The 72089-nt window shown below is 39.8% G+C and overlaps 2 protein-coding genes across 2 annotated transcripts in view; both read right to left on the bottom strand.

Annotated features, from left to right (window-relative positions):
• The window catches only part of LOC108664376 (histone deacetylase 4-like), a gene marked incomplete at its 3' end in the record, with an annotated part of 29114 nt that extends 19937 nt beyond the window's left edge, over positions 1–9177 (bottom strand). Inside the window, exon 1 of the mRNA XM_047884326.1 lies at positions 8865–9177. Coding sequence (XP_047740282.1) covers positions 8865–8880 — 16 coding nt within the window. The remainder of the gene's footprint in view (positions 1–8864) is intronic.
• Positions 9178–24873: 15696 nt separating this feature from the next.
• On the bottom strand, positions 24874–59074 carry LOC108664374 (DNA polymerase theta). Its single transcript, XM_018150954.2, has 30 exons — positions 59024–59074; positions 48994–49203; positions 47836–47947; positions 47292–47407; positions 46386–46510; positions 45733–45862; positions 45078–45467; positions 44545–44689; positions 43776–43919; positions 43263–43478; positions 42515–42651; positions 42087–42139; positions 40843–40977; positions 39756–39906; positions 39418–39570; positions 38721–38883; positions 37925–38168; positions 37216–37378; positions 33651–37002; positions 33114–33170; positions 32488–32681; positions 31675–31747; positions 30454–30545; positions 29875–29976; positions 29203–29330; positions 28917–29016; positions 28384–28611; positions 27395–27845; positions 26665–26912; positions 24874–26209 (listed from the first exon to the last, which is right to left on the bottom strand). The coding sequence occupies exons 2-30, from the start codon at positions 49084–49086 to the stop codon at positions 26072–26074; spliced, it is 7833 nt and encodes a 2610-aa protein (XP_018006443.1). The 5' UTR covers positions 49087–49203; positions 59024–59074; the 3' UTR covers positions 24874–26071.
• Positions 59075–72089: the final 13015 nt, after the last annotated feature.

Genomic DNA, 72089 nt, shown 5'->3' with positions numbered 1-72089 from the left:
CCGTCTTTAGGCGTAGACGAAACACCTGCAACGAAGGAGCCGATTTTACGAGAGCCGGTAGACTGTTCCAGGTTCTGGAGGCAACGACTGGGAACGCTCTGTCGCCGACGCAAGATAGACGTGTAGATGGTACGACGACGAAGTTCGCAGTTGATGACGAACGCAGTCGTCTTCTAGAAGGCAGATCCGACACGCGCTGCAGACATATATAATTCCGTGAGATAAAGAGGCGCCAGACCGTGAGGACCTTGGAACGTCAGAACACCGACCTTGAAATGCGTGCGCTGCTGCATGCGCAGCCAGTTAAAATCGGCGTCACGTGGTTGAATTTTCGTTTATTGCACATGAGTCGCGCAGGAGCTTACATTACGGATTTCAGTAATGTCCATAGAGTGTGGCATTATCATAGTCCAATCTGGTCAGATAAAGCGCCACCACAAGGGCCTCGAGGACAGGCCCCGAGAGACAGCGGCTGACGCTACGTATTCGTCGCAGACCACCGAAAAAGCGGTGATGACTTTGGCAATCTGATTTTTAATAAAAAGTTCTGAGTCCAGCAGAATGCCGAGGCTGCGAACCGAAGACGCAGGCATGATGAACACGTGCCCACGCGAACTTAGTTGGCCGGAAGCTGATGCTGGCGCCGAGCAGTCGCAAACAAAATTAAGTCGGTTTTTAATGCATTGAGCTGGAGCCTGTTGGAGAGCACCCAGTCTGAGACGGCGTCCATGCAGACAGACATCCAGCCCTGCAACGCTGCAGTGTCAGCCGGTGCCCAGTAACCATAAATTCTATGTCGTCGGCGAATAAATGCGGATTCAAACAATGTTAATCAATTATTTGCAATACGTCCACAGTATATAACAGGAAAAGGATCGGGACGAGGTCTGATCCCATTTATACGCCGCAAGTGAACAACGCCGTAGAAGAAGAGTTCCCGCGTCGAACGCATTGGAAGCTATTGCTGAAATAGGACTCGAACCACCGCAGCACTGTGCCGCGCAGGCCGAATGATAGTACCGTACGTCAAGTAGACGCAATAAAGTGGGGTGGTTGATCGTGTCTAATGCGGCCAACAGGTTGAGTAGAGCTAGTGCCACAATGTCGCCGCGGTCTACTGCTCGCAAATGACATGAATGACATGTCTGTATGCATCTGCAGCACAGCGGTTTCCGTCGAGTGGAGATGGCGGTATGCAGACAGGAGGCGAGGCATGAGACCGGACTGCTGAAGATGGTTGTTCAGCTGTTGGGCCACAACGCGTCAAGGTTTGATTTTTTCAGTAGAAGAATCATGTAAGCCGATTTGAAGTTCTCTGGAACAACACGTCAGTGAGGCAGCGTTTGACAAGTTCGACCAAAAAAGGTGCTAGGTTGATGGCATTCTCCTTTAGTAATGACGTCGGCAGCGGATCGCTGGCACACTTCTTATTAGGCAGCGCGCGCAATGCAGGGATGATATCGTTAGTTGCTGTGACGCAAGTGAATTCTTGGAGCAAGCAGTCGAAGTCAAACGGGCACGGCCCAAACGTTGCCGACGGAGCATCAAACTGACGACGCTCGCACAGCAGAAATTTTGTTTTCAAAAACCGCATGGAATTCCTCCACGTTTACGTCACCCGAAAGATCTGTATGACCTCTTCACATTAGTTTACCCAGCGAACGCCACAGCGCTCGAGGATCGCAGCGTTGCGCGTTGACTCTCTGGCGTCAAATGACTCTTTTTAGATCGAAGGAAGTCGACGTAATTGCACCGCGCATCTCACCAGGTGGAGGCCACATCAGCAGGATTACTGCGTCTGTTCGCTCGATAGAGGATGTGTTTGGAGCTGTTGAACTCCCCGCTTCGAGACCCGACATTCATCGTCGAACCATGGGTCGGAGACTTTTTGGGGTACCCGAACTGTGCGAGCAGGAATGAGGTTATCGAGTGCACATGTCAGTTCAGTATCATAGAGTTGCACTAGGCTGTTCAGTAATAGCGGCGTCAACAATGAGTCAGGCCGACATAGTCGGGACGACTGCAGCTTTTCGCGTAAGACATCGCCGTTGAGACCACGCCCCGGACGACAGGAAACGGTTTTGTACGGTGGCACCGGTCGCTCTGCTGGCACCGTCCACTGAAGTAGTCGATGGTCGGATATTGCGATCTCGATGATGTCGACTGGCTGAATTTGAAGGTCATCATTTGTGATGACAATGTCCAGCAGTCCGCCCATGTCATGCGTCGGCAAGGTCACGTTACAAACCATGTTGAAGGTGGACAGCAGGTCGTTCAGCTGACGCGCCGATGGGTCGTCGACGCGATCCAGTCGAACGTTTAAATCGCCAGTGATAAGGACATGATCAGGGAAAATCACAAGTCTGGTGAAGACATCGACCACAGCGACCGATCCAGAACACTAGACGGTGAGTCAATAATGGAAAAGTGCACGCCCTGTTGGCGGCGGTAGCTACTCCATTGCAACAATTCGTCGTAGGACGTCGGGTTGCATGCGGGGCTGCGCGCGCGCGACTACCTGGAGTCCTTCAGCGCGAAGACGTGCGATGTAAACCGAGTCAGCGTCGTGCCAAGTCTCGGTCAGGAAGATCAGATAATTGCTTACAAAGCATTCGAGGTTTAAAAACAATAGAGATTGTGATTAAGAAGTTTTCCGTCGATTAATTGAAACTCGAATTACAATCATTCAAAATTCAAATGCTTTAAAGCAAGTCGATATTTAAACTTTGCCCTACCGACATCATGCGAAGGAAATTAGACTAATAAATTACAAGAAAGAGGCAAATTACGTAGCATGAGGAACGATACGAAATATTTTCATTTATTATTCAGAATTAAATTCGACACCTGAACCAACTCGTGTATCGAGGACAGCATTTTAGATCAATGGTATCCACAGTGTTGAGAGTTTCAACATTCACATGCAGCCGGTGTACAGAACTAATTAAGATTTGTTCATTGTTATAACGTCGTTTTTGACGACTAAAATAAGATTAAGATGAATAAGAGAAGACTGCGATGTTTTGAACAAATGCATGAAAAATATGACCTTCAAAACACAATTTAGTTTAAGAATTCAAACCAGCTGGCATATATCATACAAAACATTAAAGACAAACAAAATACAAACTCAACGAGAATTGAAGCCAAAGTCAAAATATCAAATGATTTCGATGAGCTACAACTATTTAAGTGTAATGCTTATCTTTTCGACTTTTAGGAATAATCTTTAATAGGGCTCACACATTGAAATCCAGTTTTCAGCATCTACATTGTCATGTCACTCAGTATATATAACGTGACGATACAACACGATATTCAGAGTGATATTAAAGAAGGCGTGGGTAAAAATGAAATAAATCGTATATTTGGTAAGGGAAACGACACGTTACATGCAGAGCCGCCCCAGAGCAGGCGTTGGGCAGGTTTGAGCAGGCGGTGCTCAGTAAGGGCTGCGTGACGGCAGGACAGAGCACACCTGGGCAGGTACTCAGAAGCTAATTAGCGCAGATACGCGGCTGGCGATATCGTCTCTAAAGCGGACATTTCTGCTCTATCGCGACACTGTCGCGTCTCTACGTCGGCTCTGCAGCCGGCGACGGCCTGCTCTATTCCCTGCCCTAAATTTTAACTGGGAGGCAAAACGCGAGATTTTTCCTGTTGCTTCGGAGCAAGAACAATGCTTATCTTCATATAGAGACGTAAGAAGTCTTTTTCTTTGTTCATAACGAAATATTTAGGAATACATGGTGAGCTACATGCGTATGCTTTGTTTTAATATGAACTACAGTGTTATTTTGCACACCATGTAGGCTCCGATTCTTTATTGTACAGTCAAAATATTATATATGGTCAGTTATGTGATAGTAATTGATAGATTTAAGTTATTAAGAGCATTTGCAAAAATTACAAGGAAATAGTTATCGACTATACGAGCAGTGAACAAGTCTTCACAATTTAGGCTACATTTTATAACTGCAGAGCTGCATCAGTGCAAAGAACAACGCCTGTAATTACGAGAGCACACTGTTTGAAAAAAACGTAATAAAATGGTATCAGGAAAATGGAATTATAATAATAATTTCAGTGGCCGACCGGCCCGTGAAATAAAAACATCGCGTCGCTGTTTTTCCTCCATTTAACACAAGAAACCGTACCACAAATAAAAAAACAAACGGTTTATTTTAACGGAGCAGCCGGCCACTATATAGAACGCCAGTCAGACCGTTTTTTAACCGTTATTTCGAACAGTGCAGAAATCAAACATGTATCGACATGTTTTTTTTTCAAGAAAAACGCACATATAAATATCTGTAAACATTATAAGTATTTATTTATAATGCACTTCACCTGCCGAACCGATACACTTAATCGAGGGGTTTCAAGATATATTATTGAGAAGCAGCAGAAATAGCCTGCAGTAGTAATTAACTCGATCGGCAGTAAGAGTGTGACTAGGGTTTGTCAACAATTAACAACAATTAAACAATGAAAACTGACAAAACAATCACAATAAGAATATTAAATAAGTACTATCAGTCAATCAATTCTCCACCGCGGATTTCACCTATCACGTCCTAGACTTGGGGTTACCGCACTGCCGTTCATGGACACCTGCAGCGTAAAAAACCTGTCCATCCGCAATATCGGGTACATTTTCCTCAACGGAAAACCTGCCTCAACCCAAATCTGAAACATGGATATCCTCCTTTCCAGTAAAAATATCCATCAATGGCTTATATTTAACATAAGTGGCTCATGTTTAATATTATAACAACACCAAGGGCTCATAATCAACATCGCAATGTTCAACTTCCGAGGCGAGGTTAAGTATATAATTGCATAAATAACAATAATAATAATAGCGGTTTCAGCGTTAGTAGGCCGTAGGCCTGTCGCCGATTCTTAACATCGCAGAACATTCACAGCATTTTGTGGTCTCGAACTCGCAACGCACTGTTACAATTCTGCTGTGCTTAACCGTCCGGCCTCCTCGCCGATTCTGACCAGAAACTGGCGCACAGAGCTGGGATCGAACCCGCGACTCTCTGCTCCAATCTTGGTACTCTGAACTTTAACCACTGGGCCACATACATGAAAGCGATTTCAAGTATACGCGTATTGACACCGGGGGACGACTGCAGTCCTACGGACTAAACAACTATATTATTTCTGGTCTGTTTCATTTCTATTCCGCGTAACCCATTTTTGTAGCCTAAAATTTGCATGGAAATTTGTATTCGTTGAAGTAAAAAAATTGTTTGAGGTCTTGATAAGTAATTCCTTTATTTGTATGGTAAACCAGTTAAAAATCGAAACGAACTCACGTGTACGTGAGGCACGCTAACAGGCATCATAAATAAATCAAATGTGCGATTACAATATCTTTTATCCAGAAAAAATTGCATGCCCGAAAATCCAGTATGAGAAAACTGCACGAGACACAAAAATCAACTTAAATTGTAACACGTCATCCGCTGAAACTCACTTTTGCACACAACCGTATATTACTTTTAATGGGCCAATTCTGCACGATTTTGGCTTTAAATATGAATTGTCTCACTGCTAGACGTTTAGAATATTTTGAACACGATGCATTTTAAGGAATTATCAGTGGCTCATAACCAACATATCATACACTAATACGTTATAAATTTGCTTATAGTTCCGCTTATGTAGACTAAAGAATACATAGTAGCTCACTGAAAATTCGACGTTTTACAGGAAATTTGTGTTCAAAATAAACAAATCTTTCAAAATATTAAAAAATGACTTTGCGAATAAACAGGATATTTTTCTGGATTACAATGCAGCCCTAGGTGCACTAAAATGTAATAAGCATTTAGATGAGTTTTTTCAAATATTCTCAAAACTAGAATGATACGTACTCAGAAACGCTAGAATCCTGCTAAAATTTTCCGAATTTAGAAATTCTAAACACTGAATTTTACTGTAACTCTTGTGAACTTCGTTTACTAAAGGTTTTTTTCGGTTATATGTTAGGTATGTACACGGAACGTTACTTCTGTATTTTATAATGAAATCAAGTTGAAATTGGAGCTTGACCTTAAAATATAGTCCAAAATATTTTAGGAAATTATTTTTTGTCAAATTTAGATATTCTTTTAAGGCAACAATGAGGAACAATGCTACAATAAACTATGACAAAACATAAGATATCAATGGCCCGAACTATTGTCCGAACAAAACAATAAACTAAGCGAAACGAGGGAAAGTGTACAAAGCGAATAACCACAAGAGGACCAACACTAAAATCGCTTGTGCGTACTCAGCATAACCAACTAAAGAGGCAGTCAATTCTACGCACCCTATCCAGCCAGCGGAAGCTGTACACTTGCCAGGAAATACGTTAACCTCATCCTCAGATTCGTTAACAGCGAATTGAACTTTCGCTTTCATGCCTTTCACATCGAAGATATTTCACAGAGTTAATTTCAACGCAGAGCTCATGCAATATTTGAGTCGAGTGTTCTATTAGTCTCGGTGACTTTTAATGACCGATCTGTTATATAAACACGCAACTTATGCCTAGACATGCAAGCTAGTCAGTACTCGCGCGGTTTCATTGACTCAAAAAAATTTCTTTTAATGCAATGCAGACATACGGCGGCGCACCCGGCAGAAACATTAATTGATAATTGAGGAGAATAGAGTCAATGCTCGGGAGACATGGCGAGTGGCTTGCAGCTGCACTGGAATCTATTTAAATGATATCGTGACAGAGGCGGCGACCCATCGTGGCCTGGGACTGCTACGTACCAAACAAATACTAAGGAAACTAAGGAACTAAAGCCTTCATCCACCTCACCATAGATTAGCTGGTATATAACCGAAGTAGTGGATGCAATGCGAACAATTAAATCAACGCAACGCTGCGATTGAAATATTATCAAAAGAAATCATCGATATTATCAACACGCAACGAATTCTCACGAGACATCAACGTTATGATTGAGACGCAAAGAACTCCGAAGAGACATCGATCAACACAATGATTGGCACCTAAAGAATTCTCAAAAAAAACATTTCTAGATTTTATCTGTAAGGTTTCACAACGTTTTAATTTCATGTAATAGGTATGTACAAGTTTAAACGATATTTCCAGCACCCCACAGAACGTTTACTTCTCTATCGCCCAATATATGGCTGGGGGCATTTTTGTGCACTGTGGAAGACGATCGCTCACAACTCGCTATCACAATATCTTTACTTTGTACCAACTGTAAAAATGTTTACATTACTAATATTACTTACCAATTAAAATGTATATTTATGCATTCAGTCACTTGTTACACGCTCTAATTTCGCAGAGAAGAGTCACATGTGGACAGCTCAATACCTTGACAAGGTCGAAAGTGAACGAGCAGAGAACAATAGTACAGTTGTACACTACCAGGCAGCAGTGCTGCAGTAAAAGAGCTGAGGCACGAAGAAGGCACTGCAAAATAAATGAACTGTGCTGCAGTACAAGAGCTGAGGCACGAAGAAGGCACTGCAAAATAAATGAACTGTGCTGCAGTACAAGAGCTGAGGCACGAAGAAGGCACTGCAAAATATATGAACTGTGCTGCAGTACAAGAGGCACAAATTAAGGAGGCCCAGCAGCAAGAGAAAGTAGTGCTGCGATGCTAAAGCTAAGGTACGAATAAATATAGGCAGTATTAACGAGAATTGCCGGAGTATACGAAGCTACGAGAGCCACGGTATATAACAGAGAGCACTCGCATTAGCTGGTATCAGGGCAGCATAGCTAAAGTTATAGTGAATAGCACCTCAGTATAAGAGAACAGCACCGCGACGGTACATACATATATGTCAGGAAGCGTTCAAAACGGGGTATATGTTTAAAATGGATCGAATAGGATAATTGTACATATTGTTTACTTATGTCAACTGATTTGAGGGTCCAATATCATAGTCGCAGATGAACTTAAGAGACAAACATAAAAATTACAACTTCTTAATTAATAAATATTTTTGAACTTTAGGAAATACGATTCAACGAATGAATAAAACGTACTAATTTACGCAACTATACAACATAAATTTTATTCGTGGTGATACTCTATTTATCAGTGAGATTACAGCAAAGAATTTCGCATTTCATAGAGGCCTGTAAACAGGACACGTACATTTATTCAGAATAATTCCTGGAAAGTAAAGAGGCGACTTGTAGCCTGTCTGCATGTAGCCGCATTGAAGCGCCTAAAGTTCAGGTGTAACGTAATGCAATGCAGCTTTAGAGTCTCTGTCTCGCATAACTGTATGCGTACACTGGTTGCATACCTAACTGATTATTGGACATGCGGATAAAACGTGGTACTGTGTCTGTGTTTGAAGCAATAAACTACTTTAATCATAATACAGACTAATAGTAATACAAGCTGTTTTCTAAGTTCGGCGAGCTCGATTGTAATGAAGATTAGATGTGTTGAAAATTTTGTATTTTTTTCCGCGAAATAACAGAAATGGTTCGTTTTGTGAAGCACCTCTTTGAGAATCCTTTGACTCGTCATTGGTGCAGGTATACGCTAGTATTCCATCAGTTCTTTTTGGTAAGTCTGCTGCATTTGTATCTGTGTCCATATTTGACAATCATGCAAAGAGTAACAACATTGATTATAATAATGACGAACGTCTCGAAGAATTTGCTTTATCATAGTTCCTAACTTCCTACCGTACCGACTACCGTGTTGTTTACAAAAAATACATCTGCGTTAATACTAAGTCAAATGTTCATCATTTGGAGCCGTGTTGCACTTCCAATCATGTCTACGGGCAATATTTTATAACTAAAATACAAAATAACTTACTTATTGCAAATAGCTCAAATTGTTACTTACCGACAAAAAGAGGCATTAACAGACTTGATGTTAAGGAGGCAACAATATAGGATCCTAATCTATAGCACCTAAGATAGCACGATCCACGCCAAATCGCCGTCTAGTTGCACTTGCATCAGTTGCATGCTCATGAATTCTTGCACACAATCAAGCGGAGTGATTTGGTAAAACGTATTCACAGCTCATGTAATACATTATTTATAGCAGTTGGAACTAACTGAGAACTGAACATCACTTGAGCTCATGTATACCAGCTATCAGTACACGGAAGATCCAAGTGAGAGCTTGCACAACACACAACCACCCACCGCTGTCTCAGCTAACCAACTGCCAACTCTGGCCAAAGTGGCAATATGCAAGCCACAGAGAGTGTCATGTAATCCATGTTGCCACGGTAAAAGTTTTTTCAATCATGTCTGCTAAAGTTAAAAAGCGATAATGCTTGTTGAGTTCGGTAGATCGATTATGTTTAGGTTCAATCTCGGGAAGAATACTGAATTCATACTGTCTGAATTCATCATCGGAATGTATTTATAATTATACTGTTATACAAGAAATAACTATAATGTCAACAATAAGTAACTTACAATTCGTAAAACGACAATAAAGATCAGCACACATTTCTCGAAGAAAATTATCCATATTAATTGTCGTGCAATTTATTTAATATAATTCCATCAGGCCTCATTAGTATTAAAAAATTGAGTAACATGTAGAGAGAACATGGAAAGGTCGCAGAAACTACGAATAAATTCGTTTACCACATAAAAGAAGACGAATGAAAATGTTCGCCTAATATGTTCAAAATAAGTATTTTGATTTTTTTAGTCGACTGGCCGCAGTAAAAAATAAATTCATTACTTCGTCTTGAATTACCCAATATTCCATCCATAATTATTAAGAAATAACTGATTGTCATTTAATAAAACTAATTATTCAAAGCGGGTTATCACGTATAATTAAGAAGAGAAATGAATATGCGAGGAGATAAACCGTATGGTGAAATACAGTCCTTAAGTCCAAGGTCAGCGTCGTGCATTTGGCAGCAACTTTCTCTTCGTCTATAAATAGACTGCTGCAATGTAAACAAGATCGCCGACAATGATAATTAAATGATACAATAGTTCATGTATTGGGAAATGTAGACTACATCTAAGTTAATTCCGAGAATGAAAATCATAGGATTGAATAAACAATTCGCCAGAAAGTAGAGATGCCGAAACCTTGGGCCTTCTTTTTCAGTTGCTGCAGGTCTCTTTAACGCAGGTGCATTTGCCCAGAGCTAGACGAGAGAGCTGGCAGAAGCGGTAATCATTTTGTCTCTGCAAACACTTCGTTAATCTCTCTGTAAGTCAAACACGGGTAGACGACTTCAGAACATTGTTTTTAATTTATTAACGAAAATTCTTTGATTTGTGACTTTGTCATTGCACTCGTTCGAAAAACTGCTACTATATGTTAGCTGCTTTTTGGACGACGTAGACGCGGTTCAATAAAAATCGTTGCAATTCATGAAAGAAAATATAAATTTTGAGTTATCATTTTTACCAATGATAGTACCGGAATAAATAATTCCGCTGTTTTGAAAACTGCACGCCTCGCACAAATAATTAGAATTTTTTCAATTATACTTAATGGCTTAATCAATTATTTCATGTGTGAAGGAATCACGTCACTCAAGTTTTCAGTGTTAAAGAGCGCCTCCTTGCCAGAAACTTGGCTTGTTTCAGTTTGGCCGCGCGGCAGACACTCCATATTGACTGGTGAGCCGCGACCTTTGCGTGCTGGCCTCGAGTGCACACCGCAAACATGTCGGCAGACTTGGACATATAATGAGCCTAGCATTACATATTAGTTTTATTGACAATATTTCCTAATTACTGAGGAAAATATTCGCCGAAAACTCTATCACAGATCAACCAATAATAAAGTTATCACTGGAATTAATTTTTGGACGTTAAGTTGCTATATTTTTTGCGTTCCTATATGAATTCGCTAATTCAAGAGTTCAGATTAGTTCTATAATCATATAGGGAGAATTTTGCACAGCAAGGATCTAGTCGAGCTGCTCATGACTCATCGATGCGAATGTACAATAATTTGAGCTTAAAATAAGTTCTTGTAATAGAAACTAAGTTCACTATTCAGTGAACAATCGAAATAATTCCATTGGAAAATGGCCGTCAAGTTTAAAGTTTGTGATTTACTCGGTGAATAACCGTGCATGGACGTCAATTGTAGAATGACCTTCTCTAGGAAGCCAATGGTATCGATTACCAATTAAAGAGCGGTATAACCTCCCTGAACTGCATGTGGTAACGATTACCTAATGAAAAATACCACATGACTTCCCTGAACTGCATGTGGTAACGATTACCATATGAAAAATACCATGACTTCTCTGAACTGCATGTGGTAACGATTACCAAATGAAGATTACCACATGACTTCCCAGAACTGCATGTGGCAGCGATTACCATATGAAAAATACCATGGCTTCTCTGAACTGCATGTAGCATGGTTAATTACAATAAATTTAGATCGACATTTAATGAACAGCGTGTCACATCGACACGTGGATCAAAGGATGGCAAATATACCATAAATCTAATTAATTTCAAACGACTAATATTAGCACCATTTCTTCAAACTGGGTGTCAATAAATATTCTAATATACTACGTGTTACGTTCTATAAAAGAACAAAATATTGTCTAGAAGATATCATAACTATCACCGAACTCTCAGATCAAGATTGCTTTTTACTCCCAACAAGAGAAGCAAGAATGTAGGGACTCATGAATGAAGATGCTTGCGGTTGAGTATAATTTAGGCTCACTTGGCAAGGGCAGAATGTTTGGCTGCCAGTGGCAATGAGTCGAGCCTATTAGTCTCGTGCCGACGTAGTTAGTTCTTATGGTGTGGCTTGGTGGCTTCCATGTGGCACTGCAACACGCTTACCTTCATTTTATTAATACGCCATGTGGCATCACGCCACACGCACCGTATACCTTCAAATTGTTAATACGCCATGTGGCATCACGCCACACGCTGATGTTCCTCCACACTATTAATACGCCATGTGGCATCCCGCCACACGCGGATGTTCCTCCACAATATATTAATACGCCATGTGGCATCACGCCACACGCGGATGTTCCTCCACACCATTAATACGCCATGTGGCATCACGTACACTATTAATACGCCATGTGGCATCACGCCACACGCGGATGTTCCTCCACACTATTAATCCGCCATGTGGCATCACGCCACACGCGGATGTTCCCCCACACTATTAATACGCCTCGCACCTGCGCACCTTTAGCGCCTGCCTTTGTCCCGCTGCTGCATGCATCAAGTCACGTTAAGCACAGAGCAAGTCTTTGTCTTTTAGTTTCGTTCATCAGGTCAAAGGCATCCCCAGAGAAAGTGCCTTTCTTTATCTCATATTTTTGCGTATAAATACAAACGCACCTTTTCAGTAGTTAAAGTTTTATGTAGTTTCATACCTCAATAAAGACATATATGCCACATGTTTATCTTTGTCCTGAGATTTTGCGTATCAAATCACGTGTACGCTCGATCATTCCACCGAAATACAATACTATTTATTTCTCGTATTTTTTACTCACATTATAGACTTTTATTCTTGCATCATACTATTCCGGGTACTACAAGCAAGTTTGCCATATTGGTTTGTTAAAAATCTTTTGCGCGTTTTTTTGCATTTTTCTACTTTCTTTTGAGAATCTTTACGTTTTTTGCGAATCTTTACTTTCTACATCCATTGCACACTGCACAGTACAAAATTAGGAAATTACATGGTAAATAGTACAAATTAGCAGCTTGCTATTTGTTTCCACATTTATATGAAGTATTATCACGCTTACATCTAATTAAAAAACATATCTTGTTTAATCGTTCTACTTCGCCGATAACTTCGAAACAGCACTTATAGGTCGCCGGCCTGCAAGAAAAACGATCTCTGCTTTGTTAAAAAAATTGAGCCACAAATTTCTAGCACGATCGAAAAAGCTTTTTAGTTATTATATGTGGCATTCGAACCCAAGAAATCGTATTTCCATCCAGTATTACAGGTATAAAAGTTTTATTGACGGAAGCTTAACATTCATTTTCACCTATATTGATTTAGTTATTTTCCTATCTTCGGCAATTATAAGTCTGGAAGATAGGAAGATAATTCGTTAAAGTTAATCATAACCGATCAAGCAATTAAGAGACGGAATTATAATTTAATTAAATGCATGACTTTAATACAATTAAAAAAAAACTTTGGAACCCCAAGAGAAAACATATTCAGTTCATAAAACTTTGGAACCCCATCCAATATAATAAAATAAAGCGAATATCTGATATAGTTTCATAAAATATGAATCATGAGCACAGCATTACAATTCTAATATAAATAAATCAGTTGAGAACCTTATCTTTTTATTTACAGAAAAGTTAAGCGAATTAGAAGATGAAAAGAACATGTACAGTTTGTGCTCGTAAGTGCAACACGTATTGCTAACATGGCCTAACACTCTACACATAGAGGATATGAGTGAGATTTTATTCAAATATCGATACACTTTACGCCCTTAATTATTCGCTGTAATTATAATATAAATATATAATTATTAAAATTAATATAATTATTCGTCACCACCGTTGATCAATTAGCTGGGCTCAGCTAATTGATTAACATTGCTGTGTCAGGCAAGTAAATGAAGAGTTTTTGCTTCCATAATAAAAAGATAATTAATGTATTCACATGTGCAAGTGCGGTCTAGCATTTAGCCAATTTTCTTTACAAATTTCTAAGGTATCGTTCCGAAAATCAGAATTATGTCTTTCAAGTATTTTAGATCTGATGTACGTCTCAAGTCATGTAGCCGGTCATGTATCCCATAGAAATTCAATTAAGAGACATTTACATTTCAATGACTTGTAAGCCGTATTATAATTATAGCGCCAGTTACAGTGAATATATGTCAGATTTACACACAATGTCATGATGATTGTTCACATATGATATTCAAAGCGTTCAGAAGAGTATTTAGGATTAACAATCACATATAACTCATTCTTTGAGCTCATTGATCATATAAATGTAAAATTTATACCATCTTAATGAGTTTCATCATTGATAAAATATTCTGAACGCATTTTGTTACTTAAAAAGTGCATGTAATTATGCCGAACAGGTTACTGGGGAAAAAAATTTAATTTGCATTCATCATGCGTTTTTTTCTGCGTTTGCTTGCAGAAATAAATTGTTCAAAAAGTCATTCAATTGTTTGTATTTTTAACCCTAAATTACCGGAATATAATTCAGAATCTTCACACATGACGTCTCGATAATCTACCTGTTCTTCATGTGCGGCGTGGCATCACCAAACACGATTGATTCACGGACGTCTGTGTATGTAAGATATTTGCCGCGGCTCATACACATGCAAACAGCCTGGCAGCTAATGGTCGCGCTCTGAATCACTTCAATATGCTTGTGGGCGTCAAAATTGCGGTAGGAAAGAAAAAAGAATGTTACTATTCTTGTTTTGCGGCGTCAGACTTATACAATTCAAGTAGAAATGGCGTACAATTGTCGTACTCTTACTCTTTAAGTAGAATAAGCGTACAATTGTCGTGCGCTTACACTTCAAGTAGAAATAGCGTACAATAATAAAAGCGATTTGCAAGTTCCTCTCTCCAGCCGTACAATGGACACAATTTAGCGACCAGTAAATATTGTTAATATCGAAAGCAGACGTTAGGAATCATTGATATTTTCTTAATGATAATTTTGAACCATTACTGAAGGGGAAAACATGCATTATACGAAATTTATTGATTTTGCTATTATACAGTGACAGAGTGAAGGTTATCAGACATGCATGCAGACTAACAGGGAGACTTCCTATTGTGTGCAAACGGAGTTCCCATACAGATGTAGGGCAGCCATGAGGCACCTCTGCCTCATGGCGCTGCCTCAAGTCGTTACTTCATGAGATGCCGTGAACCGCTGCCTCTCATGACGCTGCATCATGTCGTTACTTCATCAGATGCCGTGAACTGCTGCCTCATGACGCTGCCTCTCATGACGCTGCCTCGTGATGTGCAGTGAACCGCTGCCTCTCATGACGCTGCCTCGTGATGTGCCGTGAACCTTGAGGTGCCGTGAACCGCTGCCTCTCATGACGCTGCCTCGTGATGTGCCGTGAACGTTACGTAGCGTTCACGTAACGTGAACGCTACGTGAACGTTACTTCTAAGTTCACGTACTTCTACATACTTCTACGTTCACGTTGCCGTGAACGTTACGTAACGTGAACGTTACTTGAACGTTCCTTCTACGTTAGTTGACCTCAACGTAAGTTGACTTCTACGTTAGTTAACTTCTACGTCAGTTGACTTCAACGTTAGTTGACTTCAGCGTTAGTGTTGACGCTAACGTTGGTTGAAGCTAACGTTAATATTAAGGCTAAATTTTTTTAGACATAGTTGCCAGACACTTACGTTAGTTGAACACTAACCTCACTTCAGGATTTTCATTTGGTGATGCGAGAAGAACTGATATTATTGCAGTAGTTATATCTCTTCGACTTAGGCAAGATCACAATTATTTAGAGTTCTCAAATATATCTAAATAAAGTAATATTCGTATTCAAATTATCTAATTTTTCTCTGGCATAATTAAATTGTTATCGGAAAGAAACTGTTCTCCCACGATAAAGTTTTGCTCCTTATGTAGGCTTGAGCACAGCAGGCAATGTCAGGTTGAATCAACGTTGAAACAACGTACTTCGTGACGAAGAAATAATGTCAACTTTTCAACGTCGTACATTTCGACGTTGTTTCAACGTTGAAATCATGATTAATTCTGACGTTGAAAGCGCATGCATTTATTAAAGGTTTATCAGGTTAACATGTTCTATCATGAATTTATTATTATATGAACACCTTATTTCAATTAGCTGCCTTTATTATTTATATAAATATACTATTTGCTACCCTATCTACAATTGTACGCACGCAACCTGCAAATGGTGTCGATATGTGTTCGTTATTTTGAACATTCAGCATCTTTAATTGTTCCTTCTGTAAATAATAAAATAAATGAATGAAATCTCTATAACTTAGGCACAAAAGTGACCTTTCAATAAGATATGATGTATGAAGTTGGGTTAAATAGCTCTTAATCTCCCTTGCGATACTATAGGTTCACCGTGGTGTGGAGGACATTTAGGGGCCTGTAGGCGAAGCGTGCGATCGGCAAAGGTCCGCGGTGTTCCAATCCAGCGGAGGTTGATTTGATTAATTCAGGGGAGAAGTAAAATTAAGGGAATATATAGGGTAGCAGATGATATTTATATATATATAATAAATGCAGCTCATTGTACTACGGTGCTCACATACTGTGACATTCATGATAGAACATGTGTATATCTGAGGAAACCTTATATACATGCAGTTTTAACGTCAGAATTCCACTTGATTTCAGCGTTGAAAAAAAACTCGAAATGTACAACGTTGAAAAAAATTATGTTGATTCACTTTTCATTCTGGACTAATATTCAACGTTAGTTCAACGGCACGAAGTACTTTGTTTCAACGTTGATTCAACCTGACATTACCTGCTGGGAGTAGAAGAAACAGTAAAAAAATATAACTCAGTACTCACTGCAGTGAGTAACAGAGAGCGCATTTTTTCGTCGACGAAAACGTGAAGTTACGGACGGACAGACAGACAGACAGATGGACAGACAGATGGACAGACAGACGGACGGACATGGCGAGCACAATCGCGCCTTTTTTCCATAAATGAGAAAATGCGCTAAAAATGCACTCGACTTCAGCGCTATCAAAGAGATCATAAAAGCATTACATATGATAAGAACGATACGTTCCATTGGACTGAGCTTGCAAGCACTAACACGAGGCAAGGTCGTTGCTCTGAATTGAATGAAGCAGCGCAGTTATTGAGATTTTATTATTCATGAAATTAGTTATAGAATTTTAAATAATTCAAAATTATACTATACAAAATAATTCTATTTCAAACTGTGGCATCCCGGCAAGAAAATTTTCAATCCAAAAATGGGCGGAAGGGGCAGAGAACATTATTCATGCAGCAGTCATTGAAATGAAGCTATAATTGACGAAGATAGTGCTGATGGATTGAGTTACACTGAAAATGATTCAAACTAAATTTTGTGTCCCTATGAAAAAAATTTGACTTGATGCTTGAAAATACATATTTTTTACATTTTAAGTTTAGTTCATGCTGGATTTTGCCATTGCTTTATGGCAGTGATTTAGGAAAGAATGTGGAAACGTTTGATTAAAGTCACGAATTAAATCGTATAACATTCAGCTTGGCAATTTCCGTAGCAGGCCATACACCAAATTGATTGAACTTGGGTAATTTGCTATAGGAAGTGAGTTGCAAATTGTCCAATAATATGTGGACATGACACTTGTAAAATATTGCACCATAATTGAAATCATTTTTACATAAGCGGAAATTATCTAATGAAAAGTCAAATAGTACTTACGGGATAGAATGAAAAAAAAAAATCAAAGCCCGACAATCACGGCGTTGGAGAGAACACGCGTGTGTTGCAGAAAGAATTAGAGAGAATAAGCGTGAGTTCCAGAGAGAACAAGGAGGAACACGCATGTGTTCTAGAGAGAACTAGAGCGAACAGACATGGGTTCCTGAGACAACTAAAAAGAACACGCCATAAAGGGTTCCAGAGGGAGCAAGGGGGAACACGCATGTGTTCCAGAGAGAACAAGGAAGAACACACAAGGTTCCAGTGAGATCTAAAGAGAACAGGGATGGTTCCAGTGCATGAGAACTATAGAGAACACGCTAGAGTTCCATGCTGAAAATATTGCAGCTTCTATTCTTGTTGTATTTCTTAGCCTATTAATATAGACGGCGGGAGGACATAAAAAGATCTTAAAGCTCAGCTGCCAAGCGAAATAAAGCCCAGGCGAATCTTTCTCTACAGGCGAAGTATGACTGTATGAGGAGTGCTGGCGAATCTTGCTCTACAGGCGAAGTATGAGGAGTGCAGGCGAATCTTGCTCTACAGGCGAAGTATGAGGAGTGCAGGCGAATCTTGCTCTACAGGCGAAGTATGTGAACAGCGCTGGCGGAGCATGGCATTGCCGGCGAAGCATGAACAGCGCAGGCGAAGCATGAGGAGCGCAGGTGAAGCATGAGCAGCGCAGGCGAAGTATGAGCACTGCAGGCGAAGCATGAGGAGCGCAGGCGAAGCATGAGTAGCGCAGGCGAAGTATGAGACGATGCAGCTTCGTATCTATCAAGCCCAGTTAAAATTTTGAGCCGAGACCGGCGCCGGGTTTAGCCGGGCTGGTCGCGCTTTAGCAGGATGGAGCCGTGAAACTATAACCGGCCATCTATCCCTAAAACTGCGCTGCGCCATGGCTGATACAGAGACAAAATTCTAGCAGCTCGGCAGAGACGGTACTCCTGTCTCTTATACACATCTAGATGTGTATAAGAGACAGTGTCGGTACAGTTACATCAGCGCCGGTACAGTTACATCAACGCCGGTATAGTTACACCAAGCCGGTACAGTTACATCAGCGCCGGTACAGTTACATCAGCGCCGGTACAGTTACACCAGCGCCGGTACAATTACATCAGCGCCAGTACAGTTACACCAGTGTCGGTACAGTTACACCAGCGCCGGTATAGTTACACCAGCGATTGTACACTTACACCACACTCTGATCACTGAGTGCGCAGTTCTACACGGTGATTATGCAGTCGTAAATGTGACTGAAGTCAAAATTATAACTGCGTCGTAATAGCTGCAGATATGTAACGAAAACATAATCTGTCATTGATCATCAACAGCAAAAACGAATAAATGATGAACTGTAAAATACTCGTGAATGCAGTGAATATATAATTTTCACGTGGCACAACTGTTCCAAACGTGACCAGTTAGCGGNTATTTCCAGATTATATGAGCTAAACGCATTATTGAGACATGGTTTTCGTTTGAAGATATGTAGAGCTGTCTCTTATACACATCTAGATGTGTATAAGAGACAGTGATAGCATAGACAAAGCTGCTTGCATTCAATATTGTAGATTATGTCAAGCATCAATACTGAGGTAATTATTGTTATCAGTTTTAATTAAGGGCGACGTGTTAATTTTCAATTTAGATGAGTCAATTGCTCGCCGCGTGTTGAAGTACTTGAGAATGAAATTACGAAGGATTGATAATGGAAACAATAGTAATACAATTCGGCATCATTAAACAAGGTAACTAAATAATTTTATTTTACAACAGCCAATTTTTTATTTCATAAAATTTATTTATTTCTAATCACTTCCCATTTATTTATTTGCAAAAGTATATTTAGCCCAAAGTCAATTTCTTTCACTACACCTAACACCGCTGATTTGAATAACTTTTTCATGAAATCTCGCGCTGAATTCTGAATATTCTTGGTCGTCTGCGTGGGGGAATTTTTCTTTTGTTAAAATAGATTCTTTCAAGAGGCAGGTTGCTGGCTATTTCTGTATCAGCCTCGTCGGGTCTAAAAATAAACAGCCACAGTAGAAAATATTCGCAGTCGAGCGATATTAGGTCCCGGTTACGAAATTCATTTCATTCTATAAAATCGAAGCCAAAGCAAATAAATTACTATACCTACTTCAATGTGATTTAGGGATAAACATTTCATATGAATTAGGCTTTAAAAGCAGCTCATGTCCACATCATGGACGATAACAAAGGCTAAGGATCGAGCCCATGCTATAAATAGAGCTCTGGCGATAACTTGCAACTGCTAACGGACATCAGCAGCAGAAACACACCTAGATAATGGCTATACAGTGGCATACACGCTTGACCTGAATTTTGAATGACTATAAATATAAAAGCACACGAGTTAAAATATCATGGGTTCGAGTGACGTTTATTGCTCAAGTTACCTAGATCAGGAAGTACGACAAGCGTGTGGCTAGAAATAGAATAGGATCGATAATGAAATGGTGCCAGACGTACGAGGTCGTTAGCAGAATGTTGGAGGAAAACCCACTCAAATCGTCAAAAAGAAACTTAAGTTTCTGTTTAATTTTCAAACAAATTGTTCCAAAGCATGCACTAGTAAGTTTACGATTTAAAAGTAATGAGAAAATTACGAATTAATTGCTTAGATTTAAAGCGCGGTACAGCTGAATTAAATTTAACTAAAACCATTACCATAATACGGTGGCTCACTGACCAATATTGAACTCATGTCCTCGAGAAGCTTACAATTCCAAAGCACATTAATCCAAATTAAGAAAATCATTTCACATTCAGTGCGAAATTATTAAACTGGTGTGTTTAATCACGTGCGTGTGGAAAACTGTGGTCTGAATTCACAATTTAGCAGGAGCTGACATGCAAATCCTGGTAAGATTTATATCCCCCGATGGCGCGACGCGCGCTACTTGTCAAGAAACACAAATGTGATTGTCGGAAAGGTCAGAGTTGACTAGCACAATAGCGTCGCTCAAATCGTATACACGCATGGTTAGGAGACTCAAGGCGCGCAGCGAAGGGAGTATTTTTAGTCTCCGAGGCAACAATTTCAAGCGAATTAGATCTCTATTCATAGATAGACCCTATTTTATCACATGGATTCTATTTGCAGCGCAATCAAGAGAATACGAACGCTTCATTAATAGCCTTTAATGGAGCTGAGGAAGGCAGAGATGGGTAATTTTAGACCAGGCTCCAATTAAATCTATTTCCAGCCAACGCGGCATGATCGATGAATGATCCTAATACACAGCAGTAATTCTCCATTAATAATCCCATGTTCAAAAATTAAATAGGATTTTTCGCTACCAGTTTCAAAGACAAATGTTTTTGCTCATGAATTTATTATTATTTCAAAATAGAAGTGTGTTCCACACAAAACACTAATTAGGGTTTAAAAATTTAACCATAAAATAATAAATCATAAAACCCTTTGGCCAATGATATAATCTTTAGAGTGGAAGCAACACTGAATTCGGGATTAATCCATACCATCATTTGAAGTAGTATTACTTTGCTATGGGGCTTAACAATGAATAAGAGTGAGAGAAAAAAAATGTTTTCAAGTGTCAACGCTGGGTAAAAAAAAAAAACAGTTAGTGAACGTCACTCGGACGATGCTTCTTCTAAAAAAATTCAATGTCGAACAAATAGGAACTATTTTACGAATAGTTGCCATCTGACTAATTTATCCTGAATTTTAGGATATGTCATGCAAGCATGTTTGCTATATGAAACAAATTTAAACAATTATCAGTAGGTTTACTTTGTTTTAAATTCGTTTAAATTATACAAATGGGTCAAGCTACATTGGTGTGTATTAACACGATTATTTTCTGCAATGAATTATTACCCTCACGAATGAATACGGGCCAATATTGCCAATTGCAATACATTTTTATGTAATAAATTGAAGAGAAAATGACTCAAATGAACCCAAACAAGGACTCGAATTAGTCACAACGGCTAAACAAAGACCACGACGTATACATCTTTGATCTTTAATTATTAGCAAGCGTCTTACTGAAGGCACCCTCAACCGCATGATAAATCACAAGGTGTACCACTGAGGAAAATTTCAAACTTCCAAGCGAAATCTTTGGAACGCTTATGATAGATTAATCTTGATTGATAGTAATATCAAATACCTTGAAATACGGTTTAAATTTCAGTTATTATTAGTATTTAGAATCTCAATTCAGGGAGAGATGGAACTCATTTTAGAAATCTTACTTCAGGAATGCGGGCAGGTAGTTTCACCACCAAGAAGTAGCGCATCCATCCTAACAGCAAAGACACCTCGGCACATGATTGGAGCCGCCTCGGTGACCAGTGAGCACTGGCCAACTTGCTAATGCTATCTGACTCCAGTTTCCCGATTCTGTGTTTAGTTTTGACAGATTTGCCTTGCTTTGCACAGCGATATTCCTTTCATAGCTGAAAATTCAAGTCAGTATGTTGAGCGTTAATTCTGGAGTTACGTTTTCAGCACATTTAACAATAACTTCGTGCAAGGAATCTACGAATATTTTTGCTGCCATCACAAGTTGCTTCGAAACGAATTTTCTTTGAAATTTGACTAGGTACTTAAAATTCAATGTCGAACAAATAGGAACTATTTTACGAATAGTTGCCATCTGACTAATTTATCCTGAATTTTAGGATATGTCATGCAAGCATGTTTGCTATATGAAACAAATTTAAACAATTATCAGTAGGTTTACTTTGTTTTAAATTCGTTTAAATTATACAAATGGGTCAAGCTACATTGGTGTGTATTAACACGATTATTTTCTGCAATGAATTATTACCCTCACGAATGAATACGGGCCAATATTGCCAATTGCAATACATTTTTATGTAATAAATTGAAGAGAAAATTACTAAAATGAACCCAAACAAGGACTCGAATTAGTCACAACGGCTAAACAAAGACCACGACGTATACATCTTTGATCTTTAATTATTAGCAAGCGTCTTACTGAAGGCACCCTCAACCGCATGATAAATCACAAGGTGTACCACTGAGGAAAATTTCAAACTTCCAAGCGAAATCTTTGGAACGCTTATGATAGATTAATCTTGATTGATAGTAATATCAAATACCTTGAAATACGGTTTAAATTTCAGTTATTATTATTATTTAGAAATTCAATTCAGAGAGAGATGTAACTCATTTCAAAGGCTTACCTCAGGAATGCGGGCTGGAAGTTTCACCACCAAGAAGCTGTGCATCCATCCTAACAGCAAAGACACCTCGGCACATGATTGGAGCCGCCTCGGTGACCAGTGAGCACTGGCCAACTTGCTAATGCTATCTGACTCCAGTTTCCCGATTCTGTGTTTAGTTTTGACAGATTTGCCTTGCTTTGCACAGCGATATTCCTTTCATAGCTGAAAATTCAAGTCAGTATGTTCAGCGTTAATGCTGGAGTTATGTCTTCAGCACATTTAACAATAACTTCGTGCAAGGAATCTACGAATATTTTTGCTGCCATCACAAGTTGCTTCGAAACGAATTTTCTTTGAAATTTGACTAGGTACTGGCAAATATTGGCCATCATCTAACTCTAACGTCACATAATTGTCAACTGTATTTATCTATATTTTTCGGTAGTTTAATCCTCAACGGATTTCATTTTTTTCTGTAGGACTTGCATCAGTGGAGGAATTCGTGAGTGTAACTGTAGAGTGTAGACGGTAACTCGCCAGATAGTCTGACTAACCGTCACGGAGACTCGTCTATATTTAGCCGCGCTGAAGATCAGGCAAGATTACGTGTTCACAGGTCCAGTGGAGGAAGGCCAGCTATAATTGACATGTTTTATAGTAACCAACGCTGGCAGCAACAATCAATAAACGTCCTTGAGAATAAGAAGTCGAAGTTGCTTTTTTGGGTCAAAGGCCTTGTTGGTTTTTATCAGTTATAGCGTTTCTTTGAGACTTTAAATCTTACCTAGTATGTAATGAAATATATATAGTTAAAGCAAGATTTGAAATCAGATGCTGTCGCTCCGACAACCTTGATTTGAAAACGTGTTCTCTGTGTATTATTGGCTAAATGAAGCACTAAAAAACTGTTTCAGTGGAAATTAATGAAAATTGGCGGTTCATTGCTGCCACGAACATATACCAATTCATTTGTAATTGTAAACTTTTACATTTATAGCGACTTATCAAGGGATATGTACTAAAAACTACTCCTTGATGAGAATTTATATGAAGCAAAGCAAATATTTCAACAAAGCAAATATTTCAACAAAGCAAATATTTCAACTGTCTACGAAGTCATTCGCATGAGTAACGAAAAGGCAACTACGTAACCTTGAAATTTAATAATGAGAAAGATTAATGCTATTGATCAAATGAGACTGTGCGGAAAACAGAGGCTTAGGATGTTTCTCGGGCGAGTAAACCTGAGCGAGAATAGAACGCACGTTAAAGCTGAGGCTGATTTTGCAACTGTGCCTCGGCTTTACCGAAAGGCATGGGGTCAATGTCTCGAGATGCAGCTTGGGAGATTTGTCGCAAGTCTATACAATTCTAAATAGCATTTTTTTCTTTACTATAACTCTATCTTTGTGCATCGTTTAACATAACACAGAAAGTATTCTGAATGGTCTGAGTATAAATGGGCAAAGAGCAATATAATATCCCGTAATCAGATTGCTGTACTGGAGACACGATCGATCTCGGGTCAGTTCACACACCTGGGAAAACCATGAAAATTCTGCAGGTTGCGGAAACGAAAGTATATTTACGGCTGAAGTAGGCTATACGTAACCTTGTTGCAAGATCATACGAATTTGGTCTTCTGTCGGACGCGTTGCTATACTTTCGAGATTTTATAATAAATTATCTGTAATCCTAATTACAACTTTAATTAACAATTTGAAGTCAATTGAACGGCAAAGGCAGCACTACAATTTTCTAACAGTAGGTATAAATAACTGTTGCATTTGGAAATATTTGTGCCTTAAATAATATTTCATCGATATATGAAAACAGCACAAGAATTTTTTACCTTTATTTTGTTTAATCACAAAAAATACACGAAAATGTTTGAGTTCTGCGAAGAAGCGACTTTATTATGGGCGCATTAAAAATATTGTGGATCTATTTAGGATCGAAATAAGTTTGATTATGAAGATCACACAGCTAGGAGATGACTATATACTTTGTAACACAGCATGGAGAATGACTTGATCCTTCATAGCGTAGCATGATGAATGCCCATATCCTCTTCAACACAGCATCAGGAATGCAGTGATCCTATTTAACACAGCATGGGGCATGACCTGATTCTCCATAACATAACACGATGAATGATCTGATCCCCATTGGACGGTAAAGAAGTTAAAACTTTATAAAACTTGTAGTCAAAATATATAATCAGGAAGTGAATACAGCACTTGGATCATGTCACACAAAATATTAAGAGCATACAGAACACGCGAGTGATGGTGTTGGCTATGAATACTGAACCAGCGTTAAAAACGGATATTCCATGCTAACATTTTTTAAATACAATAAAAACCTATGACAACTAGCAAGTAAAAAATATATGAATACCCAATATGTTCAGTTCGATTTAACGCCTATGATAAAAAACACGATTGAAATGTCAGAGTACGGGAAGTTTCAATAAACATTAAGATTCTTTAACAAATGAACAACGTGGTTAAAAACATTAACACATAAGGCGAACACATAAATGACTGAAAAATCGACTCAAGAAAGTAGCACAATGTGACCAAAATGAGTAGATAACAAAGCTCAACAAAACTATTAAAAATATAGGAAATAACATCCATCTGTTTGAGTAAAATGGTCAAGAAATGCTGAATACATTTTGATTAACAACGGCACATTCCCCAAAGATTAAATATATTTCACTGTAATGAAAATATTTATTCTCCAGTTTGATTATCACACTTCATTGTAGTGAGTTTCACTGAGTAAAAAACCCTGAACAAACTCATCGTAAAAAGGTACAATATACGAAAATTTCAATTGATTCCCTGAGCATAAGATCTTCTTTATACTTTGTCAAAGTTATATTATGTCAAACCTTATTTTACTGAAATAAAAACATATAATTTGATATCTCGGCTACCTAACAATCTAGTTTTAAAAAGTCTCTTGCGTTTATGGAGACATATTTAATGCTTACATTGAAAGACAGCGGGGGCACAAGGTGGAAGCATAAATGTTTAAAGTTAGGCTAGCACCCGGAGTTGCTCTCGACAGTGAAATACTGAAAAGCTCAACGTTTGCGATGCGATGCGCTATTGGAAGTCGAACGCATTATCAAACAGTGTGTAAGGAATTTAGTCATTCAAAGTAGTTGCAAAATAATGTATATGCAGAAATTGAATATCTATTTGACACAAACTTCAAACGGTAAAATATTTTGTACTAAAGTGCTTAATGCTCTGCACAGGAAGTTATGGGTTCAATGAGGTACAGAGAAAGACTACAGTTGAAACGTACAACGCATATGGAGTCTACGAAATTCAGGCCCAGTAGAAGAGAGATTGAGGTCCAGGTTGGTCACATTCTCAACCGGGGAATTGTTCTCAGATACTAGATGTCAACATCACCCCCTGGTATGGAAGACCTAGAGGATGAGGTCAGTCATATCCCCCCAAGTGGGACCGGCCTTGAGCTTGACGGGCAGTGGGACATCGAGGCGTGTGGTCTTCTCCATGTGGTGCTTCAGGATCGCAGCCACGGCCAGCAGCTCTTCCTCAGCAACCTGCTCCAACCAACCAGGTTTATTAGGCACCATAGAGAAAGTTACGAGGCGAAAATATGAAAATTGCGAACTTTATATCTCCTGTTGATTTATGAACAATGGTCGAGATAACCCCCCACAAAAATCTCAATGACGCGCTATATCATTTTGTTTGCACCAGAAACTGCTTTTGGTACTACAAGATATTGAGGCTCCCATGTTCAAAATAAAATTACATGATACAATCTCACTTTTTGAAATGTGGTAATTGAAGAGAGAAAACTTGAAAAAAATGAAACCATTTCTGCTGAAGTCTTATTCAAAAATCGTATAATTTCTCTTTTAATTGTTAATTAATTTGACGGAAACAGGACAAATTAATATAATTATAATTAATAGACGGAAACAGGACAATTTAATTTGACGGAAACCAAATTAAAACTAAGGGGCTGCAATTTGTTAGCATTGCTACGCACCTCGTACATGAGTTCATCGTGCAATTGAAGTACAAAATGAACTTTAAGCTGCGGTCGAAGATTATCCTGACGGTTAAAATGTTCGTGGATATTGGCCCCAGCAACGCAGGAGCGGACGTCAGCAAGAACGCTCTGCTGATGAGGATAACGTCTCGTCAGCGCTGCGTCGACGCTAACCATTGCTGACTTGACGATGTCAGCGGCTGAACCTTGAATGAGGCTGTTGACAGCTTGCCGTTCACTTTGACCTGAAATTGAAAGGCATTTGTAAAAGAAAATATAACTCAGTACTCACTGCAGTGAGTGACAGAGAGCGCATTTTCTCGTCGGCGAAAACGTGAAGTCACGAACGGACAGACAGACTGACGGACGGACGGACGGACATGGCGAGCACAATAGTGCATTTTTTCCATAAATGAGGAAGTGCGCTAAAAACGTGAAAAACTGTTCTCCACGGCAATCACGAATAAAAAAAGACAAAAATTATACCTTCAACTTATCTCACGATGGATAAAATTCCGAAAGATAATTCTAATTTGCAGCTCCAATTAAAAACCTGAAAAATATTAGATTCATAAAAATAAACTAATAAATAATTCAACTAACATAGATTTGTTTTGAGATAACATCTCTAGTTATTTCAAAACTAAACTATTGTCATCAACACAACTGTGTCAAGTCCACCAATTCGATCAACTTTAACCATCACTTCAGAGATTTCGTCACTTACTCCTGAGGGTGGAGATTTGGCTGGCGATGTTCTCGAGGTGCCGGCGTCGGCCCATGACTGTGGCGACGAAGCCATTCTGGCGCGCCTTCGCCACAGCGTTCGCCATGAACGCCTTCACGCCAGGAAACGCCTCCAGGAACTCCTGACGCTTGCGTTCAGCTTCCTCCACAGAGACGTTCAGCTGCATGGCCAACGATTTGCTGCCCATGCCTGCAAGATCCCTTTGCTGCGCGACGACGGACTGCTGAGCGCCGAACACGTCGGAGGCGATGCGCAGGAACACGTCGCGTTCATCGTCCTCTGCCAGCAGCCGCTTGAGTCGCGCGTCGTCAGCGCAGTGCGCCAGCACCCGCAGCTCGAGCTGACAGTAGTCAGCTGCCAGCAGCACACGGCCTGCGCTGGCAGCAATCACACGACGGCAGCTCACCCGAGTTTGCTTCGAGCTCGGTCTCTGTAGGTAATATATTACTCATTACTGGGCGTCGCCTATAGTGGTAGCAAAGTAACGATAAAAAAAACGTTGCTTTTGAGCTGGGTATTGGTAAGTAATAATACATTACTCATTATTTAGTCTTTTTAGGGAGTTTTTATCATTTATGGAAAAAATGCACTATTGTGCTCGCCATGTCCGTCCGTCTGTCTGTCCGTGACTTCACGTTTTCGTCGACGAGAAAATGCGCGTTCTGTCACACACTGCAGTGAGTACCGAGTTATATATTTTTTACACTTAGCAACGGAGTAATCGTATGCAACAGTTTACTTTGAGCTATGACTAAATAAATAAATAAATATGTGTTGAGAATACCAACACATATAGGAGAAAAAAAAAATTGATCCTCAGTCTCCATAGTCAGTCTATACCTGCATTCTTTTTAACTATTTCGTTGTCACCTTGATAACAAAGAACTTGCATTAGAGTGGCTACAATAAGGAGAATTCAAAGCTCGATTTATCCACAGAGAATATTCCGTTAATAGTAAAGCACTGACGTTCTTCTTGCCAGTGAGGAGCAGCTGCATCAAGGGCGTCGAGAACTTATTTGCGTCGCCAGCAGCACGAGGCTCAGTGGTGATGGTGACGTCACGAGGGACGCACTGCAGGGACGGCTCCGCCATGTTGACGCGGCCCGTCGCTGTGAGGCGGTAGCAGCGCGGGTACACGCGACGCATACCACACGTCGTGTTGTGCTCAGCTCGCTTCTCTAGAGGAACTAACATCTGCTCGGTAATGAAATAATTTAGAAGCAGGTAAAGCCCGTACTTCGTTTACAATAAAAATATAATTTTTTAATAAAAAACACACTATTAAAACTAAATAGATGGAATTATAGCAGTGATTTTCCCCAGCAAAAGTGGAAGAAGATACTGTAAAAAGTAACCAAATCAAAAAATTGTTGATGAGATTTTCGTGGAGCACAGAGCTATTTTTTTCCGAGCAAAGAATATACAGAAATACAACCATGAAATAATGAGCGGGCGTGAATCATGTCAAAGAAATAAAGTATGGTAGGAATATTACAAACCTTTATCAGAGCGGCATTGAGTTTTCGCCACTGGAGCACGATGCCCGGCAGGGGGTGGTGGCGCTTCAGGGCCTTGAGGGACTCCTTGCTCAGCCGCTGCCTGGTGACCCGAACAAGAACATCAATAACGCACTCATTTACACATACTTATTACAGAATGTTGTGAATCTGGCGAAATTGAATGAAAAATCAAGATTCAAACATTTAAAGATTGTCCCAATTAATCGAAAAAATTTGTTCTAATACAAATGAGTCAATACATTCGGAGGACGGAGGAGCTACGGACCTCCAGTCACTGGGTGGGGGAAGGCGTAAGGTCTTGTATAACACAGACGCCAGTTCGGTGTAGGAGCTGAGCTTGAAGCTGCGGCCACACGCCCTGTGGGCTTCAGACTCCAACTCCCCCAGCAGCTTCTGTCATGGCAGCGTCATTAGCTTCATTCATATATACCATTATAATAATATAAAATTATATCATTCGATAGTGAGATAGATTCGAAAAGCGATATTCACTTTTGAAAAAACTAATAGGATACAGACGCCAGCTCCAATGTTGTTATTTATTGATAAATCTAAATATTTGCATGATCACTGACCGATTCATCACAAAAGAAAACGTTTCTTCTAATTGACACCGATGACGTCAAGTTCCTCTTTAGAAAAGCAGGGGTATTATGATTCGACTATTCGAAAATGAATTAGAACCATAAATAATAATATTCGGCTAGCAACAACCACTGACAGTGATGGTGGTGGCTAGCAACAACCACTGACAGTGATGATGGTGACAAACAACCACTGACAGTGATGATGGTGACCAACAACCATTGACAGTGATGATGGTGACTAACAACCACTGACAGTGATAGTGGTGGCTAACAACAACCACTGACAGTGATTGATGGTGGCGGCTAACAACAACCACTGACAGTGATGATGGTGACTAACAACCACTGACAGTGATGGAGGTGACGGTCTCCTGGTAGCGCTCAGGGCAGAGGCCCATGCCGTTGAGTTGCAGTTTGGCGAGAACAACAGCGGCTGGCATCTCCACGAGCAACTGGAAAATAATTAATAATTATTTTCGCTAAATGAAGTAGAAGTAGATTTAAAAGAGATTTATATGCCTCCATCTCTATGAAAATAAGAAAGGCTTCCATTCCACGAGCCACAGTAATTGGGCAGTAAGCCTGAGGTTTACCAGAGTCTCTGCAATTAGACTAGGTACTCAGTATCAGAGTGAAGAACGATTCCCTTTCATCGAAGTGATGAATGATTCACCTCGTATCAAAATGATGAATGATTACCTCCAAATCAAAGGGAGGGTATTCCTCTAAATAAGGAAGAAAGTGAAGGGGAAGACCGTATGAGTGACGTCATCGACTTGAAACGTATGGAAGACATACAAGCATTAGAAGGACATAGAAACACAGTGATAACATACAGACATGTAAACATCCAAGACTGCCACAGAAAGAAGACGCAGGAGCTAATAAGACAGAGAGAAGGCAGAGAGACATCACAGCTCCTCCCTCACCCAGTGGTGGTGCAGGTGTCGCTGCTGCAGGCGTAGCTCCAGGGCCTGCATCACAAGTAGCGTCAGCGCCGCGCGACGGCCAGCCGCGCTCACTGCACAGAACACGGGTCACATCAGACAGAGGATTATTATTCCCACTGCCACGCAACGAGGGAATTAAAAATTTGAATCAACATTCTCGTATATCCACTGCTAATTCGCATAAACAGAGCATTAATAGACATAAAACAAATCATTATAATGGGATAGTTGCATCTCTGATGATTTATTAATTAACTGGCGTCGGTCGGTGAATGTGGGATAGGAGTCTAAGATCGTCTAAAAGTCAAGTTCGTCTAGTTGGCTCCACGAATTTCATTGAATTTCATTTCGCCTTTTGCTAGTGGCTAGCTAGCTGTATCAGTTATCACCCATTCGACTGTAAAAAGGAACAGAAACAATGAAAGCCAGCAGCCTGGCCTCACAACCGTCCTTCCCTCGAAGCTTCTTGTTACATAGATGTTCTTCATGCAACACCCGGTACATGAATCCATCCTTCGAGCCTCAGGTTGACAATTTTCTTCGGGATAACGTAGTGTCTCAGCAATTTCACAGCTTCTCTCGGTAAATACCGTAAAAATTTTTCTTGCAGTGCACGAAATTGATGTAGAGAGGCAAGTCCCACTCGATGGACTGTTCTATGATGCACCGCAGTGTTGCTTTCAGGTCGGTGCGCGATCGATTTTGTCGGTAGCCTGCCTGCTGGTCTCGAAGTGTTTGGTCCACTGGATCCATCAGTCTCTCCAGTATCACTCCTCAGGTCCTTGCCGAAACTGACAGTAGAGTAATGACTTTATAACTGACAGAGGTCTTCCTTCTTAGGGATCTTTATGAGATGTCCTTCCTTACAGTTGGCCTAGAATCTCCTGGAACAGTATGTGCAACATGTTGGCATTCTGCGTCTCTGCCAGTATGTCATCGGGTTCTTGGGCTTTGGTGTTCCTCAGTTGTGTTAAGGCTCTCCTGATCTCTGCTTTGGCAGGTCTGGCACTGCTTCTTCTATGTCTGGAGGGTTTACTGGTGATGGTCGGTCAGGATCTGCCATAAGTATTTAACCTCAAAAGTTCATATAAAAACTGTTCAGCTTTTGATCTGTTCCTATCAGTGTGATGTCGCCTTCATTCCTGACGGTCCACTTTGAATGTCTAAACTTTCTGCCGCGTGATTGAACTGCAAACAAACCTTGGCCATCATGACGCGCCTGCACCTCGTCGTCGCGGCACAGCCAGGAAGCTTCAGGTACGTGCTCCTCCGCCTGTTTGGAAAAGTAACTATGATTGGAAAATTCGATTTCACAAGTATAGAATAAAGGGAAAATTTATTGTGAAACAGAAAATTAGAGTTCATATCAAATCTTGATAATTTTTTGATGTGGTCAACAACAGTCTTCATTTGATTCAATTAAGAATTGTATCTTCTTCAATGGGAACTAGATTCTTCTAATGAGCGTGCGACGATAAGAATAAATATATGCACACTATAGCACTATGACCATAAAAGGATAATCTGCGGAAAGAATTAGAAACGCTAAACACTTTCGGTATTTCTAATCATGACGACCAAATCTCTTAACTTCCTATCACGACAGGATAAATTGGTTTCATTGTAACCGTGACAGTGATACATGTGATTTGCTTAAATGATCAAAAACCTAATCCTCTAATTCTACTATAAACGTAAGTAACTTCTCCGAAAAAGGCGATCACAGAATTAAAAAGTAAGCTGAAGAATGACTATGCTAACGCGAACGATCTTTTACTGATGTGCTAAGGTATTCTATGTGAACATCATTTTTCAATTGTTCACTCCGATACATCAACCATCGTAACACTATTCGTACCTAAACGCCTTGTAACGAGAGCCCCGTCAGCAGAAGAAGAGAGAAATTTTATCAAAGGATCAATAATTCATAGAGTTTATAAATTCGTATTCTAAAGGCCTGGTAACGGAAGTAACTTTCACCAAACAAAGAGCTTAAGAAGCTCAATATTTTACCAATGCTGTGATGCTGAAGACGGAAGAGCCCAGTAGCCAAGCGGCGGTCACGACGTCCTTGATTGGTCTAGTAAAGAAAATTCCTGTGGCTCGCCAAAGCGAAGCCACTGCACTGCAGCTCTCCCAAACCACTGCACTGCCGTGGACTGCACTGCCGTGGCTCCTGCCACTGCTCCTCGTGCTGTGGTCAGGATCTGCCAGAAGAACAAATTCATTAAGAAATCTGAAACAATTCTGAACCGCGGCGAAGCCACAGCCTATGGTTAAAAATTGAAATTAGGTCATTGAAGCAATAGGTTGTACCTTGAGGTAGAATTGAACTGAATTACCACCGAGAAAGGTGAAGTATTAAAGTGAAAAACGAAATGTGAGAAAGTTCAGACTTGTGGATAATAATTGGAAAAAAGTAAGAAGCACGAACTGAAAATACTTGCAATCGTCGAGTTCAAACTATAAAAACAGTAAACAATATTCCACACTCCTTTCAATACCTATACAACATTATCAGTCAATAGGAAATAAAAAATCAGCTAGAGGATGAGTTAGGACGTTCAAGATACATTGCCATCACACACAATATTCATAAGAAGAATTTTAAAACATCAAGAGAGAACATAAGTTGTGACCTGCAACGATGATGCGACGTATGGCCGACATGCGCTCCTCCAGCGATACCTTCTCACCTGGGGGATATAAAAAAAGTCCATGATAATAAAAATGATACATAATGATCCGTCAATGCAGACTGCATAAAAAAATAATAGGAAAGTGACTACAAATGAATAAATAAACATATATAAAAAAATTTAATCGCACAACAAAACGTCAGCGGTAATGGAAGGATGAGGATCAGATCACCAAATTTCAGGATAATTAAATAATGCTTTCAAAATTGTTCATTTGATGTGCAATTTGAAAATTCAAATTCCTAACGTTTCCCTGCCTGCAGATACTTTTGCGTTTTGGTCTGAAGGACCGAAAACCTTTCCCATCACAAATCTCCGATATCAGAAATAATTTCCGCTTCGAAAAATTCGCTTAATAAATGTAATCGAAATCAGACGCAAATTGATTGATGAAACTATGTTTTCAATGTTAAAGGGACCATGACACTGAAATGCTGCTAATAATAAAAAAGTTCTACATAGATACGCATAACTAACCGCTCGCTGAAGCCAGACTGAGATGATAAGCTGTGCTCGCCTGCCACGCTACAACAATCCCTAGAAGCCCTGTATCAACACACTCGTCCTCAGGAATCATCTCTTCCATATCCTGTTGACTAGCTTCTTCTTCTATTACGGCTTCTTGGTGACGGGAAGAGTTTTCATTGCGCAGCAGAACTAAGGAAAAGTTTTCTTGCTGGTCTAGTTTATCTAGAAATGCCTTCAATAAATTTGAACTTTTAAAAACATCGATAATGCGAACAGTGCAACCGTTTACTCGGTCAGACGAAAGTGAACGTGTGTTTTTTTCAGATACAATATAGTTGAGATTTGATTTATTTTTATGTAAGTAGCTTTCTTTCTTTTCGAGCTGAACTGTCACTTTTGAATCTTCAGCCGCTTTTTTGTTCAGATCCGCAAGATGAACGTTCGTTGAACTAATTTTTTCATCCGCAGAAGCAACGTTGTGATTCACATATTCTTTCTCAGGAGATGCGTCGAAAATTAACTCTTGTGCTTTGTCAAGAGCTACATCATTGTCATCTAATTCCGTAGAAAAAGATTGGTCCGCGGAGAGGACTAGTGTTAGAGCACAAGGTGAAGCGGTCTTGAGCGAAGTATTGTTCTTACTTAGGTCACGGTCAGGACAAGCTTTACTAAGCGCCAAAGGTTCAATGCCAGATATATTATCGAGTAATTCTTCTTCCATTGATACCAAGCGACTAAAATCATTCTCAGAGCTCGAGCTTAAATCAAACGCTTTGTTAAGATCTTTTGATTTAGACCGTTGAACGTTTGCTGACGTGTTATTCGAATCGCTTGTAATTCCGATATAATTTTCTTTACCTCTTTTCACAGTCTCGGAGTTTTTTGACTGCTTTGAATTGATGAAATGAATGGGCGTGCTATTTTTATCGTACCGGAAGCATGATTTAAGAGGCGTGCTCTCGTCTCTGCTACTGAGCTTTTTCTTATCCGTATTCTCGGTGTGATTGACCTGAGACTTGGGAAGTAACGGAGGACGCGTGACAGCTGCTGGCGGACGAAAAGCTTCATCAGGTTTACGCAGAGTTTTTTCAAGAATTGACGAGGAATTTGGACATTGGATATCAGTAGATGTAGACGATATGACGATCTCGGGAGCTTGAGGGAACTTAATTGCACAAGTTAATGTTGAAACTTGACGTAGAGTTACAGGATCAGGCGGTATGAACGTGTCAAGCTGCTGGGGTAGTTTACCGTCGGGTGTTAGCAGAGCCGACATGTCGTTGGGGTCGCTCATGTCTATCTCACTGAAAGAATATTTTCCATTTCCAGCGTGTGGTTCTGCCATTTGTTGTGTATTAACAAAAAACTGCTCGGTATTTCCAACAACACACTTGTTAACAACGGCTTGTTCTCTACTATGATTTTCCACATTTTGCTGCTCAGATTTTGCCGAAATTACAGGGCTTTTGTAGTTTCGGTCATCAATGGCATCGTATATACTAAGATCCGAGAGTGAACCTAACACGCGGTCATCTTTCAACTCCGACCAAGAACTTTCGATCGGCAGAACGTCGAGCTGTGGCTCATAGATTCTTCTGCTCTTCAGCAGTGAATTCACATTTGGTCGCTTGCTACTCTTTTCATCACAGGGGTCATCTTGAAGAGGTTTTGGGTGAAAAAATTCATCAGTAATTGCCTGCGAACAAATTCTAGAGCCACTTATGCCTAAGCTGTCATCAAATTCGTCTTCGAAATTCACTCGAGTCCTTTTTAAGTCGTCTGCTATTGGATCTTTTTCGTTCAGATCACAAACAGCTTTGCATTCAACTTTATCTTTTTTGCTTGAGAAAGCAGTTCCAACAGCAGCCTTTTTTTGCCCCATGTTGCTTCCAGGAACACTGCGTAACCTTTGGCTAATTTCGTGTGATAAATTAAACTGCAAGCTTTGGTCACAAGGAGGCAAATTATTCTCATAGAGTTCATCATGATTGCAGTCCATTTCATCGCTCACTGCAGGGATGCTGTTCACTAGAGGCGTTTCATTTGTCCACGGGGAAAGGGATAAAGCCAGCAACGACTCCTCCAGTTCTAGAGGCCGGTTGGCATCCTGAGAGATTTTTTCAGACGAATTTTTAGATAATTCTGACTGGTGTGAAGCTAAAGTTGATTTCTTAGAGACTTCAGCTAGATTTCTCGTGATTAGTTTATCTTGGCAATTATTTGCGTTGAACTCGTTATCGGTTACTAAGCCTGATGACCCTCGTAAAACAGATCCAGATACACGCTCCGGATCGCTCCCATTTACCGGTCGACTACGTTTTTCATTGTTCACGAGATCAACATCGGTCACCGGTCTAGCGACAAATTCTACGGGTCCAGGTTTTGCAGGCAGTTTAGGTGAATTTTCATTCATTTGCTCAAAATTTCGGCATAATGGCGGATCTTGACTGACACCACAGATTTGACCTGTCGACGGTAAATTAAAAACGTCTTCATCCTCACTGAAAAGGTCGGAATTCGTAGAGATCGCTGGCGGTACTGCATCAACTGACCCATTCAACGAGCTAGTCACGGAAGAATTAATCTCGTCAGCAAACATGTCTTCTTCCATTGAGTCTTTACGCGGAGTTTTCAGTGAAGTTGCAGGGATGGTCCGGTGCGGCGTATCTTGTGCTCGAGATGAGACAAAACTGCCAGGTTCTTCTCCTCTTACGTTAGCCACGTCCATTTGAACACGAGAACCACATGCAGGGGCTTCATTGGATGGCACCTCCGGCAAGGCCCCACTAACATACTCTTCTGTAGTGGCTCTCTTGGAAGGAATGCATGAGGGTTTAGGACGTTGTACGGGAATCTTGTCAATCTTGAACACTCGCTTAACACTGTTTATTTTGCTTGAATTTATTCCGTTCCCACTAACGAGATGCTCTCCATTTAACGGAATATCTTTAGTACATTTTGCAGCACTTGATCCTGCAGATCCAATAATGTTTGTGCCTTCAGTAGAATTGTTTTCTATATTCACTTCCTCATCAACGTTTTCATTCATTTCAGCAAGATTACTGTTACTAGTGGCGGTTGGAGCGTGTTCATTACTGGCACACGCTTTGGGTTTTGCGTTCGACTGACGCTCCTCTGCATTTACCACAGGACTGTTTGACGAAGCGCAGCGGGACTGTTCCGTAGTGTTAGAGCACGGCGGTTCGAGCGCTTTTTCATGTGGTGAGGAGTTCTGAGTTCCCAAATTTTTCACCTCAGTTGACGCTCGATCCCCAGAAGTGCTCTTAATCGACGACTCAGAACTCGTCTCTAAATTGGAATTATTTTCATCCCATTTTATTTCAGGAGCACCGATCTCTTTCTGGAAAAAAAAAATCGTCGAATTTTACCTTCAATCTATTGAATTTTCATTTCATTTAATTATTGGTTGTATCATGAAACAAGTAATATTTCTCGTAAAAAACGGACAGCGTCCCGAGATTTCTAAAGCGTTGAAGTTTAGACAGCTTAATTTTTTACCATGATTCAACACATAAAATCAATTCCTTGGGCAATAGACGTGAGGCCCACTTACCATGAGGTGGGTGCGGGCATCATTTAGGATGAGGTGGGCTTCTTGAGCAATAGACGTGAGGCCCACTCCTTCAACCCATACCAGGCCCCCGCCCTCTGGCCCACCTTCTTCTCGCTTCTGCTTGTTCTTCTTAAGAGCAGCTGACTGGTCTCCATGGGCACGACTGTAAGAGAAATCGAGGTATTTTAGAACTTGTGAAGTTTTATGTGTTAAAATGAGGGTTTATGAACCTGAGGACCTGAAATTTTATCCCTGCCTAAGGCAATTTTGAATCGTTAGATGTAGCAAGATTTTCAGAACAAAAGAAATGATCGCTGCAAAACACAGGTCAGGCTTAACAATCAACGCATTATTACGTTACGAACTTATAATGCATTTTCGAATGAATGACTCAGAAGTGGTTGAACATTTTGAGCAATTGGCGACGAGTATTCTCACTGATCAATTCATCTTAATGCCATTCTCCACTAGGACTTCTTACATTCCACTTTAAAGAACATCGCACAACGGATATTTTTTCTAGTTACCAAAGTAGGAGGACGCTTTTCTTCAGTTTAGGTTAATTTGAAACGATCTCATTTTTTGACTAAATCATTAACACAATTCCAAATACATAATTTTTACTTATAGTATTAATGTTTTTCTGACTAATCATTTTTTCTCTTTCGCTTAGCATTATACATGTCTTCTGTGAATGATTAGACTCCACCTGGCGAAAGGGGCGCTCTTCTCGAGCAGGGCGACGAGCTGTCTGTGGGAGGTGGTGGCCAGCTGGTGCAGGGAGGTGATGCCTGCGGAGAAGAGACGTCGCGCGGTGCTGCTCGACACGTGCGGCAGCTGCGCCAGGTCGCACAGCTCGCGACGTACACCGAACTGGAGGCAGCCTTCGAACTCCTGCACCAGCAGCCATAAACTGCGCCATCCCAGACACGAGCAGAACACTTTCACCATCCCTGCAACATATTGCTGTAGTCAGATACACCTTCACCATCCCTGCAACATATTGCTGTAGTCAGATACACTTTCACCATCCCTGCAACATGTTGCTGTAGTCAGATACACCTTCAGCATCCCTGCTACATATTGCTGTAGTCAGATACACCTTCAGCATCCCTGCAACATGTTGCTGTAGTCAGATACTCAGATACTCTGGAGTCAGATACTCGACTTGATGGTTAAGAAGAAAGAAGGATTAGCAAGCAGAAAAGTTCTGGCTGGAGGGAGGCAAGGGTTAGATAGTGTGGAAACAGATTAAGAAAGAAGAATGGCGAAATGTCAGTCTTCTTTGCCCACGCTGAATCTTCCTTCTCCATTTGCGCTGGCGAAATGTCAGTCTTCTTTGCCCACGCTCAATCTTCCTTCTCCATTTGCGCGGAAAGTTACCGTTCCTTTCAGTGAGATTTGAAAGAAGACAATATGCTGCATCAATGGGTGATGGGACACATCAGTTCAGTTATTGACTGCATGGTCAATGTTTTTGGCAAGGATGCAGGAGAAGAACCCACCAGCGAAGGTGGCAGCCGACTGCTGCAGACTCTGAAGCAGCCCCTTGTTGATGTTAAATTTAGAAGCCACGTCAGGTAGCGGCACCTCCTGCAGTAGGTCGTGTAGGGCTAATGCCGTATAGAAGCGCTTCTGCAGACGTAACTGCGTCGCCTGTTGCTCAGACTGAAAGTGAAATAATTGAGTGATTATCCGAACAGCATTGGGTTGCGTAAATATGTATGGAAGTTCATCGATGATTGATACAGAACCTATGACTACTACTCAGATTAATTTGGTGATACAATTTTATAATGTTTGGTCTTCTGTAAAAACATTGGCTCAAGTACCACGAAGAAGAGCCTATTGTGAGGGTTTACAGTTGTAGTCAATCATCGCGTGATGACAAAATCGCGTGAATAACATGAATTCTTTATGTCAGGCGGCCCAGTCTTTCTTTCACTGTTGGCCCTGTACATAACACCGAGATTCGGGAGATACTTGAAAAATGTATCATGAGGGATCTATATACGTTGATTGGTATTAAAATACTGTTTTTTTAATTATGACTGGAATTTTGTGCCGCCTGTAAAGCAAGGCAGGTGGGAATTGTCTACTTTCTAAGCTGCTAAGACTAGAGCTTTCCGACCATTTCTGGTGACACATGATTACCACTGAATGGAATTATCCCTTGCACCTTGATGGTGACCCATGACCCACCTTTATGCTGATGGTGCCCTTGACAGCCTGCACGATGAAGCTCTCCCTGACGCCCAGCAGGGACGCCACTCTCCTGATGGCAGCAGGCAGCGCCTCCCACACCCCCAGCAGCGCCAGCCAGTCGGGCTCACAGCTTATGTAGATCGGCGTCACCTGGAGACAGGAGTCCATTACCTCAAATGAAGCTAAACTACAACATACTTGTACTTACACGACTAATTCTTTACAACATCTTGCCATAAGTACTTTATAGTCTTACCGGCATCACTCAGAAGCATGGCGAGATGAAAGTGAGCATCACTCACGAGCATGACGAGGTGGAAGTGAGCATCACTCACGAGCATGACGAGGTGGAAGTCAGTATCAAGGACGAGGCAGCGACGGGCGGCGTGGAGCTCTGCGAAGACGAGCAGACCTTCGTCAGGAGACAAGCCTGAGCGCAGGACAGCGCGCCCCAGCGGCGAGCTGCTCAGCTCCTCCCCAGACCGACTGCCCAGAAGAGATAAGAGTTACAAGTTAGTAACCAGGCGCCATACTTTCAAAACTCGCTAAGTGAACGTAAGTACTTACGTTCTATTTTCTATAAGTACTTACGTTCTAAGTGAACGTAAGTACTAAGTAAGAACGTAAGTACTTACGTTCGAAGTGAACGTAAGTACTTACGTTCTATTTTCTTGTCTATGATTGGTGGATTTTGCTTGAAAGGCCGTCAATGATTGGCTGATGAACTTACGATCTCTTAACTTTTTTGAAAGTATAGGGCCAGGTCAGTCAATCACTGACGGATTATCAAGCTAAACCCACCGATCACAGACGAGAAGTTGATGCTACGCGTACTTAGGCCGCTATGTGTACTTAGGCCGATACTTGTACTAAGGCCGCTACATGTACCTAGGCGCTAGTTGTGTACTTGAGCCTCAATGTGTAGTTAGGCGAGTTTCGATAGTACAACACCAGGTTATCCTCACTCGAATTCGGATTCTAGAACCTCTTCACTGTACATTCATTTACCGTTGACGCGGTTCCTGTCAATAGATTAACCATTTTCCTATACTATTCGTACCTACACGCTCGGTAACGACAGTTACCGGTAGAGACTAAAGACAATCGTTGTCTACTGATATATTAACCGCTGTTACTGCTGTTCGTATATAATTTATTCTATATTATCAATGAATTTTCTCCACAAGCACACAAATTACAGTGGTAAAAATTGACCGGTTGTAAATCATTGGTTTTCTTGTCATTCAATTACCTGGCAGGGCAGAAGTAAGTGATGAATTAGGTGAACATTATATTTAAAAAATGCCAAAACCATTATAAAGCGGGAAATTATAGTTTTAAACATCAAACGTAAAAGGAACATTCTTCTAAATTAAGTTAAAAAAGTTTGTAGATGTCATAGAAACTTGAGAATGGCCCCACCTTATGAACTCGTTGTCAAGGAGATACTTTATACACGACTGAACAGTGTTGCCTTCCAGTCCACCTACACCATCGTCGTCACCCGCGCCGTCATCACGACGACGCTCAGCAATACAGGCCGCGAGCAACGTACACCTGCACTCAAATGAAATAACTTGATAATATTATTTGAATAGTGAAACACTTCCTGCACATAACAAACTTTCGGCGATATTTTACTGGGTCAAGATGACTCACACTAAGGAAAACAATATAACTCAGTATACTCACTGCAGTGAGTGACAGAGAGCGCATTTTCTCGTCGACGAAAACGTGAAGTCACGGTCGGACAGACAGACGGACGGACGGACGGACAGGGCGAGCACAATAGTGCATTTTTCCATAAATGAGAAAGAGCGCTAAAAATACCTCGATATTTTGATAAAGTTTCACATGTTTCTGAGTGTGTTTAAATTAATGTTTTATTAAAAGAAAGTTTGTGTAAACAATACAGATAGGGCGGGAATTAGAATTAATATCAAGTTTTGGGTATAATCGTAGTAAAGCATGTGAGAGAATGCGTCACATAGGCAATAACTGGGGCCATTGTAGTATTAACATCTATATCAACATTTAAATAAGTAGGTAATGCTCATAATTCTTTGGTATAAAAATTAAATCAAATTCAGCTTCATTGAATCATTCTGTATACAGAATTAGAGAGAGATATAAATATTAGGAGTTATAGAGCAAGTTACGCGGAATTTCTGTAAGATTTTCCTCATTTTAAAGTGTTTAACACCTGGAAGTAGCAATCATTAGTAGCAATCACACGCAAATTGGCTTTTTATTGAAGATCAATTTTGCAATTGTGCTGCTGCTTATACCGTAGTTGCGCATATTAAAATGTATCACAAATTTGGGACTTTCTCCATATCTTGAGAAATTTTCCTGTTATCAAAAAAAGGAAAAAATAGCCTAAATATTTCTTATAAGACAAGAAATTCATGCCAAAAGAAATTCCTGTAATAAAATTAATGCAATAACTCTTCTCGTCACATAATAAAAAATATAGGATATTTATTGGCTGAGGATTCAATTTTAAATTCTTCCGTTGCTACCCACACGAGTTATGTATTGAATCTTCTTTGTATCATGTGACAGGGATAAGTATCAATAGTTATGCTCGATTATTACTACATGAACATTGCACAGAAATCTATCAGTGTTTCCCCCCAAATATCAATGAAATTAGCGGACCGAACCTGCAGTAGTCGAGGAGATCAGGGAGCGACGTCGCCGCGCCGCTCACGACAACCTGCAGCAAATGATACATTGATGAGCATATTAATAACTACAGGGGTGTTATTGAACACATTAAGTTTTTCTTCAGCAATATGTATGTTAGGTATATTCAACACATATACTCCAGTATATTCAATAATGAGTTCGGCACACCCAGTGGTGCGTAGTGCGCACGACTGGTTATTATCATCAGTAACAGGCGTAATTAACGACCACGACTCACGCCACACTCACAACTCACTCATAACGTCACACGCCTCACCTAGTTACATCCACCGCCCACAGACTGCCTCACCAGGCAGTGGGCAGTGAGGCAGCCTTACTCACCTCCAGCAACGCCCTCTTCAGGGCCTCACCAGGCAGTGGGCAATGAGGCAGCGTTACTCACCTCCAGCAACGCCCTCTTCAGGGCTGAGGTGAGGCTGTGGGCGGTGAGGCAGCTGGTGACATGAGGCAGAGGCGCCGTGACGAGTTCACGTCCAACCGTCAGCTCCTGCCGCCCGCTGCACACCAGCACGCACTCGCCTGCCCGGTACAATAATATTGATAATTCACCTGATATGAGATATCGTATAATAATAGTAATTTATACTAAATAATCAGCATAAGAATCAATAATATACTAATTAACAGTAAAATTTAACAAGAAGCGATGACACGGAGAAACGACAAGAAATTAATAACATTTAACAGCCATCAGCTGACAATTGAAGAGAGCAGATAACCCAGAGCCAAGCTTCAGCACAGGAAACAGACCCGCCACTAAAATTACGAGCAAGAGGGAATACTTCATTAAAAGTACATAATCATTATGTTAATAACGAATTGGAACTTGTCATTTAGAGTATGACATTGGGTTTGAATAAATTAAAAAGTAGAATTTGTCACTTTATTTCTCATCTGTAAAAGGTAATTTTTCCTTCATTTTCTATTAAGCAACGGAAAACTGAAGCTTGTCTTAAAACACACCAAAAGATAAGAATTTTTTCATTTACACCAAACTAGACGATGAGCTTCAAACTTTAACTTGTGAAAACTATTTTAATTGGACGATTGTGTCAGTCTGCTTACACAAAAAAAGTTAACGCATGTTTAATTATGAGAGATAATTATTACTGTAAACCCCAGTAACTGACCTTGGGTATCAACACCCTTCCTGCCGGCACGCCCCGCCATCTGGTGGTAGGCCAGAGGGTCCAGAGGGCGCCCCGCGGCTGAGAAGGGCGAGCGGATAATAACACGGCGGGCGGGGAGGTTCACCCCTGAAGACAGGGTTGAGGTTGCCACCAACACCCGCACGATGCCAGCCCGGAAGCTCGCCTCGATGATGTCCCGCTCTTCTGTAGTCAGTCCTGCGCGCACAAATAACTGTCAAATGCAATGAAATCAAATGATATTTACCATGCCTCATCCCCAACAGATTAAACAATTAAAACCCAAAACAACGAACCTAAACAAGTCAAATATTATTAATAATTGAGGTGCCCATAAGCAACACATGAAGAGTGGGGTAATTTTAATTGAGGTACCGGTACAACACGACTGAACAGCACAACTGAACAACACGACTGAACAACACGACTGAACAGCACGACTGAACAACACGACTGAACAACACGACTGAACAACACGATAGGTAAGATGTACACCTGCATGGTGGAAGGCGGCGCCATACTGCAGGCTGCAGGCCAAGGTCTTGTCGAGCCCAGCAGGAGAGTCGTGCAGCACCTGCAGCACACGCGTCAGGGAGGCCGCATCCAACGTCTTTCTGATCGCTTCATGGCACGGAGCCACTGCAGCACCAAGGAAATTTGATGGAACTTTTAATTTGGTAATTGACTAATCGTAGTTACCAATGTGAAAAATCTTAAACCATTTTAGTTAACAATGAAGAAAGGAATTTTAGCTTCAGTAAACTGATTCTCACTCTTGTTACTCAGCATATAAATGAATAGCATGGCTTAAGGTAATGATATTTATAGATAAAACGTTGCATCTTTTTTTACTGACTGTAACCACGGACGGAGTAATTAGTGAACTACAATGACATGAAATTACTAGTGTAATGGAGTCAGGGTTGATTAGGCCATATTGGTTTGTTGCTGAAGCTTAGGCTTCACCATACCCAATATCTGAGGCAGAGCTATACACAACCTGAGGCAGAGCTGTACACTACCTGAGGCAGAGCTATACACTACCTGAAGCAGAGCTATACACTACCTGAGGCAGAGCTATACACTACCTGAGGCAGAGCTGTACACTACCTGAGGCAGAGCTATACACTACCTGAAGCAGAGCTATACACTACCTGAGGCAGAGCTATACACAACCTGAGGCAGAGCTGTACACTACCTGAGGCAGAGCAATACACTACCTGAAGCAGAGCTATACACTACCTGAGGCAGAGCTATACACTACCTGAGGCAGAGCTGCCGAGCGTGTACACGTGTCTGGCGATGGCCACGGCCAGGGACTCGGTGCGAGCTCGTGACGCACAGAACACCAGGACCGAGAAGCCCTCCAGCAGCGTCTGCACACACAGCCCAAGCACTCCGTCGGGGTCCTGGCCAATAACAAAGCTAATAAAAAAATGCGCAATTACGGTAACCTGCCATTAATGCCATTCATAGACCAATTAAAAAAAATATCAACACATATGCATCTTTGTTGTAAACAGAATGTATGGCGAGTTGGCTGTATTAGATACGTACCTACCACACCTACATCCCACTGAGCTGCATCAGAAGTAAAAACAATTTTAGTGTTTAGAATGCAAGCATAGTCGGCACATTATAGAAACTGAAATATTTGAAAAATGAGTAGAAATGACCTTAATAAGAGAGGTAAACTTTTATAAAATGCTTATTTAACAATTTGATCGAAAAATTGATACCGGTTATACTAAAAGAAACATAGAGCTCATTTATTACGACCCAGTAGCAGAAACACACTTTTGCCGATTTTTCGTAGGGAAGTTTCTGGATGAGTTTCATGTCTGTAGTGAAGAGTGAGCCCTCATTGAGGAGGAGATGTGTCAAGGGCACAGGGCGATGGTCGGTCACATAGAGAGCTGCGTCTAGCCACTCTGCTAGCAAGGACACGTTCGGCAAAGTAGCAGACATGCCAATGATTTGTAGGCGCCTAAACTTGGAGTTCAAGAGATGATTATTTGTAGATGCCGTGTCTGTGCCGCCATTTTCCTGAGAGAAAAATAACGAGTGGTGTCTGTTTTCGCGATGCCCCTGTTGTGAGACTAGTAAAGGAGTTCCTTCTAAAGCGTCACCATGAGTTGATAATAAAGTATTGGTTTTCTCGTGCCCACTCAGTTGAAGACGTTCAGCCTGGAATGAAAAAAATTCATGAACAGATTTTGAACACAATGCTTAAGTCGTAAAGAATGGATAACAGAGCCGTTATGAATGGCTAATTGTGCAGTGATCCCGCTGCTTCAACAAAAAATTCCCAGCTTTTTCACACTTAGGATTTGTCTAGGAAATTTTTATACCGTGTATCAAAAATCCAGACAAATGATAACTTGTGCTTCAAATTTAGTGTACAACATTAAAAAGCATATAAAACTATCAGGCAATAACCCAAACTGTTTACTTTGAGAGAAGAGAAGCGTAGTTTGGTGAGCAAGAGTTCCAGCAGGTAACCTCTCTGCCCATCCGACACCAGGTGAAGCTCGTCAACCACAACAACGCTAATGTCACCCAGCGTTCCCTCCTGCATCATCCTGCATAATAAGAATCTTGTACTGTATTTCTTGTTATCATTGTCAGGCTCAGGCTGGAATTTTAGAGGGGTGTTAAATTAACCAGAACACAGAACATATTGGACATAACAATCACAGTCTGGAGAGGATGATATCACAATCCCACAGCCAATCACAGTCTGGAGAGGATGACATCACAATCTTATAACCAATCACAGTCTGGAGAGGATGATATCACAATCTTACAACCAATCACAGTCTGGGGATGGACATGTATCAGCACAAAAATGACTAACTCTATGCACTATCCTAGAATTCCAGCCTGTTGTCACCATCTTCCTTTTTGGTGCATATTTTGGGTTCTTTCGATCTCTGTTGAAGCCATCAATTTTTTGTGTGCAATTGATAAATGCTAAATGCTAGAAACTCAATAAAATCCATTCCACAACTTAACTCAGTAAAACAAATATAAGAAGGAAATTAGAGTACAACCACAAAAATATAAACAGGTATGACAAAATTGCATCCAAATAGAGACACTGACCTGTTACATAGATTATTAGCCTTCTCTATGGTGCAAACAGCCACATCAACTTTAGTGAGGCCTCCAGCAGGCACCTGTCCCCCCATGAAGCCCTCAACCACCACCCCACCACCGCTCAATACCCGCTGCACATCAACAATATTTCATGGAATATCAACAAAACAGGTGGTTAATGTTTTCAAATGGCAATGAAGCGACTTTAAATATTGTATAACAAGTTAAAAAAGTGCAAATGCAATTATGGCAGGTCATTAAAAATGTAAAATTTTATAAGTTAGCAGCAGAAATTGAGAATCAGAAGCTAAGAAGAAACTCCATTTGCATTTATGGCTCATTACATGAAGTCTTTGATATTCTATATCAGAGCATATAAAAAATATCAACAAGTCGATGAACAATAACCAAATATATTTCAATTGCAATGATTTCAAATCTAAAACAGGAATTGGTTGTTCTCATTAAGATAATTCTTCCTTCTGCAGAATGTGAGTCACAAATGAACCAATTGGTTCATTTGTCAATGTTTGCTCTCTCATTGTCAATGTTGTGACACCGAACAATATTAATTGACAGACTAGTTCTATTGTATTTGATTGTTGAACTATTGAATTTTGATTTCTATACGGACAATCAATGAATAGTGTTGTTTAGTAGATGAAGCAAATATCCAAAATGTGGCGCTTGTGATGCACAAGGACAGACGAGTCATTCTTTGTTTTTCAGAACATGTATGATTACTGGAAAAAGTACAACAGCCAAATTTTAAACATATCTGAAAATCGCAACATACATAGTATGAATGATGAAGATATGCCAAAATATTATGTGGAAAACTAAAACTTTGATAATACTGTGTGACAAACAAGGACTATATTTAGTGATTGTGTTAATGATTCGCAATTTCACCTGCAAATAATTTGTTTTTTCTTTTGCCATGGACACAAATGGCACAATAAATATTGCCTTCTTCTTGGTCTCCAGTACTCTCTTAAGAAGAAGAAGTTCTGCCACAAGAGTTTTGCCTGCGCAATAAAAACGTATTTAATACAAAAATGAAGTGGAAAAACATTTCAATAAACTAAACATGAGCACAATATTTAATTGAAACCTGTACCTTCCATCATGGTTGAACAACTTTATAGGAGCTGGTTATTGAATGGAAATTCAATAAGAAATCAAAATGCAAGCTTATGAGATGTAAAGAAATACAATCAGTTTCAATCATGGAAATGGATAACCAATGGCAATAAAAATGAGTCCATGAAGTGGAATTTTCATGATATGATAGATATTAGGATACTAAAAATATTCTAGAAACCCATGTGCATATGCCAATTCCACCCATATTCTTAACAACATATATATTGAATAGGTACGGTACATCAAGTTTACATGGTGTGGAACAAATTGATGTTTTAGTTGAATAACATCAGCTGGAATAAATGATCACCGGCAGAAGTTGGAGCAGAATAAACCAGGTTGCGTCCTTGTAGAACATCTGGCAGCTGCAGACACTGATGTTGCCATTCAAATAAATTTTTGATGCCATTCTCTTCATATTTCTGTACATAAAACAAAAACAAAACACCATTGGGTGTTATTATCTTAACATTTCAAATGTCCTTTAGTTGTCACAATATTCCATTGATGATCACTATGTACTATGGTAATACATGTGCATTTTAATCAGAGAAAAAACTGGCAATTTAGGCTTTAGTTTTGGCTCAATGGAAATTTGGAGAAATATATTTGAAATATATATTTACTAGTTTCAGAATAATTCTAAATTCTGAAACTATGATTGTTGTCACTTTAAAATGCCATTCAAATATGAGAAAAAAAACTTGACCTGGCTGAACCTAACCTCTGTAGTATTTGTCCCAACCCTAAACAAACCCTTTTTATTACTACCCTAACCCCTAACCTAATGCACACTTGCATATAAGGTACTACCTATCTCTTGGTGTTGCACAACTGTATATAAACTAATCACCTGGAATGTAGTTTGATGCAGTCGCACAATTACACTGTGTCGCCGAATTTCATCAAAAACATTGCACTATTACCTTTCTTATGCATATATACATACGTACATATATATTCATGTGCACACATGGTCAGCTTATTAAAAACACATTTAAAGTCATACTAAGGTAATCAGGCCTCTTTCAAAGAAAATATAGAGTTTAGCTATTTCATTAGTTTAAAGTTACACAAATTTATCACCATATTATGTAATTCTATTAACCCAAGCAACAACTGAACATTTGCATTAAGATAACCCTAGCAACAAACCCCAGAGATTGTAATTACAAATATATTACTTTCTAGCTGCAAGGAATTGTACGTACTGGACTTATTTTCAACAGAATCATCACTACAGAGCAATCAGCATTCTTTCTCTTGAAAACTTTTCATGATTTTACATATTACCGTACTGAAAAATAATCTGCTATGCTGTTCTGCATTGAGCAAAACTATGTAATTCGAGGAGCTTATCCAGATCTCATATAAATGTCTAAGGAGAATATAGATGGATTAAAACAGTTAAGGGTTTATAAATAACTCAACTCAATGTTGAAGAAGGTAAAATTTTGACTTAACTTACCTGATATATTGCTTCTGGCAAATTATAATGGCTCAATCCTGGCCTCAAATCAGAATCTTTTGCATGGCTTCCAAGCTGAATAGATGAATTCATAACCCACACTGCATGAGTCCCACTTCCAGTCTAACAGTCCCAGTGTCAGCTCAGCAGTCAGTCAGTCCAGGCAAGTTAACAATAGCAGGTAAACTTCTTTGTACCAATCTAAGCAAGCTGCAAAGAAAATAGTTATTAATAAATGACACAAATGAAATATAGTTAAAGTTTTCATCTTCCTAGCAGTAAGTCTTCATTCAAGCTTCATCTTACACTTTCTTTTGGACAAGTTACATTAAAATCCTATTTGTTAATTTCAATGGCTGCTCTGCTAATGGTGGCAAATGCAATTGGTGCAGATGGCTGCTCTGCAATTGCATCCTCTTGCAGTGCAGCAGACTATACACATACATACATTTACTAATAATAATAAATATGTTCAATATTTGCTGCCTATAGGTCCTCTTATTCTGAATGTATGCCTGGGCCACTTCATCACATGGAGATTATCCTCAAATACATGCACAGAAAAATTTCCCAAAAAACCAACATCTTCCTGAGTGAAGCAATTGAACCCTATCCTACCATATATCAGGGAATTAAAATAAGCTGCTTTATAAAAAAAACATGTTTGCCAATGACTACGCAGTTGTGTATCTCTCGAGACCATCAAATATTTTCTGCTACAATGCCTCAGACCAGGGGTCTCCAAAGTCCAAACTCCAAACTCCAGCCCGCGGCTGATTCCATCCGGTCCTCCAAGGATATCATGTAGTTCAACATTATGTGTACAAAAATCAAGCAAGGTGTTTATTTCTGGTTACGCATGAACTAAAAACAGTAAATGGGTGTGACTGGCCTGCAAAGGTTTCAGAAAGTTTGCTCTTGGCGAAAAAAGTTTGGAGGCCTCAGCCATTCCCACCATGCTTTTGTTTACGTATCAACTCCAAATTGGAAAATTGTGCAGAAGCCACTCCTGAAGGAGAAAACAACCATGCCTGTGGCCAATTATACACATTTCCAAATTTCAATTTCTATAGCCTGAAATTAAGAAAAACTGCATATTTTCACATGCAATTTTTGTAAATCTGACCTAATATTCCAGATTGGAACTAAGCCAGTTAACATAACTAACCTACCATGCACTAATTTAATACAGATTCTAGTACATTTAATGTACCTAAACTGTACGTAAACTCCAGTACGTCCTACGTGCGTCCTGCATATACGCGGGTAGGTGATTTGGAGCGGTTTGATGAGGTGTTGGTTTCTGCCCTCTCGACCATCACCAATGTCAGCTTTGAGCGCGAATCTCTTGAACAAGCTGTGTTGCCAGTCCGGCTGGGAGGCCTGGGTATCTGTATGTCAAAGGACATCGCGCTCCCTGCGTTCATATCGTCACTCCACTCCGTCCGTGGCCTAGTTGATGCTGTTTTACAGAATGTACGACTGGCCGAGGATGACAGTTTGCGGATGGCGGTGGATGAGTGGCACAATGGGAACGCAGGTATTGCTTTGCCCGGGGACGCGAGTTTGGGCCGGCAGAGGACTTGGGATGGGCCTGTGGCCGCGGCCTCCGCGGCGCGGCTTTTGGAAGCGGCGGACCAAATATCCAGGGCTCGTCTACTTGCGGCGGCGAAGAGAGAGAGTGGCTTGTGGCTTCACGCTATTCCTTCAGATGCTCTTGGAACACTTCTAGATCCCGACTCCTTCCGCGTCTCAATTGCTCTTCGAGTTGGCGCAAATGTATGCGAACCCCACACTTGTCGGTGCGGAAAGCGGATGGATGCACGAGGGCTGCATGGCCTTTCTTGTAAGTACAGCGCTGGGCGACATCCAAGACACTCGGCTCTGAACGATGTGATCAGGAGGGCTCTTCAGAGCGCTGGCGTCCCTTCATGCCTTGAACCCGTTGGAGTGGACAGAGGGGATGGTAAGAGACCGGATGGCTTAACGGTTTTCCCGTTTTCTAATGGGAGGTGTTTGTGCTGGGATGCAACCTGCGTCGACACTTTTGCTGAGTCGCACGTCAATAATTCGGCTTTTTCTGCTGGGTTCGCGGCTCGTGCGGCGGAGGATAGCAAGAGACGTAAATACGCGGCGTTGGCAGCTCGGTATCGTTTCGAGCCAGTCGCATTAGAAACGACGGGCACATTTGGTGAAACGACTGGTCCTTTAATATCAGAGATTGGCCGTCGCATTACGGAATTGTCCGGCGAACGTAGAGAGACTCTATGGTTGGAGCAAAGGTTGGGTTTGGCTGTGCAGAGAGGCAATGCAGCTAGCATCCTAACAGCAGTCAGAGAAAAGTTCGACGTGGGCCCGCTCCTCGCTCGCGTCACAGCTCAGTGACCCTCGGAGTCGGTGTAGGCCACCATCAGAGGCGTTAAGGTTGGGGCCCTGATCATTGACATGAAACCATTCCCTGTTTTTATTTAATAAAATCAATTCCCTTTTTTTTTGTTGGAATGATGAGTGTGGGAGGCCTTTAAAAAAAGTAATTCTTGTCTCTTGAAATGTATACAGGGTCCACCCTATTTATGGCAATGGATGTTTGCTATAAAAAAATAAAATGGTTTCCAGGAGACTTTCTTTCATAATGAAGCTTAATATCATCTATTTTATATTGCAGAAGTCTAAGGTGTCTAAATTTACTATTAGGTACTTATGGCAGTAGATAGAAATGCAATTTTAACCCTTCATGAAAAAGGCTACAGTAATTCAGTCATTGCAAAAAAGCTCCAAATTTGTCATGAAACTGTGGAAGGTGGTAAAAAAGTTCAAGGAAACTGGTGAAACATGCAATCAACCTGGTCAAGGAAGGAAACAGTATCCAAACAAAACAATTGGTCAAAAGCAATGGGAGAAGTTGAGGAGAAACCCTCATTGCTCAGCTGCAAAATTGGCTGCAGAAGCAGGAGTTTGTCAGACATCAATGCATAGAGTCCTCATTCCTCAAAGATGACCTCAAAACCTCCCCTTACAAGATGCAAACAACTTTACAAGGCATGAACTAACAGTCCCCCATGAACAAATGAGGCTCGAAAGATGCCAGCACATTCTGGATCTCATTGAGGATGGCACGCTGCCCAACTTGGTGTTCAGTAACAAGAAAAAATTTGACATTAAGAAAGCGTTAACCGTCAAAATGACAGAGTTTGGAGTCAGGAGGAAGGATCTTTGGCTGCTTGGCAACCAGAACAGCAACACTACGTTAAAATCCCATGTACATGATGGTTTGGGCCATGGCAACCGCCACTGGGAAGTCCCCACTCAGTTTTGTCCCTTCAGGAGAGAAATTGAACAGTCAGCAATACATTTCTGAGTTCAGACTGTCTCCTCATTGCAATCAACTGACCATAGATTTTTTAGAATCAATTCATTTTGAATTCCTTCATCTATACTTCAGTCATAAAAATATCCCGTCAAATGAAACGATATTAGATCTTCTGTGAACTAGGCACGAAAAGGAAAAGAATCGGCAACAGGCCACATCAGGCCTACACTTCAGCACCGAGATCAATATGTTATGTTATGTTACTTGACATTTAAGGGGGGGGGGTATACCCTCCAGAAAAACTTTTTTGTTTATGGGAGGATCTTTCTGAAACTTCACAAACCGCAACAGAATCACATTTTGTTCCTGTGATTTTTTGGGAAAAATTGATAAAAAACGTGAAATTCATAGAAAACGGACATAAAAAGGGGGTACTGTAAAAATCTATCTCCTCCTAGGGTTTTCAAGCTACAACATAGAGACGTACATCATTCGGTACGTAAAGACCATACCAATCGAGTAACGATACACAATTCTTGCCTTAGTTTTTTTGCACGCATTTTTCCATTTTTTCTTAAGATTACCCCCCAACATCCCATTTTGAATCCAAACTATGCACAAATCTAAAAAAAGGGCTTCGTTACTCGATAGGTATGGTCTTTGCAAATTGAATGGTATGTCTCATTGCTGTAGCTTCAAAACTCTAGGAGGAGATAGGTTTGCCGTGACAATAAGTGTGAATTTTCAGGAGAGCGTGAAAAAGTCCCGCGCGCATCGCAATAGGCACGCAATGTAGGGTAAACGCGGTATATTCCGACACATTAAGGACGCATCGAGAAATGAAAAACTATAAAAAAACCGTATGCTTTACTCAAGTTCTGTTTGCTTTACGTGACTCTCAAAACACCGCACGACGCACCAGCAACGATGAAACGTCACAAAATGTTGCCATATTTATTTAAATCCCTAAAATGGGTTGGCTTGGTGATGTTCTGGATTAAAAATGAGTCTCGTACAGACTCCAAGAACAGGGATGCTGGGTGATTCTCATTTCTTGGAGATGAGACTAACAACTGACAAACACAGATTGAAAAGTTAATTGGCGTTTGCCAATGTCATCATTAAATTATTGTTTGTATCGTAATTGTTTTAATGCCGAGGATTCACAGTCACGATAATTATAAAATATCTTCCCTCTCAATGAAAATATTATAGTAGAGTAATGATATGCTGCAGCGCTTGGAACCTACGGGGTGCGCCAGAGAAACTTACTTATTTGGAAAAATTCCTGTGCGGTTAGTTGGGCGAGTAGAGGAGCAAGAGGGGGCGCATCTGAAGGAGAAAGTGTCCAAGTTTGTTTCTCAAAGTTTCTCAAAAAATTTGCTGTTGTGCAAGAATTAACTGAACGCGATTTTGTTGCCCGTCAAAATGCATATGAAATGCTGGTTGACAACCTGCCCAAAGACGCGGTCGTTTTTTCAGTGACGAGGCTCACTTCCACATTTCCGGCTGCGTCAACAAGCAAAACATGCGTTGTTGGTGTGGTGTAAATCAACGTGAGCTTCACCAGAAGCCACTTAACTGTGAGCGAGTTACTGTCTGATATGCGACCTCGGTAATGGGAATAATTCGAACGAACGCGCAGTTACCGTTAATGGAGCTCGTTACAGGAACATGATCGAGGAATTTTTTCTTCCAAGACTCGACGAAATAAACGTTAGGAACGTGTGGTTTCAGCAAGATGGAGCCACAGCACACCAAGCACGAGACTCAATGAATTTGCTGCGATATCATTTCCCCGATCGCCTCATCTCTCTCAGAGGCAATCTCCAATGGCCGCCACGCTCTCCTGATTTGACTCCATGCGATTTTTTATGGGGTTATTTGAAATCTCGATTTATGTCGATCGACCACGGACCATAGCACACCTCAAGAACAACATTCGCGACGCCATTGCCAAAATACCGATTGATATACTGCATAGAGTGGATACAAATTTCAAAAATCGACTTCATCAGTGTATACGCAATGAGGGCCGTCATTTATGAGATGTCATTTTCAAGAATGCATGAAAAAAAAATTTGGGATACTGTATTCTTAATTAAAAAATTTTTTAAAACAATAATCGAAGTACTTTTGTTTTTATTGAACTTTCAAATAAGTAAGTTTCTCTGGCGCACCCTGTACATACAGAGTGAATGTTGTCATCGTCATCTGCTGAACAAGTTTGAGTCCAAACTTGGGAAACTTTAAAATATCAAGCCAGCAAAAATTCCTGATTACTTATTTACCGAACAATGTGATGGGAAATGGTGGCGTTTTTGGTATTCCGATCGAAAGGGTATTCATTTCCTAGCGAATAGTCAATCTCAGAACACTATAAAAAACATTGGTTCAAATACGGAACTGTATAAAATATGATTATTATCATAATCGGCATATTATTAATCGCGAATGAATTACATCTACATAAATTTGTGGAACCGACATGTCACCGACATGTGGAACAGCCTCCCTGATAGCATCGATGTGCCTCGTCGCAAGTCCGTACGCCGCGGAGGTTCTTACGAGACATCGAAAGCATGCCGTCCCAAGCGAGTCAAAAACTCGCGTTATGCTAGGTATGGATATTAATACAGACTTATCTGAAATGTTCATTGCTTTGCATTCTAAACTTAAGACAAAGTGTTCATTGTTCGGTATTTCTTAGGATTGTTCTTTCCATTTTCTATGATTATTGTGAATAATTTAAATCCCTCGTTTGAAATGTATAAAAATCTCCAACTTCTATGGATAAGTGATCTTGGACTGAAGTCAAGTGGTAGTTGGTTTGAAGTCAAGTTGAGAATTTGGCCAGTTGCAATCCGCAACATTTCCTGCCATTCGATGTGGGCAACCTGCCTCAGTTCTTCAATTCAGAATTTGGAGATTAAGGCCAACTCAGATTTAAACTCAGTGCCAAGACTGAACGCCCGATATAGCCCCGTTTTACTATCGCCGGATTCACACTCTGCCGCTTTCATCGATTTAGTCAAAAGTTCAATCCTCTCTGAGTATCGCCGTTACTCGAGATGGTGTAGCGTAGGTATAGGGCAGCTTAACATTAAAGGTGGAGTCTGGCGTAACATCGCCTTCAATTTTGCTTTCAGGTTCTGGTAATGTAATAATATTACGTAGGTACGATGGGTATCAATTTGATTAAGCAACTTAGTGGAGTCACTCTCGTCCAGTATACTGCGTTTGCAGCGTTTCCTAGGAACCGACCATAGTTAAGTCCAGTATGGAAATGCTCTTCAGTGATTGGAACCCGATTTGTATTCTTCAGTTCGCAGCCAACTTCGAATGAACTGTCGAAATACCTCAAAATAGGACACGTTTCGTGAAAATCTTTCGCTATATAAGCCTTAGGGGTATGTAGGTAAAATTTAGACATTAGTGTCGAAATTTATTTTGTTTTCGTAATGTCCTTGGACGACATGGATTCGAAAACTTTTAAAGTATAAGATAGAGGGCTTTAACCTGTTGCATAGTTGTGCTTGACCTTGTGCTGTAAACAACAGCTATTCTGTGTTGCGCAGTTAGTCTCGTTCTCCATTGCGTTGACGAGAGTCACGCGACATTACTGATTTGGGAGCTTAGTCATGCACCCCAAATTTTGTGCATCAATCGGCCCTGAATGCCTAGCAAGTTTCCGCAAGACCACCAATCAGCCGCCGATATCAAGAGCTTTACACCTCTATACATGGGTGGGAATAGCCTAGATTATATGATCGAACGAGCGAATTAGCCTCGAGCGAAATTTCTCCGACCGCGGATGTGAAGAAAAGATGGCAGCATGAGCAGTACATTAGTAATTCAAATTATTTTGGTTGATACAGTAAATTTTGAGTTTTACTGTAAGAAGCATTTAAACTGAATCGCTAAATGGACAAGCAAGTCCCTCAAGCTGCGGGCGCTGATAAGTTGCCCATTGCCCAGTACACGCAGCAGCGGGGACAACGGCGAAATTTTGTGCTGGTCTCAGCGCGATATCACGTCACGGCCATGCACAGTTGACTATTCATTATTCAGGTGGTGTGAACGTCAGGGAGGCAAGATCCCCGCATCTTGTTCTTACTTTGTCTTCAGTTGCGTCTGAAACTGCCGCCTAATGTCTTCGTGCCACATATGGAATGTATAACCAGGGACGCATCTTTGTACTCGACAATTGTCTCAACGTCCTTCATCATGCATCGGGTTCATTTCCAAACTGCTAACTTCTTCTCAAGCGTTTGCGCAACTAAGTGGTAGATCTGCGCAGTGATATTCCGTCTTTATGGACTACGGTAGTTGCACAGTACCCGAGAGCTGGCACTGGGGATTTGTCGGCTTCAAAGTAGTAGATAAAATTGGGGAGGTTTCGTGGCGGTATTACTTTTTAGATGGGTTAACGTGGTACAACTTTGATCAACCTCGTCCACTAGGTAGATTACGTTTGAAATTTTGCGTTTGTATTTCAACATCGAAACAACGTTTGTAGTTCGATGTGCTGAGGAAGGAGTTTTCGGCAGCAAGCTTGGCCGACCCTTCCGATTTGGTTTGGAGACTCTTACGTACAGGAGGATAGAGCGCTGCTCATACGCCAGGGATTTGTCCTTCTATGAGTCCGTCCTCCTCGTCCACCCGCACCTCCTCCTGTCCCTCCTCCTCCTCCTGTCCGTCCTCCTCCTCCTGTCCGTCCTCCTCGTCCTCCCGCCCCTCATGTCCCTACTCCTCCTCCTGTACGTCCTCTTCCCGCCCCTCCTCATCTAAGTCAGTAATACAGATCTCCGGCGGAGTGGAGCAGCGGGTGGGTGTCCTGGTGGAGGGTGGAGAGCGAGAGGTTGAGAGTGAGACCAGATGTTGCCTGGTCAAGTTTCAATATATTAAAATGATCATAGTCATAATTGTAATGAAAACACTTACAGTATTTAATAGTTCACGTATACATATAATCATTAAATCATAACCACTTATTACAGCAAGATATAGAAGAGTTGAAATAACATGCATCTCGTTTGGTGATGAGATCATCGCGCTCCTGCAGTGCGGCCTCGGGGAACGGAAAGGTGCTGCGACGCCCCCTCCCCCTAAAAAATTTGAAAATGTTTAGATTTTTTCCGGATGAAATTTCTTCATATGTTTATTTAAGTTAAATTGTTGGAACGTTTTAAATTTTGGACAAAATTTACATTTGATAACTTGATTATCTGAGTCAAGGTGCCCGCGCGGTGATTTGCGTCGGTCACCTTGCATATTTGGAACGGAAAGGTGTTGCAACGCGCCCTCCCCCTCCTCCTCATCCCCCTCCTGCAGGTCCTCCTCCTCCTCCTCATCCCCCTCCTCCACGCTGTCTATAACAATCAGCGGGACCTGGAATAAAGAATTATCTCTGGGAAAAAATTACTTTTAAAATTATGTCTTCTGAATGTAAGGCCCTTCCCTAATTTTTTCCAACCCTGTATATCTGAATACATGGGACATAGCCAACACTTTAGGATGAACTAAGCAGTGTTCTTGCGTCGTACAACTGACCTGTACAAGTTCCTGGTTTGTCTGCAGCATCAAGTCTACTACTTGTCCCATGTTGTCGACAGCTACAAGAATGCGAGTATTTTTACGTCTATTTCAAAATTTTCACCCAAAACGGGGATGGAATAATTGTGACAATAGAATATGGTTAAATTTCCTAAATCAGTTTACCACAAGAAGTTTCATTCCATAAACATGCAGCTCTGTCTGAGATTCAGCGTGACATTCCAGAAGACGGAACAGGCGTGATGGTCGAAGGCTGCACGAGTCCTGGAAGTGGCGCTCGATAGCCGTGACGCCTGCAACGGATGCGCGAGGTTTGCGATGCTAGCGATGTGAACGATCACGCCCCTCATCAACGCTATATCAAGTCTTCTTCAAGAGTCATTGTGTCGCATAATGATCACGGCCTTCATAAACGAAATATCAAGTCTTCATGGAAAGCCACTGCATAGGTCACTGCATAATAAGAATATTACGGTCTCCCTAAACGACATTAAGCCTTCGTCCTTAGTATTTGTTTGGAACATAGCAGTCCCAGGCCACGATGGATCGCCGCCTCTGATTATCGTTCATTCGCCCTCATTTGGGCCACCTGATGCACGATACTGTTGCAGCCTACTCGCCGCTGGTAGTGTTACAGGGGAGGACGATCTGGGATTGTGCTCAGGAGCACGTCTAGTTGTCTTTTGAAGGTCTCCAGGGTGAACTCCCCCTTTCTTAGATCCCTTGGTAGGGCGTTGAACAGCCTTGGCCCTGCCACGGAAAGTCAAACCACAGATTTTTTGGAATCAGTTCATTTTTAATTTCCTCATCTACTCAAGATTTAAACCAATTTCTTATGTATGATAATGCTGGTATCCAGAATACTTTACTGGTCTTCACATAGGACTCAAAAATGAACTTGAGGGAGAGTCTAAAAAACTCTCTGCTTTGCCACTATGGACATCCAATCATCCATGATACTTTACTTGCCTACTTAGTACTTATAGCAAGTTATAGGGACTCAAAATAAAAATAAAAGTAGGTACTCTGAATCTCTGATGATAGGCTACATGATAGCTACCTACTTTTATTACTTTACTCTTTCAAGACATAAGAGATCAAAAATGAACTTGAGAAAGAGTCAGAAAAATTCTCTGCTTTGCCAAATCACCACAATGATCCTACCATAGTCTGTAGGAATGTGTAGGTACATTAATGAAGACACACCAGGAGCATGTTCATACTTCATTGTTCAACACGAAACAAAGTTATAAGACAGTGCTGTCAGCTGTCTCAGTTGGCACGGTTTCTGTGAGACTCAGAGACTGTGACAAGCCCAATTACCTACTCTTTAGTCTTTCTCTCATAAAAGTTATGAAGTGGCCCACTGGTTCTTCTTTTATATAACGGCTCTTAATACAGCCTTACAGCTGTTACAGGGGTGGTTTACAGTTTTGCAGATCGGCGACGAAGGATTGAGCCAAGAAAGAGCTTTGAGGAGGCCGGCGCGGGCCGGAGTAGGTAAATCAGTCTCAGATATGCCGTGTTTTGAATTTGAGCAAATCTAAGCGCAATGGATGCGGACTCACAACGCTTCAAGTTTAATGATTCACAACAAATTCCGTAATCTCATTATCTCAATTTGCATTATTGATCAATGGTATCTCAAAATTACGCGATAAACAATGGTACATTTTTGGAGTTTAGTATAAGTTGGATCATTACACATCGAAAATGCTCTATTTCTTGAAGGGAACTTTCGGTAGGAGTAATGACTAACAACAGACAAGCACAGACTGAAGGGTTAATTAGCTTATGCTGATGTCATCATTATATTATTGTATGTGTCGTAATTGTAACAATACCGATAATTTGCTGTCATGATCATGATGCATTTGAAAATATTATCCGAATGAATTAAATGGCCTGTCATTTTAAGATATATGAATTGAGAACTGCTGGACACTACTTCAAAATCTACTGAAGTTACTCAGCTAATGAAAGTATTTGAACAATTCGTAGAAATTTTGCAACAAACCATTTTTTTGTGCTTTCAATCATGAAAATTCTCATCATATATAAATTACATTGTATGAAGTAATCAAAGTGAGGATTATTCTATAGTACAATCAATTTCGGACATCGGGAATTCATTTAAACCTATCGAAAATACATTTGACCGTGTATCCGTGAAAGTCGCGCGTATTGTTATAAGATTGGGGTAAATGATCAAAATTTTGGAGCCAGGCAGGCAAAGGAGACCGCTGAAAGCATGTAACGATTACTCGCTATTAGACTTGGTGTTGGCAACGTTGTAGACGCAAGGCCTCACGCGTGTTTAAGCATACGCTGACAGCTACCGCNGCATGTCGTTGCCACTAGTGTAAACGGGCCTTTATAGCAACTACAAGTCATAGATCCCGCGCAGTTTATGGCCTTTCATATGGTCACAGATAATTTCATTTAAAGGCAATATTTTGTTTACAAAATGTTCGTAGTAGAGTTTACTAAATTTTACAAAATATTGCTGTATTATATTTATAATTTCAACCCACGATAGAGCGACCAATACGGATAACGCTAGCTCATTACACCACCTGATTCCGCACGAAGTCCTAGTCGTTTATTATTTGATTTCCTCTCAGCTTTCAACGGAAGCAGGATCATTTAATTTAAAATTCAACTTACGGGTCTTCACGAGTTTCTGCATTAGCCATTTTTTATCACGTTCGATAAACTAGAATTAGAAAACGTTGGTAGGCATGACTACGTCATTTTACGAATTAGAAATTGATCACGGGAAATTTCTTAATCTGATTTTGCATTATTAGTCAATGATATCCTAAATAACGACATAAACATTGATACATTTTTGGAGTTCACTGAAAGTTGGATCACAGAGCAGAAAATGCTCAATTTCTTGACTGGAGCTTTCGGTACAAGTAACGACTGACATATAACATAGTGATGTCGGCGCTGAGGAGTAGGCGATGTGGCCTGTCGCCGATTCTTTTACTTTTCGTGACTTGTTCACAGAAGATCTAAAATCGTGTCATTTGACCGGATCTTTTCAGGACTAACGATAGTTTGAAATAGCTACTAGACTCCCACCGGGTTCGATATGGTGCTAGACATTTCAAGTTGAACATATATTTTTACATAGCTTTATCTAGTCTGTTCATGGAAGCGTTCATACTATGATACTCGGAGCGTCAACGATGCTATCAGGGAGGCTATTCCACATGTCGATGATTCGAAACGAGAAGAAATGTTGTCGCGTGGATAAGTTGCAGCTCAGTTTTTTTAGTTTATAGCCATGGCCCCTGGTGTTGGTTCTTGTTTCAAATTCTAGTAATCCTTCAGGGAGCTTGTATAAACCATGAGTATACTTGTATACTTCAATGAGATCTACACGCAGACGTCACAGATTGAAGGGTTAATTAGCGTTTGCTGATGTCATCATTAGATTTTTTGTTTGTATCGTAATTGTAACATTACCGATGATTTGCAGTCACGATACTTTTGAAACTAATCTACACATGAATTAAAAACCTATCAATATGAGCGATATAGATTAAGAATTGCAATTTGCAACAACTACTTTGAAATTTCCCGAACTTACTCAGCGAATAAACGTTTCTATATATTTTGAAGAATTTTGCAGGAAGAACAAGCTTATGCATGTTGTCATCTATTAGTATGATGTTTAACAACAAATTTCACTGTGTAAGGAAACTAAAAAAAAGAATCCATAACATCAATAATTTAAAATTAATTTACAGAATTCAAAAATATATTTGGCACTATCCTTGTGAGAGCCTTCGTTATTTGAGAATGTTGCTAAATGCTTCGCTAATTTTGGCGCCTGAATGGCTAATGATATGGTTCAAATAATTGCTCTCTGATGGGGAACGCAGGAATCTCCGAGCATGCAAGTCCTCACGTGTGTGAAAGCATACGCTGACAGTTACCGGAAATATTATTTTCCTTAATAACTTTAAATGGTTATTGCAACTTACCAATTACAAGTGATACTGATAGATCCCGCGCACTTTATTCGTCTTTCCTATGGACACATAATTCCATTCAATGTCACTATTTTGTTTGCTAAATATTCGTAGTAGAGTTTACCAAATTTAAGAAAATATTGCTATATTAAATATATAATTTCACACCACGATCGAACGACCCCTACCGATAAAGCTAGCTCATTACACCAGCTGATCTCGCACGACATCCTGGGGCCATACTTTCAAAACTCGCCAAGTGAACGTAAGTACTTACGCTCTATTTCCTTGTCTATGATTGGTGGATTTTGTTTGAAAGGCAGTCAATGATTGGCGGATGAACTTACGATCTCTTAACTTTTTTGAAAGTATAGGCATCGTTTATTTTTTCCTTTCAACTTTCCAGGAAAAAAGGATCATTAATTTAAAATTTCACTTCATTTGTCTTCACGAGTTTCTGCATTAGCCAGTTTTTAAAATTCGGACTGATATGAAAACGTTTGTATGCGTAACTATTTCACATTGTTAAAATTATTCATAACTAATTCATTGATATGAATTTACATTATTAGTCAATAATATTTCAAATAATGACGTAATCATTGCAACATTTTGGAGTTTAGTATAAGTTTCATCATTACATATCGAGCAAAAAAATGCTCAATTTCTTGACGGGAACTTTCGTTACGAGTAACGACTGACATTTGACGAGCACAGATTGAGGGGTTAATTAGCGTTTGCTGATGTCATCATTATATTATTGTGCGTGTCGTAATTTTAGTAATACCGATGATTTGTAGTACGATACTTCTGGAAATATTCTCCCTAAGAATTAAAAACCCTATCTTTTGAGCTATATAGACCGAGAACCGCACAACTACTCTAAAATCTACTTTAGTTACTCACCAAATAACCATTTTCAAATATTCTAAGGAATTTTGTAGCGAGAACAATTTTTACGTGTCGTTACCATAAATATATTAATATCAACAAAAATACCATTGCGCTAGAGAAAATAGGAAAAAAATCGGAAACTGATGAATTTCGAATATTGATAAATAATTTACAACAATCGAAAATAAATTTGACGGTGCCCAAGTGGAAGCCTCTCGATGTTGCTAATGTTGTTAATTGTGCCAAATTTTAGAGCCATATTGGCAAATTATGCGGTTCATATAATTGTTCTATGAGTGCGAATGTAGGAAACGCTGAAGATGCAATTCATCACGCGCGTCGAAGCATACCCTTACAGCTACCGGAAATATTCTTTTCCCTATTCCATATAATGGGTTATTGCAACTTAACAATTACAAGTGATATATCCCGCACAGTTTATATGTCTTTCATATGGGCACATAATTTCATTTAAAGGCATATTTTATTTACTAAATATTTGTAGGAGACTTTACGAGATTTTACAAAATATTGCTATATTACGTTCAGAATTTCCAAGGAATTTAAAAGCAAATAAAACGCAAAGTAAATTTAACACATCGATATTGAAAACGTTTCGTAGTCCAGCTACATCATCAGTTCGACAATCTAAAAATGAATATATCATTTTACAAGTAAAAATTCTGAGACAGACATAAAACCAAAACAAGACCTAACATTAAATCGAAAAACAGGATTCGATCGGTACAACTTAGTCCTATGGTTCACAAAAATAATAAAACTTAAGAAAAACACAAAAACATGCAAGCCTATCGATTCACTATTTCAAGAAGATATGAACTAAACGCATTATTGAGACACGGTTTTCGCTTGAAGATATGTAGAGACTCCAACCTCAAACATTCTTCAATACAATTCACTATGGAATTAAAACCCAACAATTGCTTATCATTTCTCGATTGTAAAGTTACTATGAGCTTCTTTAGCTTCTGCTCGTTGTGTTTCAAACTGAATAGTCTTCAAACTTTGATATACCGCGGCTATAGGGTTTGTTCTACCTTCCATGATATGCATTTGTAATTCGAATTTATTCGTAATAAAATTCAGCTGAATGGTTTTCCATCGTACTATGTGTTTAGTAAAATCAAAAGCTTCTTATATAACAAATGTTCTCAAACAGTGACTGAATGCGATAGTAAGAAAACTATTTATTGCACATGGCCCTATTTTGGTAGTGTGTCTGAAACTATGTCAAGAGAACTAAAGATTTTATTTATGAAATATTTCCCGAATATTAATTTGCATGTTTTGCTGGTAAATAATTTGAAAATTGGTTCCTTCTTCAGGTATAAGGACGTTTTTTCCGCCCGGATGCGATCAAACCTGGTCTTCGAACACAGTTGTGCGCGCTGCGCATCTGCGTACGTTGGAATGAAGTCGCGTGACTCCTACATCGTGTTTCCGAACACCGCGGCAGGAGCTATCGTTCTAACTTGCATCTCGGCAAGCCTTCTCATTCATATCTACAATAGTTACTCAGCAAATAAACATTTAACATTATTCCAGAGAATTTTGCAACAAGAACAATTTTTCCGTGTTGTTATCCATAAATATATTAATTCCAACAAAAAATTACATTGTGTTAGGAAGCCCGAAAAGAAAAATTGAAAATGAAATAAATTTAGAATATTGATATTTAATTTACAAAGATCAAAAATGTATTTGAAAGTGCCTTTGTGGAAGCTTCTCGTGATTGTTAATTTTGTTAATTGTATCATAAATTTTAGAGCCATATTGGCAAATTATACGGTTCATATAATTGTTCTATGAGTGCGAATGCAGGAAACTATGAAGATGCAATTCATCGCGCGTGTCAAAGCATACCCTTACAGCAACCGGAAATATTCTTTTCTCTATTACACTTAATTACTTATTGCAACTTGACAATTACAAGTGATAGATCCCGCACAGTTTATATGTCTTTCATATGGGCACATAATTTCATTTAAAGATATATTTTATTTACTAAATATTCGTAGTAGAGTTTACAAGATTTTACAAAATATTGCTATATTACTTTCATAATTTCCAAGGAATTTAAAAGCAAATAAAACGCCAAGTAAATTTACCATATCGATATTGAAAACGTTTCTTAGTCCAGCTACATCATCAGTTCGACAATCTAAAAATGAATAATATCTTTTTATAAGTCAAAATTCTGAGACAGACATAAAAGAAAAACAAGACCTAACGTCATATCGAAAAACAGGATTCGATCGGAACAACTTAGTCCTATGGGTCACAAAAAGAATGAAACTTAAGGAAAAACACAAAAACATACAAGCCTGACGAATGACGATTCACTCTTTCAAGGGGATATGAACTAAACGCATTATTGAGACGCGGTTTTCGCTTGAAGATATGTAGAGACCCCAACCTCAAAATTCTTCAATGCAATTCACTATGGAGATTAGAATCCAACAATAATTATATTGCTTGTTATTTCTCGATTGTAAAGTTACCATTAGCTTCTTTAGCTTCTGCTTGGATATGAGCTTCTTTAGCTTCTGCTCGTTGCGTTTCAAATTGAATAGTCTTCAAACTTTGATAAACCGCTGCTGTAGGGTTTGTTCTACCTTTCATGATATGCATTTGGAATTCGAATTTATTCGTAATAAATTTCAACTGAATGGTTTTCCATCGTACCATGTGTTTAGTAAAATCAAACGCTTCTTATCTAACAAATCTTTTCAAACAGTGACTGAATGCGATAGTAAGAAAACTAATTATTGCATATGGCCCTATTTTGGTAGTGCGTCTGAAACTATGTCAAGAGAACTAAAGATTTTGTTTATAAAATATTTCCCGAATATTAATTTGCATGTTTTGCTGGTAAATAATTTGAAAATTGGTTCCTTCTCAGGTATAAGGACGTTATCCCCGCCCGGATGCGATCAAACCTGGCCTACGAACACAGTTGTGCGTGCTGCGCATCTGCGTACGTTGGAATGAAGTCGCGTGACTCCTACATCAGTGTTTCCGAACACCGCGGCAGGAGCCATCGTTCTAACTTGCATCTCGGCAAGCCTTCTCATTCTTCCGTGCGCCTCCATGATGAACAGTGCGACGTGGCTGTATCTGAGAGTGATTTCAGGATNTCGTTCTAACTTGCATCTCGGCAAGCCTTCTCATTCTTCCGTGCGCCTTCATGATGAACAATGCGACGTGGCTGTATCTGAGAGTGATTTCAGGATGCTCGGTTCCACTTCTGGCTGCTCGGATTTGAGGATTTTGAAGTCTCTAGATATCTTCAAGCGAAAACAGTGTCTCAATAATGCGATTAGTCCATATCCTCTTGAAATAGTGAATCGCTATAGGCTTTTGCACTAGTAGTCATAATATCCTAAATAACGACATAAACATTGATACATTTTGGGGTTTAATGAAAGTTGGATCATCGAGCAGAAAATGTACCATTGCGTGACGGGAGCTTTCGGCACGAGTAACGACTAACAACTGACAAGCACAGATTGAAAAGTTAATTGGCGTTTGCCAATGTCATCATTAAATTATTGTTTGTATCGTAATTATTTTAATGCCGAGGATTCACAGTCACAATAATTTTAAAATATCTTCCCTCTCAATGAAAATATTATAGTAGAGTAATGATATGCTGCAGCGCTTGGAACCTACAGGGTGCGCCAGAGAAACTTACTTATTTGAAAAAATTCCTGTGCCGTTAGTTGGGCGAGTAGAGGGGCAAGAGGGGGCGCATCAGAAGGGGAAAGTTCCCAAGTTTGTTTCTCAAAGTTTCTCAAAAAAATTGCTGTTGTGCAAGAATTAACTGAACGCGATTTTGTTCCCCGTCAAAATGCATATGAAATGCTGGTTGACAACCTGCCCAAAGACGCGGTCGTTTTTTTCAGTGACGAGGCTCACTTCCACATTTCCGTCTGCGTCAACAAGCAAAACATGCGTTGTTGGTGTGGTGTAAATCAACGTGAGCTTCACCAGAAGCCACTTAACTGTGACTCTGTGAGCGAGTTACTGTCTGATGTGCGACGTCGGCAATGGAAATAATTCGAATGAACGTGCAGTTACCGTTTATGGAGCTCGTTACAGGAACATGATCGAGGAATTTTTTCTTCCAAGACTCGACGAAATAAAGTTAGGAGCGTGTGGTTTCAGCAAGATGGAGCCACAGCACACCGAGCACGAGACTCAATGAATTTGCTGTGACATCATTTCCCCGACCGCCTCATCTCTCTCGGAGGCGATCTCCAATGGCCGCCATGCTCTCCAGATTTGACTCCATGCGATTTTTGACTCCAAGAACAACATTCGCGGCGCCATTGCCAAAATACCGATTGATATGCTGCATAGAGTGGATACAAATTTCAACAGTAAACTTCATCAGTGTAAACGCAATGAGGGCCGTCATTTATGAGATGTCATTTTCAAGACTGCATGAAAACAAAATTTGGGATACTGTATTCTTAATTAAAAATTTTTTTAAAACAATAATTGAAGTACTTTTGCTTTTATTGACCTTTCAAATAATTAAGTTTCTCTGACGCACCCTGTACATACTGTGTGAATGTTATCATCGTCATCTGCTAGACAAGTTTGAGTCCAAACTTGGGAAACTTTAAAATATCAAGCCAGCAAAAATTCCTGATTACTGATTTACCGAACAACGTGATGGGAAATGGTGGCGTATTTGGTATTCCGATCGAATGGGTATTCATTTCCTAGCGAATATTCAATCTCAGAAGTTCAGAACACTATAAAAAACATTGGTTCAAATACGGAACTGTATAAAATATGATTATTATCATAATCGGCATATTATTAATCGCGAATGAATTACATCTGCATAAATTTGTGGAACCGACATGTCACCGACATGTGGAACAGCCTCCCTGATAGCATCGTTGACGCTCCGAGTATGAACATCTTCAAAAACAGACTAGATGAAGCTATGCAGGAGCATATGTTCAGTCTTAAAATGCCCAGCATTACGGACCAGGCAATAAGTCCAGCAGCTATCTCAATCAATCGTCAGTTATGGAAAGATCGGGTTCCAAAGGCCGGATCTCTTATGAATCAAGTCACGAAAAGTTCAAGAATCGGCAACAGGCCATGGGCCTATTTCTTCAATGCCGACACTTTTATTCTATTCTATTCTAATTTGAATCAATATCCAGCAGAATCAATATTCTCTCGGGTGTTAGTGTCAGAAATGAGAAGAAGTGACCAGCACGGCAGTCAGGTAGGTTTACAAGAAAAGCCTAAGCAAATCACGACCAACGTAAGGCCACTCCAAGCCAGATTCATCCCGTTATCGAACCCGGTGGAAGTCTAGTAGCTACTTCAAACTATCGTCAGTCATGAAAAGATCCGGTCAAATGACACGAGTTTAGATCTATGAACAAGGCACGAAAAGGAAAAGAATCGGCGACAGGCCACATCAGGCCTACACTTCAGCGCCGAAATCACTATGTTCTAGTTCTAGTCTGCACCTAGTTCTAGTCTGCACCTAGTTCTAGTCTGCCTCTAGTTGTTACTTATTTCTCCTATGAACTGCTGCACAAATGACGAATTATATTAGTTATAAAAATAATAAATAACATTACTAATAAATAATTACATTAGCGAGTTAGTATTAACAATGTATTTGAACAGCAAGCCTGCCAATTATTAATAAAAATAGATTATAATTACATTTGTTAAATATTTCAATTTTGTATTTCGAAACAAGATTTTTACTAACCATTATAAATAACTAATTATGTACAACAAACGTTCATTATGTACAACAAACGTTCATTATGTACAACGAACGTTCATTATGTACAACAAACGTTCATTATGTACAACAAACGTTCATTATGTACAACAAACGTTCATTATGTACATCAAACGTTCATTATGTTCAACAAACGTTCGTTATATACAACGAACTGTTAAAAAATGTTTCTGTTTCATTTAATATTTTATATTGGTTGACAATTATTCTAGTCATATTTAAATGAGTGTTGAACATCTTCTAATGGTGTCCAAAAATGTTATTAATAATAATGGTTTTAAATGGTAGTATTACTATTACACTGCCCCTCTTAACCATCATTTAATGATAATGATATTTGATGATCATTATTGTTAATTCTAGTCATTATATATACCTACAATAAATATATATTCACTTCGTTCTAAATGCGTTTTATTTGAGCCCTCATGGGGTTTAGTGAACCCTTTGGAGTTTTTTTGTAGGCAGGGCAGTTGTGGGGTTAAGTTTTAATCCAATTTGAAATATGAAACGTATTGCACAAATTAATTCACTTATATTAAAATTGAGTTTTTTATTTAGCTTCTTTTTTTATTTAACTTATATATTTTTTATTCAGTTTTATTCAAATAATTCAGTTCTAACTATACATTTTTTTATTCAGTTTTATTTAAATAATCCAGTTCTAACTATTCATTTTTTTTATTCAGCTTTATTTAAATAATTCAGTTTAACTATACATGCAGCGTATTGCAGAAATTCAGGTCACACTTTCTCTTTCCATTGCTATGAAAAAATTTTACGTTTAATTTGTATATAAAAGTTCTTACCAGCTTTCTATTCCATCAATAAATCTTTTAAACAAGTGGTCGTTTCTTTGACTGGCGACTTTCGGACAAGTGGCCGGTCTTTTGTACTGGCGACTCTCACTTCTTTTAGAAAGTGGAAAAAATGGGTTACGTGAACAGGGTAGATGACCTGGGCATTTTAAATAAAAAATCTTCAATACTTTCTGATGAGTGTTTTTTTTTGCATAAAGAAATTTAATATATAATGGTAAGAAATATATTTTATTTTCTATGCAACCATTCAGGTTCTTGATATATGTATGATTGATTACAACGAGCCGTATTATTACAATGAGCCGTATTATTACCTTGCGCCGTATTATTACAATGAGCCGTATTATTACAATGAGCCGTATTATTACAATGAGCCGTATTATTACAACGAGCCGTATTATTACAATGCGCCGTATTATTACAATGAGCCGTATTATTACAACGAGCCGTATTAATACAATGCGCCGTATTATTACAATGAACCGTATTATTACAATGAACCGTATTATTACAATGTAGAAAAATTGGCACTGGATTTCTATAAAATTATTTTACATTGTTATTTCACTAATAAATCTAATCGATAACTGAGCTTATTATTAATTTTGACGATCGTATACTCGTAAGTACACGTCGCACTGCACACCCAATTGCGTCATGACCGACACGTGTATGTTCTAGCCCCTGTTACAGTCATGGTTTTTTTGAAAGACGAATCAAAAGTTCAAAGACCCACAAAGTATAATTTATATCAATAAAATACGTTTTCCGAAACACATTTTCTTTTTATACGAGCTTTCTTCAAGTCTTTGTTTTATTTTTGATCTTATTTCGATATTCAAATTGATGGAAGATGTTCCCCGATATCAGAAGCTGGCAGAAGTTTTTCTCATGACTGTACAGTACAGAAGTACGCGTTATATCGTACGCTTGGAACAGTTGTACAGCTGCGCCGCTGTTCAGGGCCTATACTTTCAAAAAAAAAGTTAAGTGGTCGTAAGTTCATCAGCCAATCATTGACGGCCTTTCAAGCAAAGTCCACCAATCATAGATTAGAAAATAGAGCGTAAGTATTTACGTTCACTTATCGAGTTTTGAAAGTATAGCCCCTGGTAACCAAGGGAACATAAGTGAACGTGTGTTAGAGCGAGCTCTATTCCACGTTGCTTTACATTTCACCCAGTCTGTGAAAGAGCATTCGATTTATAGTGAAAATGTTCGATTTTGCTCTAACCTACTTCGCTGTAAACAAGATTTTGAATTCATCTACAGAAAAGGGGGAAAGAGTTTCGTTATGTTTCAACGAAGCTTCGTAAGACGTTCTTAGATTATGTGGATGATTAAGATTTTATTATTTTTAGTTGAAATTTTAGACATTTCGTTTCTCTCTAAAGCATTGAAGGGAAAATTTATCGAACGAAACATGAATACCATAAGCAAATGGGTGCATAATTATTTAAAAAAATGCGTAATAACACGATTTGTCCACAGCTCTGGATTTCGCCAAAATACGACTTTTTAATCGGCAAAAATAATTTTTAAAATGTTAAAAATATTTGATAATAATGAAGTAAAATAAACAATAGCGACAATAGACTTAAATGAACCTCCTATTATTAAACTAGATTATTATTTGAATTGAATTCACCTTCTCGATGTAAATTACATACACCCTCTATAATTAAAATTAATCGCGTGAAATAAAAAATCAAAATTACCTAATACTGTCTACTAGAATTGAACTTAAGTATTTCATTGGTTCATCATTCAATTTAAGAGGTTAAATTTATCTTGAATTAGGTACATGAAATAACCTAAACATGGAACAATTTAGTCATCTTGAGTATAAGTTACCATTTAATAGACAAGTAGTTTTGACTTATATAAACTTAATGAGTAATATAATTAATAATTTTTATTAATAAATAGACTAAACAAAGAACATCTGTTCGCCGCTACTGTTCGTGCTCCTGTTCGTCGCTACTGCTCGCGCTCCTGTTCGCCGCTCCTGTTTACCGCTCATTTTCTCTGCTCCTGTTCGCCGCTCCTGTCCGCCGTACCTGTTGGCCGCTCTTGTTTGGCGCCCCTGTTAGCCGCTCCTGTTCGCCGCTCCTGTTCGCAGCTACTGTTCGCCGTACCTGTTCACTGCTCCTGTTCACTACTCAAGCTCTTTGCACCTGTTCGTCGTTCTTGTTAGCTCTCCTGTTGGCCGCTCCAGTTCGCGGCTCCTGTTCGCCGTTCATGTTCGCCTTTTATGTTCGCCACTACTGTTCGCCGCTACTGTTTTCCATTACTGCTCGTCGCTCCTGTTTGCCGCCCCTGTTCGACGCTACTGTTTGCCTTTCCTGTTCACTGCTCCAGTTCATTACTCCAGCTCTTCGCACCTGTTCGTCGTTCTTGTTAGCTCTCCTGTTTTTCGCTCCTGTTCGCCGCTCCTATATTTTTATTCAATGTATTTTGTATTCAACTTTATTCCCTATTCCTCAATCAAGGTTTTTTTATACAACTTTAACCCCTATATAATTATTAAGCAATTTTTTATTCACCTTTACCCACTATCTTTTAATAACTTTTTTATTCAACTTTATCCTCTATATTTTAATAAAGTTATATTTTATTCAACTTTATTCCCTATATAGCAATCAAGTTATTTTTTATTCAACTCGAAACAAGTTGTAAACGCTATGAAACAAAAGGTAAGCGACATGAAACAAGTGGTA

The sequence above is a fragment of the Hyalella azteca genome, unplaced genomic scaffold (assembly GCF_000764305.2).
Source record: "Hyalella azteca isolate HAZT.00-mixed unplaced genomic scaffold, Hazt_2.0.2 contig15178, whole genome shotgun sequence".
Taxonomy (NCBI): Eukaryota; Metazoa; Arthropoda; class Malacostraca; order Amphipoda; family Hyalellidae; genus Hyalella; species Hyalella azteca.
Note: the sequence above shows the minus strand (reverse complement) of the source record. Positions and strands in the feature narration are given on the sequence as shown.

Coding starts and splice junctions, on each gene's coding strand:
- LOC108664374 (XM_018150954.2), bottom strand. CDS start 49,086: ATGAATTCATCTATTCAGCTTGGAAGCCATGCAAAAGATTCTGATTTG. Junction 47,408..47,835: donor TTCTGCTCCAACTTCTGCCG/GTGATCATTTAT, acceptor TTTATTGCGCAG/GCAAAACTCTTGTGGCAGAA. Junction 32,682..33,113: donor ACGTCGCATCATCGTTGCAG/GTCACAACTTAT, acceptor TTCTTCTGGCAG/ATCCTGACCACAGCACGAGG.